This window comes from Mytilus trossulus, chromosome 6, assembly GCF_036588685.1.
Source record: "Mytilus trossulus isolate FHL-02 chromosome 6, PNRI_Mtr1.1.1.hap1, whole genome shotgun sequence".
Taxonomy (NCBI): domain Eukaryota; kingdom Metazoa; phylum Mollusca; class Bivalvia; order Mytilida; family Mytilidae; genus Mytilus; species Mytilus trossulus.
Window position 1 is genome coordinate 17,538,100 of NC_086378.1, and position 54,755 is coordinate 17,592,854.

At 32.7% G+C, this 54,755-nt stretch overlaps 2 protein-coding genes and 1 long non-coding RNA gene across 3 annotated transcripts; 1 reads left to right on the forward strand and 2 right to left on the reverse strand.

Annotated features, from left to right (window-relative positions):
• Nucleotides 1-12,190: 12,190 nt before the first annotated feature.
• LOC134720879 (SCP domain-containing protein 1-like) lies at nucleotides 12,191-25,486 on the forward strand. Its single transcript, XM_063583428.1, has 5 exons — nucleotides 12,191-13,225; nucleotides 13,765-13,891; nucleotides 22,861-22,970; nucleotides 23,962-24,071; nucleotides 25,172-25,486. The coding sequence occupies exons 1-5, from the start codon at nucleotides 12,260-12,262 to the stop codon at nucleotides 25,266-25,268; spliced, it is 1,410 nt and encodes a 469-aa protein (XP_063439498.1). The 5' UTR covers nucleotides 12,191-12,259; the 3' UTR covers nucleotides 25,269-25,486.
• On the reverse strand, nucleotides 16,218-22,201 carry LOC134723235 (uncharacterized). The gene is made up of 5 exons (XR_010108023.1): nucleotides 22,102-22,201; nucleotides 21,053-21,259; nucleotides 20,480-20,546; nucleotides 17,570-17,641; nucleotides 16,218-16,586 (listed from the first exon to the last, which is right to left on the reverse strand). It is a non-coding gene; the product is annotated as an uncharacterized LOC134723235 (long non-coding RNA).
• Nucleotides 25,487-25,544: 58 nt separating the features above from the next.
• Nucleotides 25,545-40,034, reverse strand: LOC134722372 (uncharacterized). Its single transcript, XM_063585989.1, has 7 exons — nucleotides 39,959-40,034; nucleotides 36,328-36,678; nucleotides 35,221-35,499; nucleotides 30,496-30,588; nucleotides 29,362-29,463; nucleotides 26,710-26,743; nucleotides 25,545-25,751 (listed from the first exon to the last, which is right to left on the reverse strand). Exons 1-7 carry the CDS (start codon nucleotides 40,032-40,034, stop codon nucleotides 25,679-25,681), a joined length of 1,008 nt encoding a protein of 335 aa, XP_063442059.1. The 3' UTR covers nucleotides 25,545-25,678.
• Nucleotides 40,035-54,755: the final 14,721 nt, after the last annotated feature.

Below are 54,755 nucleotides of genomic sequence, written 5' to 3' on the forward strand. Positions count from 1 at the left end.
GCCGATAAATAATGTGTAAATTCGAGTAAAATCGTGTCTCACTTTCTGTCAAAAACAACATTGTAAACAAAATGGCTGTCGCGAGATTACAATATCGGATCCGAATCCGGAAGCGGATATGGGTAATCCCGGGTTTTGGGGCTTTCAATTAAAAAAAATCCGACAGTTTACACAATACCGCTTTGCATGGTAAATAGATAAAAACACTAGAATTGAAAACCAAAATTATGTAAAAGAAAGAAAAAGCAGAAAATATTTTGTACACCAATTTTTATGTCAAAATCCAATACAAGTGACCGCTGGGAACAGTCTATCAAAGGATTTGTATAGTTAGTTGTACTATATATTTTCCTGGTAACAGTATATATTTTTTTTTATCAGTGATAAATGTTGGTAATGCATGTTAAATGCTTTTTAAGTTAACATATTACTATAATTTCAAGGGGTATATTTTTTTCTCAATTTTGATAGGTCAGTTAAAATAGCTGGAAGTTTTTTATATATAAAAAAAGATGTGGTATGATTGCCAATGAGACAACTATCCACAAGAAACCAAAATAAACTTGGTAACGGTCAAGATCCCCACCCCTAAACAATTTATATTCCTGTATGGGACAATATAACCAATCATATGAAATATAGGTGGAGTTCGTGGGGCCACTCTCAGTGACCCCTTTCTGTTTGAGAATTTATAACGGTCGAGATCCACAATCTTAAACAATATATATTTATGTATGGGACAATATTACAAATCAAATAAATAATAAGGGGGTCCCTATGGTCACTGTACACCTTCATGTTTGAGAACTTGGAAAAATTCGAGATCATCACCCCTTAACCATATATACTCATGTATAAGACTATATAACAAATCAAATGAAATATAGGGGAAGTCCCTGTGGTTACCTTACGCCTCATGTTTAAGAACTTTGAAACAGGTGGGATCCCCAACTCTAAATAAAATGAAATATAGGGTGAGTCCCTGCAGTCATCTGATTGAGAAATTGGAATCAGTCGAGATCTCAACCTTTAAATTAAACCATATATATTCATGTATGAGAACTAATCAAATGAAATATAGGGAGAGTCCTTAGGGTCACCCTACCCACTCCTGTTTGATACTTAGAAAGAGATGAGATCCTCACCCCTCAACCATATATATTCATGTATTGGACTATATAACAAATCAAATGAAATATAGGGGAAGTCACTGGGGTCCCCCACCCCTCCTGTTTGAAAACTTGATAAGATCTGATAACAGTCGAGATCCCCACCCATAAACCATATATATTCATGTATGGGGCAATATAAAAAATCAAATGAAAAATATGGGTAGTTCCTAGGGTCACCCCACACCCTCTTGTGTGTGTTTTGAGAACTTGTAAAAGATTTAGATACCAACGCCTAAACCATATTCATTCCTGTTTTTCATTTCAAAAAGATTGAATGACACACAAGGTCAATCTCATAGGCGACACATTGATATCACTTTGCTAGACCCTAACACCTGTCATTTTATTCCAAACTTAGACCTGATGGACTTGGGGTGAAGGAGGGAGTCATTTACTTTTACTATGGACAGGTCAGTCAGACCTCACCACTGATCCCTGTAGTAGTAAACATTTGTCTGATTTGTGTCTCTTTTGTACTGTAAAACACAAACTCAGTTTTCTTTCCAGGGAAGCAAGTCCATTCATACTTTTACAAGATCGTACTAAAGTGAACTTGAACTACTAACAGTCAACTAATACGAACAATTACGCTCAACTAGAAGAACTGCAATCATTGCAAATTTGTACCACTGCTGACTCATGAAAGACTAATGACCATTCGTGGTCATGTGCGTTGCTATTGAAAACCTTGATAAAAAATGAATTATTTGCCTTAATGTTTAATTCATTAAATGAACATAAATGCAAAATTATATATGAATGTTTAATGTTTGTTTTTTTAAATCTTTAAAAAAAAGTTGAAGTTACATTGCCACAGTTTTCATAATTATGTTTGCCTTGGTTTTTGGTTAACTGCCTACAGTGCTTAGAGCGCTTTGATTTATCGAATCCGTCGCGTAGCAATCAGATAGTCCATGCACGAGGGTGTCATCAGCACAGTATTATGTCCTTTAGTAGTGACATGATTTATAACACACCTTTTTTAAGTTCTTCGTTCAAAGACTTAAAAAATTATTGAACAAATAATTAAGGTTCCAACAGAGAGGCTAAATATATACCTAAATGTCATTCAAACTCATAAGTTGCAAAATAAACCGACAATGCCATAAATAATAAATAAGAAGCCCAACAGACAAACAGACAAACAACAGTACTCAAAACATTATTTACTATATGTCTGTTACCTTTTTAAAGTTATGTTTTGAATAGTTTTATAATCATGCGTAAAAGTGAAGTGTAAATTTTAAAATGTGACCCGGCTTTGTTGTTAAGCCCCATTTGTGGGCATTATGTTTTCTGGTCAATGCGTCTAGATCTGTTCGTCCGTGCGTATGTCAGTCTGTTCATATGATTGTCCTTGTGTCTCGCTTCAGGTTTAAGTGTTTGGTCCAGGTATTTGAATCTGACATCAGACTCAGACTTTTTTTTAAAGTAAATTTTACTGTGTGTATTGTGTGTTTGATTTTTTACTACTTTGCCTGGAGGTAAAGGAAGAGGGGGTTTGAGATCGCAAAAATAACATGTTTAAATCTGCCGATTTTTTGGGCCTGTCCTAACCTAGGATTTCCTGGCCATTGTTAGTCTTGCGATTTGGGCATCCATGTTCTAAAGACACATTCTTGTTTTCAATAATTTTGACGAATATATAAGGAATATTGTCATGATGATCAAAGACCAAGTCATACGACGCTAAGATTAGTGAACTCACTGAAGGCGAAAAGTAAACTATTCACATTGACAAAAACTACAATAAAACAAATAACATATACATATATAATGAATATAAAAAAAATCTAAGAATACAGATTTATTTAATATAGAATGATACGGTTATAAGTCTGGACGACTGAAATAGATAATAAAAATAAGATGAATTTCGAAAATTCAACCCTAACGATCCTTTACATAAGTCTAGAGGGGGTGGGGTTAAGAGGGGGTGTACTTCAATACTTAATTGATAGGGGTGCCGCTGTTTTGTCACCTTACCCAGTTTTACATTTTAAAAATATATACCTTTTCATGAATTGCGTAGGAAAAAAAGTTATATCATATATATCTGATAGTTTTCTTAACTTTTCACTTATTCAAGCTTAAGAAGGTGTAAATAGAAGTGCCCCCTTCAACCCCAACCCCTTCCGGAAACATAACTACTGTCATGGAAATACACTGACTTTTGAAAACACCCTTTAATGCATGTGTCTGTATCTATTTATTTAGATAATCAATATTAAGATTTCTTAGCGCTAAATGTGTCTTGTCTTTATATTATTCTTCTTGTCGCTGATAAGGGAGACCCCACCCAGCATCAGATGCACAATCTGTTTACATCAGCAATACCCAGTGTTTTGTTTTGTTTGTTGGTGTTTTAATATTGCTTTCCCTCTTAATATTTACCTTGGAGTTTGTTTCTTTTTACCATTTACATCTTAAATTGCCTTTCTGTTTCAATATATTTAAAATTAAATCTTGTAAATAGAAAACAAATCGCGGTTGCCATGGGCACATATATGTTGCTAGGGAGAAACAACCGTGAATTTGACAAAAATGTGCAATTAATTATGTAATATTTAAATAGTGTACAAGTGTAAAGTTCACTACATGCTAAACAGGTTCAATTTCAAATATAGATATATTTAAGCTGTATAATAATCCTATTTGATGAGTTTAACTCCGCCATTTTAGTGGTTGCTAGGCAACAGAATAAATGAGCTAGACCCAAAATTCGATTATTTTCAGAAGGTCTATGGTATAGACTTACAACATGACAAATTAAATGGAATTTGGGGGTGGGGCCAAAAATGGCCCTTATAGCCCCTAGTCCTTTAAGACCGAGCAACACGAACCCCACTAAAAACCGAGGTTGATCTATGTTACAGAAATGCTTCACATGTTGCACCTGTACAAGTCTCTGAGGCTAAGTTGAATTCCAATATATTTTTTTTAGTCAAACAGCTAATTCCAATTTTTCAACATGTGGTAAAAGCATCAAGGTTGGTATATGCGCTACAATTCTAAGCAAAGTAAGTTATGAAGCCAACCTGAATAAAATCAACTTCCGTTTTTTCCAAGATGGCGGTCAAAATTGTGAAAATCATGAACTAAATATCAAAGAAACTGTACTCAAGGTGGTCAAACAATAACACTTTATATATTATCTCTTTAGCCCTTCAAAATAAATAAGGATACGAACCAATATGAAAAACTATCAACTTCCAGTTTATTCCATGGTGGCGGCCGAAATAACAAAAATCATAAAACAAGCCAATAGGACGTTGCAATATTTACAAAAAAAAACCCATATCAGATGAGTAATATATATGTAGCAGCTGATATATGCAATAAGACGTTCGTTAATCCTGTTTGTGTCGGTAAACCCTATACTCCGCAGTCCATCAGGCACAATCTCCACCACACTTGCCTAAAGTGGTACACAGGAGGACGGATTTGAAACCCTTGTCCTCGACGATCTTTCCAGCATCTACAGTGAACAAGCTCCTGTAGTGAAGAGGCTGTCTCAATATTTCCAAAGCGGGTTCTTACATGCCGCTGCCTTGCTTCTTCCAACCATACAAGTCTGTGAATGGAAGAATAGGCTGTAAAAGCAAACACTGTATCCAAATCAATCCAGCTTGGTACACAGAACGTTTGGCATGTAGGTAAATTGCCTCTCGTGTTGGTGGTACAGACTCGATTGATCTACCTTTATGTGCAAAGAGTACTTTCCTAGCTCATTCACAATGTTAGATTCACTTGTCCGATGGTACAAAAAAAAAAACAATGGTAGAATTGAATCACGGCATATCGTACTTGTTTGGTCTGTTATCTATCTAACAGCAGCTTATATCCCAGGAAAGCATCCCATGTATCCCATGATGTTTTATTTCCTCGTTCTGCAAATGAAAATACAGTGTCGCAACCTGTTCATTGCTGTTAGGGCGTGGAGTATTGATAAAAACATAGAAAAATAATATATAGATATATTGTGCTCGTCATGAAAAAAACACCACGTGAACAATAACCAAGATTATTTGCAAAACTATGCCTTCTATTAATAGGAATCTAACAACAAATATCAAAAACAAAATGAACATAATGTCTAATGTCTACTCTGTACTTTGTTTTTTCGGTTTGCATCAATATGATAAGTTAAACCTTTTCAAATGATTTTCTAGTTTGTTCTTATGTTGTAGTGTTACTCTACTGTTCCAGGTTAAGGGAGGTTGGTTAAATGCTGAACCCAGTCACATTCTGTATATGCCTGACTGTCTCAAGTCAGCAGCCTTTAATTCAGTGGTTGTCTTTAATTTGTTGCTGCGTCACATTTTTTTCCCTTCGTTAATATTATTTAAATAAATTAGGACGCCTGTTTTCTCGTTTGCGTTGTTTTCAATTTGTCCTTTCTGGGCCTTTTTTAGGCTGACAACGCGTTATTGGCTCATTGTTGAAGGTAATACGGTGAAATATAGTTGTTATTTTTTTTGTCATTTTGGCTCTTGTGGAGAGTTGTTTCATCTCCCTTTTTATCTATTATAGTTTTCAGTGTGACAAGCATAACGCAGAACGGGTAGGGCAAATTTCCGCAAAAAATTATGTCACAATAAGACCATTTTAAAAATGTCTTTCAGATTTTACTTACATTTACAGTATAAAAAACCTTGTGTGGGCATATGAGTTTGCAACATCATAATATCGTATTTCTGACATCTAACTACAAAAAGTGGTTAAATGACCGCTCGAAACTGCAATCCTGGTAGTATTTGTTTTGTTTTTATGGATGTATAAAGAGAAAATATTAATTTTGTACATAACTCACATTCTACAATATTTAGATTCCAGTATGTTTCAAAAATATATACTGATTTTGACCCTGTCAATGTAACATATACTGGATATTGGCCATACCTTTTTTGATGGAAATCGTGATTTACGGACAATGAGTTCTATATGCAAGAACTTGACGGTTTTAGTCATATTCGATTATAGTCTATCATGTAATACTGATATATATATATTTTTATGTTTATAGTTTCGCCTATCTGTTTTTTTTTTTAAATTTTATTTAAATAAAGATAAAAGGCGAAAACGCAAATTGTAAAAAATAAAATCATTTAAAGGCAAGGGTCGTCTGGTCATTTAGTAAAAAATAAGTTCTAGTATATAGATCCTCAGTCAATAACTTGATATATCGGTATTGGTTATACCTCGAATTTGATATCAGAATTTATGACAAACGAGACGATTTTGATTTGGAAATTATAAATTTCGCCCTCCTCAACTTCTCAAATAACATGATGGTTTTGAAGTGTAAAGTATAATTTATGAAGTTGATTATCACCTTAATTTCATCTTATACTGTTTATTATTTGTCAATGTTTATTTTTACCTTACTGTAATTTTTGATAATGTCCTGTCGGCGTGGCTCGGTATTTATACATCCCGCCATTGTGCTATTGTACTATGGTAATTTTTTGTATTCTTGCATGTCTATCATTTTCCTTCATAAGCTTCGTCTATAGAGTGTCAATATGCTAATGTGTTTTTTTTTATGTCGAAAAAACTTATAACACAATGTTGACTGCAATACCCAATTTTTTGACTTTTTACCTTTTATAAAATAAAGTTTGTTTATTTTGGTATGACCGGACGAGAAGCATGCTAACTATTTGGACTATCATCTTTCTGACTTTAATTACTATATCTTTCAATTGTCATTTTAAACCAAAAAATAATTGTGTAGGAATATTTGAGTTTATAATGACAATTGAAAGATATAGTAATTAAAATTTGCACAACGACGGAGTCCGGCAGATGAGTCGCGAACGTAGTATTAACGATGACAGGAAGCATTATCAGGACCCTCAATCAGGACCAAAGTCGTGAGACAGTGAAATGGAGGTCCATCATCTGACACCTAGGATACGATCCTCGGACGTCAGTCGGCATAAAACTCCCCTTTCAAAATGTGGTTTGTTGTGTATGCTGACGCGGATATTTACGTAGAAAACTGACGTTTACTGTACAGCGTTGGATTGGTTTCTGTCATCGAAAGTAGTAAGTCGTTGATCCATCTACCAGTAAACCCTCATCGTAGATAGCAGGAAAAGGAGAGCTGATCCAGCACGTCTGTTCAGCTGTAATGGCTGAGACGTGACTGTGATTTACAGCATTTAGCTTGTAAGATTGCACGCACAAAACTTGACTCCGCGTATGGTACTGGAACAAAACAGGATATATTATTTTTTAAATTATATTATTTTTCTGTTTGCCAATGTATTTTCCGTTTGTAGCTATCAATTATTTATAATTTGATAGAAAAACAAAGCATGTATGCGCAACATTAAAAAGTTGAAAATCAAAACGAAAAACTCTTAGTAAAAAAATGATGTTTTGCAATGAAGGGGAAATAACTAGAACATGTCTCCTCAGATTTCTTATTATATATATTATGTATCTGTGAAGTTCACCTTGTAACTAGAACGTTAAAAATCTGACGCAGTGTGGTGTTCTTGAACAATTGGCATTCCGTGAGGTACTGAACGGTACAGGATATATTATTTTTTAATTTAATATATATTATTGTTCTTTATGTTTATATATTTTCCGTTTAGCGTTATACAGCCGTACATGTATTCATCATTTAGAAGAATAACGTAGCAGGCAAGCGCAACGTCAATATTTTGAGAAGCCAAATGAAAAATATTTTCAAAGAAGGCACATGTCTAAATAGTTTTAAATAAATACTATATTGACATCCGTAATAGGATTACTTCAATTTGCCGCCAGAAACCCTTGGTGCATTAGCTTCTTTATAAGCAATAACCCTCTTTCAAAACAATTCACAGTATATGTAAGCCGTGGAATTTTGTATCAAGTTGGAAATATTTACTCCATATTAAGGCGCTGTTGGAATGTTGCTACACATGTACAGTTATGAAAAGTTCACAATTGGAAAATCAAAGTCATCTCTTTCGTCGTAATGTTTGGCTTTCAATCGATACTCATTGTCAATTTCTAGATGTAACTCCAGTTATGAGACTGTGTATTGAGGGAAAAACACAAGATGACATATCTTGTTTTGGACAAAAGACTCAGTGCAGCACACAATAAAAAAACATGAAAACGCATGATAGAAAATTGACATATCACGCATGCATTGGAAACCTTATATTGGGCACTCATTTCAGTTTCAATATAGCTGACTATGCGGTATGGGCTTCGCTTCGCTCATTGTTGAAACCCGTATGGTGACCTATATAGTTGTCAATTTCTTTGTCATTTTGGTCTCGTGTGGAGAGTTGTCTCATTGGCAATCATGCCACATCTCCTTTATTTTTTTATATCTGTTGTTCAATTTTCAATATACATTCTATTGTAGAGATTTTTTTGTAATTTTCTATGCTTTGATGTATATTATTTATAGTCTTGAAAGAAAAGAAAACAGATTAGAAACATTTTTTTTCTTCAAGACGGATTTTCATAATCAAATACCAATAGTTTATATATATATACATCAAATCTAAATACAGGAAAAGATTAAAAAAAATATATTAAATCGCAAATATCGAATTTGAATTGAATGTTTTTTTGTTCATGGTCAGCAACTTTAAAGGACGATTGAAAAACATGTGTTGCTAATCTTTTTAACTTATCATGCTTATCTTGCTCTTGTGCAGCGAAGTATATTTTATCCTTTTTCATCAATAAAGCTTAGATGAAGTGTTTAAAAGAAGTTTTTGAAAGAAAAACTTGTACGAGCGACTATTGTAATACTAAGTCTAGTAAAAGGAATGTTTATCTTGAGGCTGTGGGTTAAACATATATCATATAGATCATTTTCATATTAGTCACATCCGTTTCGGTTGAATAGGCTACATCTTTAAAGAAGTTAACAATAATTTTGAAAGTTAACGCGAAGAAAATAAGATAAAACAAAACAGACGAACAAACACGCATACACGCTTTAGTGTTGCAGTATGCTGATATACATTAAAATAAGTTTTCAACGAGATAGATATTTAAAAATTTTTAGATTGTTTGAATGAAAAAAGTAATGGTACTTGAATAATTTTTAAATTTTTAATCTGTTTTATGTAATCAATATCATGCACCATTGACTGTTAATTTAATCACTTAATGTACTTACTCAAAGAAGATAGAAAATTACGATTGTGACTTCTGCAATTTGAACTTTAACAGACAAACCCTGACAGAGTACGGACACGTCTTTTGTTTTATAATCATCATTGTTGTTTACATGGATGTTGACATTAGATAAATATATTTAGAAAGAAAATATCAAATTATTCAATGCAATGTTTCAATTATATGGAAAATATTGGAATACTATTTGACCGAAAAATGCAATACACAATGGAACAAGAAAAATCCAGTAATTTTAGACAAATGACCTTTTGATCAAATTATTTCCACAATCCATTTATTATTACTTCTGCATCACATTTGTATTTGTTTTGAAAATCATATATTATAACCATGACGCAAGAAGTGAAAGAGTAAGCTTATGCAAATCTCCAAGAGTTGATATAAATCTTAGTGAATGTGTTGGACAACTGTTACCTAGATTATACGATAATAAGATGTGTAGTAAGGATGAGGGGAGCGAACCAGTACATACAATACTAAATCACTTCTGTTATACATAAGGTCAATGGCTTCTAGGTGTCATACCTATCTATCACACAATGTAATTGCAGTTTAGGGGGAAAGGATCAAAGTATGGCGGATTGCACAAACTAAAACACTAAAACAAACCATGTAAGTCCTTTTTTAATTGTTATTTCAAAAAAATATTAATTGAAAAAATACTGGTTTATTTGTTATATAGAGAATGCATAGATTAAAATTTACTTGTTTGTAACAGTATTTTTAGAAAGGTTTCGGTTTCTCGGGAAATTTTGAAGAATTTGTCTTAATTTGTACTGCATAAATTAAGAACATGTAGAATGCTTTGTTCTCTGACAATTGAAAATAAGAACTAACATTGTGTCGATTTCCTTAATGTTTTTATAAGTTTTAAAATATTTCCTTCACATGTCAGAAAAGAAAAAGATTCTATAGAAGAAACCATAATGCAAATAAATCTTAGAGATTTTTTGCTGCTTGGCCTTATCAACTTTTTTAGATTCGAGCGTCACTGATGAGTCTTTTGTAGACGAAACGCGCGTCTGGCGTATATACTAAATATAGTCCTGGTATCTATGATGAATTTATTTAATACAAAACAGAATATTTCATAATGAAACCAATGGAAAAAATAAAGATTGGTTAATATAAAAAAGCTGTGCTGTGATTGGCAATGAGACAACTCTAAACAAGAGACCAAATGACACAGAAATTAACAACTATAGGTCACTGTACTGACTTCAACAATGAGCAAAACCCATTTTAGTACGGGTTGTCTTGCTCAGTCTTTGGTTTTCTATGTTGTATTTTGTTCACTGATGTTTGTCTTTTGGTCTTATTTTCGTGTATTTCTATGACGTTGTGGGTTTATTTTCGTGTATTTCTATGACGTTGTGGGTTTATTTTCGTGTATTTCTATGACGTTGTGGGTTTATTTTCGTGTATTTCTATGACGTTGTGGGTTTATTTTCGTGTATTTCTATGACGTTGTGGGTTTATTTTCGACTTATGAGTTTGAATGTTCTTTTGGTATCTTTCGTCTCTTTTTCACATAATTGGAGAAACGGTATATTATGGAATCAGAATATTAAAAATAGGAAGTTTTGGCGGGAATATTTTCAATTGTTCTTGTTTTCATTAGATCTATTATAAAATTAAATTGAAAAGATAACTGTTTAAAGTGTATGAAAAATATACCAGAAATAAAAAGAGATAAGGTTTGACATCTATTGATCACCTGGAAAATTCTTTTGTTCCCGTTTAAATTGTCTGCAAGTCCTTTTTTTACGGTGAAGTCGGTTGTTGATGGTTGATGTTGCATGTTGTACCTGTTGTACAGTGGATAGTTTGTTTGACTCCTGTAATCTCCTGTTTAACGACACTTTCAACACTATTTATTAAATAGCAGATATGGTATGATTGCCAAATGAGACAACAAATTAACAACTATAGGTCACCGTACGACCTTCAACAATGAACAAAGCTAATACGTCTGTTTTGTTGAGGCCAGTTCTGTTTTGCCAATTGTTGGAAGCGGGAGTGCACAGAGAGAAATAACGACTTTCTACAGTAAAACCTAGTCAATTGTTTGAACTTTTTGTGAAATTTGGGAGTTTCTGTAATTGTTTTAGACCAAAAACAAATAAAGAATACCATGCGGGGTTACACATTTTTATTGAAAGTAAAAATATGTGTGTATTCCTAAGAAAAATGCGAAACAAAAATATCAAAAAGCTAAGAGCCAAATCTTACATAATACAAACTGCAATTAAAATATTTGAAATATGACATAAGAAAATGCAATTGACAGAGATGTATGTCATTTATGGATAGATAACGCTTGATATCAAACTAGTTTTGTTAACTATTTAACGCCTACTTACAACAAGGTATAGTTAACAAAAAATTAAAACATTTGTATTTCCAATAAAAATAGATTAAAAGCTCTGACCCAGGCAAAAGAGACATAAATTTTTGTTCAAAGTGTTGATTTCGTAAATAAAAATGATAATGTGTCCGACCGATGCCATTGCAAAGCACATTCAGCTTACCTTTTATTTTAGTAAAGCCAAAACGTTCATAGACAGACGCAAATACCCGAACTTACAATTGTCCCTTGTTTCGTGGGCGTGTAATCAAACGGAAATGCCAAAAGAGACAAAATCGAACGTTTAAAAATAAAAATAATGACTAAAACAACAGCTGATTTCACGAAGGCGGGATATGAAAGAAAACCAGAAACGGAACTTACACATTTATATGTAAAAATTATGTTAATATCATAATGATGAAATGAAATTGTTTAACTTGCAAACCATAGAATGTATAATAGTAATATATATATAAATGTGTGTCACCGATAGCTGACAGCATTGTGTTTTACTTGTAGGTGTATTTGCGTAGTATAAAATGACCATGGATAAGTGGTGTTCTTTAAGCTCACAATGACATTACCATCATTATACCTCTTGGTTGCTGTATGTTTCTTTCCTCATCAATGTAAAGGGAGAAGTTTTTATTCAAGAAGAACTTTTCGAATAGGAGAATTAAACCAGAATGGTTTTCCGATACCTACACCAACGTCTGGAAATATTCAAAAGGGGCAGAGCTTTTCTAACTGGAATGGACAAATTTCAAACAAAAATCTTAGAAATGTACCAACCGGAACAGTAGTTTTAACTTCAAGAACGACAAATATGGGAGGTCCTGGAAAATCAACTACAATAACCAGAACTATAACACCAGGCAAAACGTCCGTGGTAAGGAAAATTCAAAATATACCACATAGTAGGTTTACTTCACAAAGACGGATAACACACACCGGAAGTAATAATAATAATAATATACCAGGCTCTAAAACATTTCAAAAGAAATGGTGGTCTCAAACAGTCAATTCGTCAAAAAAAGGTTCGAATTCTCAGTCTTCAATACAAAAGTCTAATAATCCGGTGTGGTCCAAAACTATACAAATACCATCATCAAATAGTCAAAATGTGGATATGTCTTCCATTTTTAATCAAATGTTTTCAGGAAATGTTGGGAACAATAGTTCCGGTGATTTTCCATTCCCAAAGGATTTCTTATCAAATCTACCACCAGGAGCACATGTCAAAATTAGCTCCAGTTCCAGCTCAAGAGTTATTCCCCAGGGTCGAGTCCAGTCTATTCGTCCAGGTGTTGGTAAACAGTTTACAAAAGTTGTATCAACCAATGGAAACCGAGGAATCAAATACGATGAAGTCAACAATCAACCAACAAAACAACGTGTTCTTCCTCAACCAAGTGCATCAATTAAGAGAGGGGTTAAATGTGACAAGAAGCTCTGTGAGCACGAGAAATATAATTTACTAGAAAATCACAACAAGGCACGGAGGTCTGTTCGTCCATCAGCATCTAATATGAAGAAATTGGTGAGCAATGTAACACTGAATATTTTTATAAATGAATAATACAACTTAGTGATTTGAAAAATTTGAAGTATCTAAATTTCGCAAAAAAATTACGAAAGCTTCCCTTAGATTAGGTGTATTTTGAATATACCGTTCTTTAAGATTGTGAGAGAGTAAGAAGTATGTAAACAACATAAGTTTGTTATTGCAACATCAATTTAAAGCCGATATTTACCCTTTCCTTAAAAGACTTTAAAAATTATTCTTAAGTTAGAAATAATTATATAATTGATACTAAACAATCATTTCCCTCAAGTTTACCTGGCAGCTTTTGCCTCAAAACGACCTCATTTGCTATATATTTTTGTGGTTCTGTAGATCATTTTTTTTTAGTATTGTTACAGTAGTGTTGCAGGCATAAAGAGTTGAGATTGCCACAAACATTGTTAAACCCACCACAATCTTGTTGTGCATGTCAGAGCTTATTAGTCCTTGGTTGTTGTAGTTGGCATCCGCTTGGTATATTTGTTTTACGAAACTTTATATGACAATTGTTGTAGATTTGGGACGTAGATTTAGAAAGGAGAGCACAAAAATATGCGAAGAAGTGTATCTGGACGCACGATAAGAAGAGGTCTAAAAATGCACCGTACAAATACGTTGGACAGAACATGCATGCAAGAAGAGGTATAGTTTTTTCTTCATTTTATAAGAAATGTCATGGTGTAAATTTCTGTGATTTTATTTCATAATTTTTAATACTTTTTTATGTTGTTACAAACTTTCACAAATCCATATGTCGTAATCTTCTTAAAGTACAATTAGTAAAATAGAACTTAATGTCATTTTGAGATAACGGATTAAGCTTAACAAGTTCTCGTGAATAGACCAAATTTGTCAAATTTGTATTAATTAGTGTCATTCTATATTAGAGTAACTCAACATTTGTTATAAAAAGAAACATTCAGAAATTATGGTCAGTGAGGATTACCGAACGTTAGAATACGGAACTCGTATTGCTACTTTTAAGGACTTTCAAGCGGACTGTGCCGTTGTTATTGTTATTTGGACTTCCATATGTAACTTTGATTTATGTAACTTTATTGAGATAATTTGATTCAACAATAGAACATTGAAAGTACAACCTGTGTATTTCTTATTTATTTAAATCTACCGCTAGTTCCCCCGTGTTGTAAAATTACAATACGTCAGAAAGATTAAATAGTTTCTGACCAATGCAAGGTTCCTTTTTAAACTCGTACCACCTTGTTTATAACGTGAGTATTAGAAACTGTTAGTGTTTTGTTTAGATGTTTACTTGTTTGCATGACAAGATAATTGTGCACGCTTGTTTTGATATTTAACCATATGTAATTGAGATTTCTAGCTCCATCAAACAAAGTGCAGTTTTATTGGATATTTGTTATTATCGTGTCGTTAGCGGCTATCAAAAGGCGAAATGTTAAACAAACTACAACTTTATATTGAATTGAGATTATATAGACATGTCAGTGAAACGATTTCTATTATGTTTCAACAATGGTCGAAATAATATGATTATACAGTAAATTGAGTTAAAATTTAATTGACATTGTCGCGTAACAGCAGAACAGTTCTAGAGTGTATTTTGAAAACACCTAAGTTTACCTCCATTCTTCAGGGTGAGTGGGCAGGGCCTTTTTTGGACGTCGGGATAGGTTGTTTTTAAGCTCGGGATTTCCGGGTTGAGCCTTTCGGGATCCGATATTTCTTTTTATGAATTTCGGGATGTCAGGATTTTTTTTTAAAATTCGGGATCTCCGGATTTTATGTTTTACGCCCTGGATTTCGGGACCAGGATCCCTCCGATACCCCCCTCTTCAGACGTATAAAGATTGTTTTAGTATAAAGCTATTATATCAAAGCAATATGCATTTACTAAGGTGGCACCCTACAGATATAGCAATTTTTTTCCCCCCATTGAATTTTTTTTAAAATTTGCATACATATACTATGCAATGGTCTCTATAAAAATTTGAGTTAAAAATAGTATGCCACCAGACTCGTTTCCATGGTAACGGTCGCCAAAGTTGGTATATCACGTGTATGCATAAATACATACCAGATGTAGAAACTCTGGATTTTTTTTAAGCCTTTGAAAGTATTTTGAAAGGTTTGTTTTACACTTATTACATAATTATTATTTAAAATGAAAATAAAACACAAATAATGTCAGTTTTATTCATTTTAATTGATTTCGGCTCCAATTTCATCAACACTGCACCACAAAAAAAACACAGATTTTGTTAAAAACTTCAATTTTTCTTAAATTTCCAAAAAAATGGTCCAATGAATATTTTTTTAAATTTGACATAAGATGGTCATTACAATGAGCTTTGAAAAGAAATTAAAAAAAATATGGGTCACCAGACTATTTTTTGCCCCAAAAACGTTTTTGTGACCCCTAACGAAACAGTGATCAACAGCAGTTTTTTGTATATCATTCATCATCGGTGACCAAACTTCACCAAAGTGTGACATATGTTGTCATATCCTTAGTTAAACTAACACAGAATAATACAGTTTCCAAAGGCAATGAAATGAGAACATTTATTTTGTTTCTATGAACAACGGTTACCATGGCAACAGGACATGAAGTTGGAAAATTCAAGTTTTTGCATTGTTCTGATGTGCAAGAGTTACAACCCAACAGACAATAGAAGATCAAATCCCATGATTTTAGAGCAACAACACATGGCTCCTATGTAAATGTAAACAAATACTATGATACATTATAATGCAGCTTGTTTTAGCATTACTGTGGTATTAATGAGCAAAATAAATTAGTCAGAATAGCAAAAATCACCAAATATTTTATTATTTTTTAAATTATCGATTCATAGATAACAGTCATGCAAGTAACTGGATAAAAAGACTTTGTCACCTTTTTCTCAATAAATGATTTAAGTTGATGAAGCATAATGACAATACATTATATATTTAAGTTGTCATTCATAGTAACATAACCAAAAAATTCTGAAATTATAACTTTTTCAAAGGTTTTTCAACTTCCTTTATTTTGAATGCCTCAATAATCAAGCAAACATATAACTGTTATATTTACAAATATGTAAATAGTTTACTCCTCTGTTTCAGTCAAGTATTGATTGATAGTCATAGCATTATTAGAGTTCACTTTGTTCTCAGTCAAAATTGTCAATCCGTCCATATTGAATAGTACATGTTGCTCCCAGTCAGATATATCATATTACTATTAGTGGCAATTCTTTTCTTTTGAAATCTTTGTTTTCTGGTTATCTGTTTCCCTCTCTAATTTCTTATTTATACTTTCCCAAACTCTCTGGGTAAACTTTCCTAGGGAATATTCTGATGCTGCATTTACCTGAAAGTTTAATTTATTTATTTGTAATGAAAAGGTGTAATATATACAAATAAACTACTAAATCTATATATTATTTCAGTGAGTGCAAAATTAATCCAATCATGCATTACAACATCAATTTAAAAAGATTATATTATACCTGACTAACAAAGGTACTCCTTAAGGGGGCTCCTGGGTATAAATGATTTATAATATGATATATGGCCAGGTTTTTGAAGTGATTGCAATAATTAGGTCAGCTGATGGGTATGCATTTTATATTGCTTCTGCATATGATGGACATCCTTTTGAGTGGTTTTTGTTATGTGTACAATGACACTTTGAACACTTGACAATATATATGCTATAGGCAGCATTATAGTTTCCAATGCAAATTCAAGGTCTACATGTATATTTAATAGGTGTTACCTTTACTGTCTACCTTAAATCAATACAGTTGAACTGTTCTTTTTGGTATAAATTTACATATACAGCATGTGACCAAGTTTGTGATAAACATAAGTAATCTACATCACATAGTTATCTTCATTTTCATAATTTTGGCACATAAGAACCATTGGCAGTCTTGATAATATACTTTGTATTTGAATTATAAAATACAGTACAAATCAATAGTGTAAAATGTGAATCACTGTGACCTTCTTTTGCCTGGAAGCTGAGTTACTAACTGAGACTCTGAGAGTGTATATATAAGTTTGCATGATCTGACACCTTTTAGTTGCTGAGATATACCTTTGTTGTATATGAAATTGGATGTTTAATGTTACCAAAGTCAATGAAGTGGAAAATGTAGGTCAGTGACATATGTGTACAAGTTTACATGATCCTTCATTCTATAGTTGAGTCTACTAAATATATTGTCCAAAAAGAAATGTTATAAATGCCTGCAAAACACCATTATTAGATTAAAAAGTATCAAATGAAACCTCAAGTTTTTTCTCAAAGGTAACTACATGTAATCATCCTAAAATGTATGTATTTACCATTGACAGCCATCCTTCATTTTTCTGCATAACTGCTGTTAAAAACCTGCTGTTAAATGATTACCATGGGACCTACAATTGATAACAAATATAAAAAAACTTAAATAAGTAAATTTATATTATATAGATTTATAATAAGTGAGAGATTTTAATTACTTGTTATCAATGTTGGTTGTTCAATATCAAAATAATGAAAATAATGATAAAAAAAGCCATTTCTTTTAATGAAAAAACTATAAATCCACTCAAATTGAAACTTAGAAAAATCAAAGCGCGAAAGCGCTGTAAAGGCAGTTAATTACAGGTTGTGTGTATTTCTAGTCCTGTTACATCATTATCTTCCATAGAACAGAGGTGGTTTGTAGAATTTAAGATTTAGAGTTCTTTTGTACCTAGTTCACCTATATCTAGTCTACTGTTTACAGTATATTTTCTGTGCCTCCCATGAAATGCATTTTTAGCCATGGCCTTGTCAGTTTGCTTTAAATTTATGAGTTTGACTGTCCCTTTGGTGTCTTTCGTCCCTCTTCTTTAGACATATAAGAACTTTTCCTTTTCAATATAAATAGACTATTTTTAATTATTGATTGAATGAATGAATGAATATTTTATTTGCGAAAGCATAAATAATATGCTATGGCAATACATAAACAAGTATATACACATATTTTATGACTCCCATAAAAAATAGTTCACAAAGATTGACTAGTCTCTGTACTGTGTGTATAGCAAGGACATCAAGTAACATAATGGTAAATGTACATAGTAACATGTCAACTTTTTTGATGACCATACCTGTCAACTGTCAGTATTTGCAGAGTATTTCTCCCATCGAGCTCAAGGCTCCCAAATGGAAATTTTGTGAGAGCAATTTTGTCGACTATTTTAAGGAAAACAATTAATTCAACAATGGCTATGTGCTTGTTAATGCACGAAGAAGCCAAAAACCACATTGGAATATATTTGAAGGGAATCCATGACAAATCGCCCCACTTTTTCACTAACTCGCCTCACTTTAAAAACAAGAGTGCACACACTGAAATGTCTCGCCTTCTTTACTAATCATTGATATTCTGTTGATAGTCCTAATAAAAAAGCGTTATTACAACTGTCACATAATCTTAACATAAACCAAGAAAACTAAACATTGACCTTTGAACCATGAAAATGAGGTCAAGGTCAGATAAACCATGCCAGGTAGGCATGTACAGCTTACAATTCTTCCATACAACAAATAATATTGACTAATTGCTTATAGTTTAAGAAAAACAGACCAAAACACAAAAGCTTAACACTGAGCAATGAACCGTAAAAAATGAGATCAAGGTCAAACAAAACCTGTGCGACTGACATGTAAATCATGAAATATTTCCATACACCAAATATATTTGACCTATTGCATAAAGTATTAGAAAAAAAGGCCAAAACTCAAGAACTTAACTTAAACCACTGAACCATGAAAATGAGGTCACTAGCATTTCAACCACTTACCATATTTGCAATTAAAACAATAGAAGAAAATTATTTAACGCAAAAACAAAACTTGCTTGTAAATATGAAATTCTCTTTTATACGGTATGAGTTTTTCTCATTGTTTGAGATTGTACAGTAGTACCTGTAACTGCTTATACCTATTTCTTATTCACTTTTGCTTGATAAACTCACTAAATATCAAATACATTGTACCACATCTCCTTATTTTTATAAGCATTCCAATAACATGAACAATTGTAATTCAATTCTATATATTACCAATGTTATTTCAACTGATCGGGCGGAGCTTACGTTTTAATTAGCATGTGGACAGTCTATTTGAAGATGTGTGTGATAAGGATGATTGCCGTTATAATTAATACTGATTTCTAATCACTAATCAGTGTCATCAAAGGAATTTACAAAAGAATGACTAGACACTTTATTGATGAGTTTACCCTAAAACACCTATCTATAGATGGACTGGTTTATTATGAGCGAACAGGTTAGACTCCGCCCAGTCAAGTGAAATAAATTGAGTAATACCAAAGCAAAATGAACTGCACCACTTTCATTCACTAGTATGCATCTTTTGGCAAAATACAAGTTCTTAAATGACACAATATATATTTATTGATAAAAGAATAAAATTTAGTATACAACTCTTTAACAAGTATAAAAAAAAAGCACAGCTGCGTCATAATTTGTGAAATCTGTGCTGAAAACATAGACATTGGTTTTTGAGTAATTCCATATGTGAAGCTCAACATTAGCTTGTCAGTTGGTGGTGGACAGTTAAATATATAGTTCCTTTCTGTAGGCTAGGATGAATGACTTTTCAGGAAAACCAATTTCACAAATCAAAACTTTCCTCTAGATTTCTCCTACAATATTCATCCAGTTTAGTTCTTTTGTTTTAATTGGACACCGTCCTGATTTTTAATTTTGCTAACCATTCAGTCTCTTGCTTGCAAATGGTGCATGAAAATAGGATTGGTATGACAGTAGACAAGTCTCTTTAAAGTGGGTTTGTGCCCTGAAAAAAAAGTTTTATAACCAGGGGTGTGGAAATGCTATGCCCGACTCGTACATTTGAACAACCGGACAGGTAATTATTTTTGTCTTGGTTGCCCGTGGACAAGTAAAAAATACACAAGACAAAGTTCAAATCCAACAAAAACATAAAATTAATTTCAAAACGTATAGAGATGTTTAATTTATGTAAGAGAAACAAATGTTCAGCAAGTAAAAACATCAATGTTCATGACGATAAATATTACATGATACCGGAAATAGATCGATTACCAAAATAAATAAAATAAGTATGCGAACCCGAGTCGCGTAACATTGCATTGGCTTTGTCCATTGACCCGGGATCGTCGATTAGGTTATATCTTTACTATTAATAAAGTTTAAGCCTAAATTCTTTAAATTTACCTGTATCACTTTCATAGTTTCAACCAGTACCAAACATTTGCCATTCTGCAACAAAAATAGCTTCAACCTAATGAAAAAAAGTAGTAACAAAATTTACAAATATATATAAATGAAAGTGCATGCAGTGTTCAAATACTTTAGCTGAAACATATTACATTTAAAATTAACTGGAAACTCAGACGGTTAACAATGAAATTTGTAATAATAATATGTATAAAGGCTTTCAAAACCAAATAGGTTTCATTAAATTTGTTGAAATTATACATTAATATAGATTTCATTTAATAAATACAAATGTAACTAATTTTAGTTCAATATTTTTTGTTGAAACAAATTCTGACATGTTTTATACATAAAAGTCTTTAAGTATATATATAACAATGCTTTACCACAAAATTGATTTAAAAAATTTACCCTAAACTTGAAATTATTTCCAAGATCTTTTAAATCATTTTTATGACTGCTTAAGTGCAAATATGAATATAATTAGGGTCCTCATTATACTTTATATCATCCACTTAGGAAAATTATAAAAAAAACACTTTGAAATTATATGACTAAAGATTTAATTACCTTCCAATTATTCATTAAATTAACCATGTTTAAAACTGTTTCTTCGTTTAGTTTATTTACAGCATTCTTTTGCAACTGCAAATATTTTCTTTCCAGTTTCATTCTCCTTTTTCTTTTTAAGTATGGCTGATGAATTCACATAAAGTACATTCAATCCATTAAGGAAATTGTTGAAATGTGTGGCACAAATTCCTGCATGTATCATTCCTGAAAAATATGATATGAAATGTCATTCTGCACATCATGGCACATGTATTGGTTAATTAGATAAACTATAAACTATTTAGACTTAGTTCATAATTTTATTACAATTGATTTTTTCAATTTATATTTATATAATATGATTGTGAATTCATGTTTATCTATTTTCTTATAGATCACAGACTCATATTTATTTCTAATAATGTGGAATGAGGGTGGGTGCTCCCCCCCCCCCCCTCCTTCTTGATTTTCTTTTTTGCCTTCATGCATTATTCTGCATTCTACACATTATTCTAGGTGTTTTAAATAAATAAATATGTAAGGTATCAGACCACTTGGTCTCTGATCACATGCAAAAGAAGACTTATTAAATATGAAAATTCTGATGATAAAATAAAGAAAACTAATATTTTAAGTTTGTAAAACATTATTTTTGTGAATGAATCATTGTGACTGCATTTGTTTACTTTTTCAATTTTAATTTTATTTATGGTTATATAATTGCTACCAAATAAGTATTTACAAAAGAATCCTCCCCTTTTGGATGCAAAACTAAAAAGTCCCTTATGTATAGATGTCTTTGTGTTCATTGCAAAAATGATAAATAACTTCCAGGGGCAAAATTCCAGAAAAATTACTAAGTCCAGCTTCAGAAAAAATTTGAGCAGCACTTCCCCTCAAAATAAAGCTTTTTGCCCTCAAACCACATAAACCCCAGACCATAATAGAGGGGAATTGAAGAAAGAAAAAGAGAGGTGTGGGGCAGGTTCATTTATTCAAGACATGAAACCATACACCTTCTCCACCCAGTAAAATTAAAATGTTTAAAGAGAAAATTGAACTCTTACCATGTACAGCTTTTGAATTGATAACAATTCACCAGTTCCATTAGTTTCCTCGTTTCAACACTGTTACACATGTATGATAAGCAGGTTACATTTACTGCAGCTACAACGATATGGTATGGACAAAATGCTCCACGGCCTCCGCCTCGGCTCCTGGCCCAAGCCTTGACGGTCGTATTTCCGTTCACAGACAGTATCCGCAGGGGACAGTTTTATATCTTAACGAACTTATTCTGCACTAGGTGATCAACTAGAGCTATCCTTCGACCTTCTTTCCAGGTTTCGTCAAACGGAGAGTCACTGTCTGTGATCGGACGCCGAATTTCTCAAACTTCCAAAAACTTATATCATATGATCTTATAAGTTGAGAATCATTTAAGACTGTGTGAACTTTCAAGTTGAAGCTATTCATATTCTTTATTTTAAAAGAACGCATGCATTTATCCTTTCTGATAAACCTTCCTTTCTTCTGAGCGATGGGCTGTAACTTGGAAGTTGTTTACACACGTTGTCAACAGACGACATTGGAACTGTTACCGTGACCTAGATATATAGGCGATATATCCTAATTTTTTTTAACGGGAACCAGTTTTACATCAGTAAAACGTTGTTATCTCCCTTAGTGTCGGGAGCTACCTTAAATAATGCATGTTTTAAAAACAATTAAAATACGCCTTAAACGTTTCATAAATCTACTAAATGATAAACGATTTCACTAGGAACATGAAAATAATTATGTAAACGAGTTCAAATCTTTTATAGGAGCAAGGGACATTTTAGCGGCTACCAGGAGTTGGGAAAATGAACAGGATCACTACAACATTTACACCAATAATTGCGTACCAGGGGAAATGTGTGGTCATTATACACAGGTATATTTGCACTGAAAAGTATAAATAATCAACGATTTACATACATGGAGGGCTATCTGAGAAAAAAATAAGTACGAATAATGTTTAAAACACAGTCAAGAATATGTAAACTCTAATATACATATGTATAATAAGTTTTTTTTTGTGCGGTTAACCTTCTTACATGCAACAACAACAGTCTAATTGTTTTCATAAGAGTTCGTTACAGTTAATTTCTATACTAGAAAAAAACAAAGGATATGCGCTATCCATTCATAACACAAAATCAGTATATGCATAGAAAAAAAATCCAAAAGGCAAAGGAAAAGCGCTTTTATTGCCGTTTTTCATCTCGAAGCGAGGTCTTCAACAGGAGCAAAAAACTCTAAACTCACTGCCAGTTTAGGACAGTCCTTATATAAAAAAGAATATGTGGTATGATTGCCAATGCGAAAACTCCACTAGAGACCAAATGACACAGAAATTAACAACTATAGGTCACAATCCGGCCTTCAACAATGAGCAAAGCGCATACCGCTTGGTCAGCTAATAAAAGGCCCCGAAATGTCAAAAAACAAAGGTATGCTTTCCTGAAAAATCCACACTCGTTTAATCCATGCGTCGTTCGGTCACGTGTTGTCTTATTTTTGATATTCAAATACGGCGATTATTTATACTATAAATATATATGTCTATAACTTAACAGTTTTCCTTTCGAGCATGTACATGTATGCATGAATTTACATTATTGTGTCCTAATATTTACAATCTGTCTTCTTGATTGCTATACATAACATTTGTTTTTGATTTTCATGTACATCCGGTGTTTGTTAGTTTCCGACCGCTATTGGAATTCAATAGTTGTGTACAGCATATTTTTAAAATATAATTGTCAATCTAAAAGCAACAGGTTTTGATGCTGGCCTTTTTTTTTTTTTACCTTTTTCAACTGCAGATAGTCGGTATTTAGGAGTGCTAATAACAATTAACATGCTTGAATTATCGCTTTTAGATGGTGTGGGCTGATACGGAAACAGTTGGATGTGCAATGTGGAAGTGTCCATATATACATAATCTTGGTTGGAGGGACGCTTACATTGTAGTTTGTGACTACGGACCAGGGTAATACAAAGTTTTTTAAAGTATTTTTTGAAAACAGATCTTTTAAAAGTAGAATACAAAATTTTAATAGACTACTTTATTCAATCATTACACCAACTGATACCATCTTTTCCTAGATATCTAAGATATACAATGTAGAACAAAGAATGAACGTAAATTATGCATGTATCTATATAGATTAGACCGTTGGTTTTCCCGTTTGAATGGTTTTACATTAGTTAACTTTAGGGGCCTTTGTAGCTTGCTGTTCGGTGTGAGCCTAGAGGCTCCGTGTTAAAGACCGTACCTTGAAATGTTATGGTTTACTTTTATAAATTATGACTTGGATTGAGAGTTGTTTCATTGGCACTCATACCACTTCTTCCTATATATATCTAGCTATAAAACCATTAAAAACATAAAAACATGCTGATTCAAGTTAATACGATATATTCACAGATATAAGACAATTAAATAATTTTCTGGATATCATTTTCATTGTATTTGTAATAAACCCTAGTGGTACACATCCTTTATAGTAGTTGATCAACAATTCCATATATAGAAGATACTATTTCAAGGCTTATAATATTATGTACAAACCTAAACTAAAAAAGGCAAAAAAGCATGATCTGGTATAAATTCATGTGAAGATTTTAATGTTACCAATTTATTCAATTTAAAAAAAAGAATAAACAACTTGTGAAATATAAACGAAAAATAGTGAACTCTTTATACCAAACATGCCAGTCTAATATAGTTCTTCATCTTTATAACGAAAGAGAAAGTTTTGATTGAAAACTATTGCTGCATATCGAAAGCATGTTCTGCAATTTCCTGTGTTACCAACTGAGATAAGTAAAACCCGACGAGAGAGATAGAATCTATGTAACCTCTCAGGTACGAGAAAATGCAGTAAGAATACATTAAAAAAATTGAATATCGTTCGTCAAATTGCGCTTTATAACCACAAGTTCTTCTAAACAACCTACATGTTGATAAATCGCTTTGTTCTTACAAATTCAATAACTGACGGCATTATAAGTCTAGTTTCAGAACATATTTCTTTAACTGTATTGAGATTACAAACAAATATGCATTTGCAATGGTTTTTTTTATAGCGGTAACATTGGTGGAGAGAAGCCATATAGAATTGGACAAAAGTGTGTTGAATGTAATACAAGTAATCCGTCTTGTGACAATGGACTGTGTGTTTGACAATTTGATTAATAATAGGAATTAAACATTTGTGCGTGGTGGGACATAGTGGCTGTAATCAGACAAACGTTTGAGTCACCGTTTTGTAAACGCTTTTGTGTTTTGTGTTTTGTTGTATTGATTTTGAAAATTGTATGAGCGTTTTATCCTCTACAATTAGTCGATCTAATTTATAACAGTATTTAAAACGTGGTTGTATTTCATTAATGCAAATCTCATTTTCAACATACTGACTTATATGCTTTTGTGAAATTATTTGAAATGATGACATCATTAAAAACAGTTACTGTAGTTTAACTCCTTATTAAAACAACAGACATCAAAAAGCAACTTCCGGTATACAGATATTCATCTATATCGACGGTATGTAAAAACGTCAGTGGATTTCATTATAGTAGTTACTGTTTCCGCTATGCTTCAGCTCTATTCATTGTACTGTAAACGTGAACCTGTGTATTATCACTTTTGACTTCAGCATGAACCCTAAAACACAATACTAACAAAGATATATGACAGTTGCTTCCCCTACCGCGTCACCTTATATTTATTATTAAGCCTATTAATTTTCTTTCGAAAAGACTTACAAAAATGGATATTTGATGAAAGCAGATAATATTGGTATTGCTTTGAATGCTCAATACAAACATGCAGCAGAAAACGAAATGCAAACCATCTTTATGTATCAGTAATGATTTGAAAAAAAAACCTAACGACTTAGACAGTTAGACTGGACGTGGGTCATGAGCAATTCAGTATATTTACGATCAATCTTAGTCATAAGTTTTGTTTTGTGAAATCGACTCCTGTGATGTAAGTTTCAATTGGACAATTGGCCAACAGACAGCAAAGATCGAATAAATTGTATGCAAGTAACTAAAGGACACTATACGTATGCAACAGACATCATCTTATGGCATTTTCATCAATTTGTTAGCTATGTTAATATGACTTTAACCTGCTTACTGCTGATATTTACCGGATCTGTTATCTAATAAGCAACACTACTGGTGCCACATGTGGAGCAGGTTCTGCTTACCCTTCCGGCGCATATGAGATCACCCCTAGTTTTTGATGGGGTTCTATTCTTTGGCTTTCGATCATGTGTCATGTGTACCATTGTTTGTCTGTTTGTCCTTTTCTTTTTTAGCCATGGCGTTTTCAGTTTTTTTTTTATTTGTGAGTTTGACTTTCCCTGTGGTATCTTTTGTCCCTCTTTCAATGGGCATGCGGATGACAACCGGAATACTAAGTAGATATATTTATCAGTTTCCGATCCATGAAGCTGTTGATCGTACATTTAATGTCAAATGATTTTGGTTTCCATTTTAAGCTCAATAGTCACAACTTTTTTGTTGACATAAGATATGATAGATGTGTTCATGTTATGTACAGTTTAATATAAATCAATGGTGATTGGGAGCTTCTGTAAATTTATACTTACGTTTGGTTTTTTACTTTCTTGAATTTTACAATCCCTGCATTAAAGACAGTATTAGTAGCATGTCATCAAATATACAAAATAGTTATCAAAAGTACCAGGATTATAATTTTATACGCCAGACGCGCGTTTCGTATACATAAGACTCATCAGTGACGCTCAGATCAAAATAGTTAAAAAGCCAAATAAATGCAAAGTTGAAGAGCATTGAGGATTCAAAATTCCAAAAAGTTGTGCCAAATACGGATAAGGTAATCTACTCCTGGGGTTAGAAAATCCTTAGTTTTTCGAAAAATTCAAAGTTTTATAACCAGAAAATTTATAAAAATGACCATATAATTGATATTCATGTCAACACCGAAGTGCTGACTACTGGGCTGGTGATACCCTCGGGGACGAAACGTCCACCAGCAGTGGCATCGACCCAGTGGTGTAAATAGTTTTCAAAAGTACCAGGATTATAATTTTATACGCCAGACGCGCGTTTCGTCTACATAAGACTCATCAGTGACGCTCAGATCAAAATAGTTAAAAAAAACACAGTTATAAGCATTTTTAAATTACAGTGTATTGCATATTGTCTACTGAAACCTTTTCTCGTCCTAATTAATATAAACCGAATTGTTATATTTACTAAGTATGTCAGTTCACTGTTGTTATTTGATAAGGGATTTTACGTTTAAAATCTGTCTGAGTTCGGTTATTGTGTTATTTTACTTTTTTCTAAACCTTCCGAAATTTAATCACGATGATGTAAACAGTGATTTTCAATCCTCATAATCAAGTTTTAAAGTAATGCAGAGTTGATGTGTGCATGTGTTCTTTGTCTTTCTGTTTCAACGATTAATAATAATAAACCTTTTTTAGAAATTGGTAGTGCATTTAATTGATGCTGTTATATTCCAATTGTCTTGAACAATTACATACAAACACACCACATTCACCACTTCATAAATACCTACCGACTAAACATAAAACAACTGTCACATTACTAATATCAAATTGAGGTAAAATCAGTTTTCTTTGATACCGTTTCAAAATCCTCATTATAAAATGTAGGTGATATATAAGTCACATTGGCGTGTAATGGTGGTTTAAAAAAATGCCTTCTAAAAACGCATTAGTGACATAGGAATATAGAATTTTATTAACAATTATTCAATTTATATCTAAGGGTCTGTCATAAGAACTTCTTATTCCAAACTAAGATATGAAAAAGGAGACACAACAAGAACCAAATGTAATATTAGAAAAAAGTATATTTTTTGTATTAATGACAACGTCACATTAATCTCGTTACACAAATTTGCTTAAAATATATCCTTAGTTCAACTTAAAATATGAGCTAGAATTAAATAGCAAATCCACAGTCTTTCCCTTGTACTCTTATATTTGATAATTCGATGTCTTATTGATTGAGGACTATTGCATCAAGTGCACGCAATTATTTCCCCTAAAACTGTTAAGACAGATATAAGTTAAATACATGTACAAATATGGACAAATTCTAGAATGTGCTGAACTCAAGCGAGAAAATACAACACCACTATGAAATAACAACATTATTATTTACCGAACAGGATATGCTTATATATCTATCTTTATTATCTAGCGTCGTGTACTGTGACAGGCGATTGTGTGCCACGATATATCAGAAGCATGAGTTTGACTCCCGTCGAGGTAGATCCAGCATTATTGGGCTTATGTTTAGACAAATTCTAAATACAGAATGTATTTTCAGCCTTATATCACCATCACTGTTGGTGATCCGATGCATAAAATCTGCTGAAGAGTGTTCATTTGTCCAGACATACTTATAATATAGATAGTTCTAAGAATACATCCTGCATTAGTTTGTAAGATCCTTTTCGATAGAAAATTCAGCTAATCTGTAAAAAATCAATCTTCATGCCTTATATATAATGACTTAACCCACAACACTTGATAAACACTGACGTGAAAAGGTAACATCTTACCACCGAAAGCTTTATATGGTGGTCGAGTGGTTTAGCGCGTCCTGGCAAAGAGCAAGCCGATATCTCAGTAGTAGGAGTTCGAATCCCGGCGAGAGAAGAACTAAAAAATTGTCTTCGGAAATTTATAGCTTTTAGACGAATTATATCTACTGAATATGTTTTCAGCCTTGTATCACCATCACTGCTGATGATCTAATGAATAAAATCTGTAGCAGAGCTGCCACTGTAACACTTGTAATATAATTATGAGCTTTTTACGCAATAATTTTCACTCTAGTGACTATGTTGATTGAACCTATCCGTATATAGTTATCAAAAGTACCAGGATTATAATTTTATACGCCAGACGCGCGTTATAACTTGCCTTAAGGGAAAGCTCAGATACAGTTAATTTTGCATCATATCGGGAATTTACATCTAGATTAACTAATAAAGGTCGTTAGAGAACAAATGTAAAAGAGATGAATTCAGTTTTGCTTTTGTAAACGTTCCATTTTAGTGTGACAACATGATAACCTAAGATTACTTCAAGTTTTGCTAAGGTTCGTTTTGCTCAATAATTTGTATTCTGTGTAGCACTTTTTAAGTTGTTGTCTTGTCGTCTTTTTATGTCTGGATATGGTTTAGATAGTTTGATTCGTATTTACTCCCTCTGTTTTGATTTTATAATATATTATACCTTTTTTATGTAATATATATAAACAAGTAATTTCTGCAAGTTGCAAAACAGCAAGAACTATCACCACAGCAATCACTATTGAATTTACTACTGTTAAACTTTCTATAATAAATCAAAATTTAAAAAGTGATATACCATTAATCACCATCTAATTTTGTTTTTGGATGCTGGTGTAAGAGATTTTTTTGTCCGATAGTTTTTTCTTCTTTCATTTAATCCTCTGAAATTATTACTCAATATAATATTCAAATATTTAATGAATAGCATTAGTTACAAATTTTGATTTTGATCAGTCAATTGCTATTTTCTTCAACGCAGAGACCTATAATTCTTATGATAATAGTTTATCGTACAGTGTTTTTTTTTTTAAATGAAAATCATTTGCATTAAACTGTCGGTTCCTAGCAGTAAATTTAAGAAATAAATGCGTTGTTTTGTAATTTTATTGGGGTGTAAAATCTTTGACCGCAAATCAATTTGCATCAGGCGCGGAAAAAAAACTTAAACGCACATTCAACACTTTAACCACCCTGTAAAATTACAAACATAGGCATTCCATTATGATAATAACATTGAAATGGTACAACTGTAAATGCGAAATATGTCAAAATTGTTCATTGGTTTCTCAATGTATTGCTGTGACATTGTCATGTGAAGCACGTGCTATCAGGAATTTCGTATTTTATTTTGAAAGTAATATCTTCCTTTGGAGTGTTTCCCAATTGTAGTCAACCGATTCTCATGAAACATACATTTGTACATGTAAAGTTATTATTTTAATGGGCATCAAACAGTTAAAAGGAATTGATTCTGTTTTGTGTGGACATATTAAAGTGTATTTCATTCTGTTTGCTATTTTTGTAGAATGTATAGAATTACATTTCTTCTTTGATCCTAAGTTTAACATTTTGATCGATTGTGTGATTATGCTTATAACAGGGACACTTGCTCTCTTGATATTAAAACTTTTGAATCTTTTGACAAATGTTTCATTGATTGCAAATTATGCTTAATATTTTAATACATATCCACTTACAATTGTCGTATGCAGTATACATTTAATATTAAAACATAAGTCAGCATCAAATGTGTTTAGATGGAAAGCTTCTCTAAAAAAAAATATCTGAGTTTTACCTTTTTCTTTCTCAATGCTGGATGTTTTATGGTTAGTAGAAGAAGTCGCCATAGTTGTCGTTGGCATTATCGTGGAAGGTGTAGTGGTAGAGTCTGGTAAGGAAATTACATTTGTTAATAGAATCATCCAGATTTTATCTCATCATCAATATCGTTTTATATGGAAGTAAATATAAAAAAAGAAGTGCCCTTATGTGCAAAGTAATAATGTGACATGGATTTGATTTAGACTGTAGTCATTTGATGTGTTCAAATTAAAGAAGCTTTCTGGATTTTTTTTTCAGGAAGCATCAATCATAAACTTTTAAAACTCATGGATGTATGAATAGTTATGTTTTCATTATCCTCTCAATTTCAGTTTTTGCATGTTACGTCTTTTGGGTTCAAATATTCTATTTTTTTGTTGATAGAATCAAAGTACATGCACTGAATATATATATAAAACAACACAAAGATAAAGGAACAAACTTTAATTGCTGTTCAACATCCAAATGTGAAATAAGCCTTCAACATGTATATCCAACGAAAAGAGAAAATGTTTAGTTAATTTATTAAAATGCCGTATACTACAGTATTTGATCATTTAAGGTATTGGTGCAAATTTGGAACATTGAAGTTCTACTTTAGACCATAGGCAACAATATTTTCCTGTGTTGCCACAGAGAATTATTTACTATAAATCTGTTTTTTTATTAACCAGAGTGGATGTATCATTTCTGCTGCCAGTTTGAATTATTGTATCCTCCGAATACTGCGGAAACTTTAATCGAGTTGTAGGATCTCGCTTCAACTTGTGGAGGTTTGCTCCTCTTCGTTCTCTTAAATTGCCGTAGGGGAACCTATTTTTTTTTTACCTTTGTTACCACACAACACCTACTTTTCAATATATCAAATGCCGATGGTTTGTATCAAATTGCCAGACCGAGTATACATTGTTTTCCTTGCGGAAGATTTCATTCATACAGTATCTTTTGAACTACAAGTCATTCAAGTAATTCCAAAATTCAGTATAACGACAATCATTTAAGAGTTTATGAATAAGCGCAGGTATTCAATAACTAAGAAAAATAGTGGAATTGTTATGTAAATTTTACCAAACAGTTGTGAACATCCATCAAAACAGGACAAATAAAGAAGGGTCATGTCATGAGCATATCTGCAGAAAAATGAAAAAAATATACAGATATATTTGAACTTCCCTATAACTATACGTTGCATTTGTGTTTTTTGAAACTGTTCTGTGGTACACAAATTCAGTTTCAGTTAACACAACATTATTGATCTCTCTCTCTCTCCTTCTTTTCCATTAAAAATACTCATTTTATTGTATGTGCAAAGAGGTGTTCATGTTGAATGTCCGTCCATTAAAACTGTTTTGTGCTACACATATGGAGTTACATTAACCACAACATCATTGATATGTGTGTGATTGTTAACTCACCTATTTGTATGTGTATAGAGTTGCATTTGTGAACTTTGAAACTGTTCTGTGGTACACAAATTAATTCAGTTTCAGTTAACACAACATCAGTGTATGTAAAGTGCGGATCCTAAAATATCATTTTCACTGTATATGCCAGATATTTTTGATTTAGAATGATAAATTAACAGACGAATTTTTTTTATTTTTGAAGAAAATGAAGAAAAGGAGTTAAAAAGTATATGTTAAGAAACACATAATACTAATAAAACAAAGTAAGAGATGCGAACGGGTTTTTTTTCGCGCCTAAATCCAAATAGCTGTGAAATATATACCAAAATAGGTGAATATTTAGTACATTTCACGAACAGATCGTGCAGGTGTTTTATAACTAACAGGTAAGATGTTGTTGCAGAAAAAATATTCATTTCAACACAATTATTAAAGTTGTATTACAATAGAATTTGTCATTCAGTTTCTTTATATTGAACTGAATTCCACTTAGATGCTTTCTTTATGCGAGTCATGTTTACTGTCGAATAATGATACTATTCTTTCATTTTCACTGTAGAGCGATTCATTATTATTGTATATGCGGCACATTTTCACTGCATTATATATTTATTTTTTATATATTACAGCGTATTTTTTTAAGCATGTAAAGCAAGACTTTAGTTAGCGTGCTTGCTTTTTTGTTTTGTTTGTACAATCATTATGATACCACCCAATTTATTTCAAATATAATAGTTATATAAATACAGGTTAAACTATGCCGATACATATGGTTTAAAGATGTCAGTCTTATTTACAAAGTTTGTATAAACAATTATACAAACTAAGCAAGCAAGTCAACCAAAGTTTTGCTTTACATGCATTAGGAAATTAGCTGTAAAGCTTAATTTAGCCGACTTGCTCAAACATTAGATAAAGTAAGAGACGGATTTGATAAAATTTAACTTACGGAGAAAAGTTTGTTTTTAAAACACTCTAAATAAATGCAATAGAAATAACATTTATTTCAAATGTATTCCATTTAATTTCTTAAAAATCGTATAGGGATCTTTATCCTTGTTTTTTTTTATCCATTTCCATATCCTTCCTTGTTTTTTTTTATCCATTTACATGACACTTCACCACTAATTACGTACATCTTGATATAGATTCAATAGTTGGTTTTCCCCTTTAAAAGGTTATACACTGGGGCCCTTTATAACTTGCCGTTCGGTGTGAGCCAAGACTCCATGTTGAAGACCGTATTTTGACGTATAAAGATATACTTTTATAAATTGTGACTCGGATGGAGAGTTGTCTCATTGTCACATAAGACATCTTATCTATCTGTTACTCAAACCGAAACGAGACGGGATAAAAAGGGATAAAAACACACTTTTTTAATATATTTATAATGGGCTTAATATGAGTCAGAAAAGAGTAGAATAGTGGGTCGCGTTGGGGTATAAGCGTGACGCGGAATTGCCGTTTTTTTTGTAAGCGTGACACGTGAAAGTCAAATGATCGTGTCGTGAAAACAACGAGAAATAAAGTATAGCGGGACACGGAAAATTTCAAAAAATGAGAACTGCATAGTATAAGCGGGATACGGGAATCTGACAAAGCAGTAGGCGGGATCAGGGATCAGACCCCCCCAATCAGACCCCAGAATAAGATTTTTTTTTATCTTCATCCTATTGTTACAGTCATTCCTTCAATAACAAATGTATCCCATACATGCATTTTTATATTTTTGGTCCCTTTTTCAAGTTTGTGGTCTCCAAATTTATAGACAAAAGACCTTATGGATATTTGGGGTTCTTTGACATGCTATATCTAACCTTGTATCCAGTTTGGGGATTTTTTGTCAAGTTACCGAAATAGCCCACATAGAGGTCCAAATGGTCTAAGATCATCAAACATGAATTGTAGCATGCATGTCGTGTACAATTACCCAAATGTGCATTGTTTGACCTCTGTGGTAGTATCCACTCGCGGATCTAGAAATGTTTTATAAGTAGGGTCCAATGACTGCCTAAGAGGGGGCCCGCTCCAGTGATTCTATATAAAAGTAACCAAATGTATTCCCCAAAAGGGGGCAACCCCCTGTCCACCCCAAATCCTTCTCTGGTATCGAGCTGTCCATTACGGATATATTTTTTTTGTATCAAGGGTGCTCTACTTCACGAACTAATGCAAACAAAAAAGATCACCCACACACCTTACATTTCATTTTTTAATGACTGTGGATAATTTATGTCACATACCGTTTCCCCTTATACAATAAAAAGCATGCAAGCAACAATCGAGTCAAGAACATTTATTCTACCAAAACTGTCTTTTCAGAATATAGAAATTGAAGCAATTGAGGGTACAACTGGGAAAGTTAATCTTTTATAAGCTTTACTGTCACCATTGCGTTTCAAGATGCAAATTTATCTGTTCGCAAGTGTATTCCTTGCGTGGAAGATAACGTCTTCAAATGTACTCGTCTCTATTTTACACAGACTGTACTTAAACTCCGCCATATCAATCTTTGACTTCAAAAAAATACAGAAATATCTTTTAATTTTTTTTTAAATCAAGGAAACACGTAATTTGAAGAATACAATATGACATTTTGAGAAGCGTTTTTGATACTAGTTTGAAAAGCTATGTATTTGATAAAGAATGAATGAGGAGTTTGTATTTCAAAATATTGAAAAAACATTTATCATAAATTCTAAAGTCATCAACTTAGTTTTTTCATTTGTTTCAAGTGCATTTATCACATAATTCTACAATAAAAATCCCCGCATCTTCGAAAATTCCACATCAGAAATGACTGCACTAACAGTGATAATTCATCGCATCTATAGTTAAAATGGATCGCTTACAATAATCGATATGCTATATTATGTTGCTTTTATAACACTTATTTGAACTTTAATGCTTTGTTTGTTCATAATAAAGACATATCACAATGAAAATATGTAAAAACTTTCCTTCAAATCAATTAATTTGGTATTTTCAAAACGTAAACAAATACAGTTTTCCCATGATCCTTTATTCTACAATAGACATACCCGCATATGACAGTAAAAATAAACTAGTTGGATTCGCACTTTATATACACTGAACATTATTGATCTCTCTCACTCCTTATTTTCCGTGTTTGGGCTAGGGTTGGTAAGTGGATTGAAAATACTCATTTAATTGTATGTGCAAAGAGGTGTTCATGTTGAATGTCCGTCCATTAAAACTCTTTTGTGCTACACATATGTAGTTACATTAACCACAACATCATTGATATGTGTGTGTGTTTGTTTACTCACCTATTTGTATGTGTATAGAGTTATTCATGTTGAATGTTTGTCCATTAAAACTGTTCTGTGCCACACATATGTAGTTATCTGTTTCATTAACGACAACATTATTGATGACATAGTAAGAACTAGTCCATAGCGACACACTGGTGTTGGATTCTTTGTGCCAAGTATAATCTGTTACAGTAGGATTTCCATCTGATGTACATGTCAGAGTTATGGGCCCTGCTCCTTCAGCAAATGTTGGATTGCTGGGAGATTTTGTTACTTGTACATTCCTAACACTATCTATGGAACAAATATTGAGAAAAAATATAATAACACATGCAAAAATTTTCCAACAACTATTTATAATTTCCTGCACAATGAATTTTGGAAAAAAATCTTTTTTAAAGCATTTTTATACACCTTTACAGAATATTAATTTTTATAATATTAACATAAATCAAATAGCACTTACATGAAAATACGGATTTTTTGTGTTATTCAAATTTGTTGTTACAAAATATTAGAAATTATTATGAATTAAGGAATGTATCTCCCTCATGTAAAGCTCTGATTCCTTTCACGAATTTGACTATACTTTTTGGCCCTTTAGGATTATAGCTCTTCATCTTTTATATAAGCTTTAGATTTCAAATATTTTGGCCACGAGAATCACTGAAGAGACATGTTTTGTCGAAATGCGCATCTGGTGCAACAAAATTGGTACCGTTGATTTTATTACAGATATAATATATGCAAATTTGGATTATGATTTGCTCTCTGATATATGCTTTCCACAACTGTACACGTATGTGTATTCGTATATAATTTGTGAGAGATATTTGACGCTTAAGCTTACAAAAGACAATTTTCAATGAATTTCGACTTATAATGTTTTATATTGTTTTTTGTTCGTATAATCCCCATTATGCAAAAAGTTTTTATTGTGAACTGTTTATCTCCCTTGAAACATTTGGAAACAATGTCTGCAATGATGCGGATCCAAACATTTAAACAATTGTATATTGTTTTTTTTTGTGTTCCTCGTAACTTTTCGATCCTTATGATTAAAACTGTACACATGCCATGGAAGGATAAACATGTATCAAAACTTATTAAACCTCTACTTACAATAAACATTAACGCCCTCTGTCTGTTTGTATAAAATCCCCTGTGGTACATTTTGATAAACAACCTGACATCTGACTACAGCATTATTATCTATTTGTTCCATTTTCAGTGTCAGCGAACTGGTACCATTATATGTACAGGTTCCTGACATTACTGCTGCTGTAGTTGTTTCTTGTTCGTATGGTGTTTCCTGTATCGTAACACCATCAGAGTTACGTCTGTATCTCACCCATCTGAACTTGCCTTGCGGTTTGCCAACATTACCCGTACATGTGAAGACAACATTGTTGCCTTCTTTTATCCCAGCTGATGGTATATATACTGGTCTTCTGTCAGGTTGTTCTGGATTACCTGATATATAATTTTTTTAAATATTTAGTGAGCAGTACATTGTGTTTATGTAATTGCATTATCGAATTGTTTGCATGCAAAGTACTCTCAATGATAATTAATAGACTGAATGTGAATTGGAATCGCACCCTTAGATTTCCCTTATGTCCTTCATTTATTAAAAGTGCAACAATGCTAGTCTTGTTCTATATATCGTGCTTAAGTAGGACAAACAAGACATTTATGGCTTAATATAAAAGTAAGGAGATGCTGTATGATTGCAACTATTCACCAAAAAGATAAGATGAATGATACTTGTTCATCGTGTTGTTTCTGCTACCCCTCTCAGTAATATAGTAAGCCTTTCCAAATAAGATTTAAGCATATGAAATGTACTAGTATTTATGATTCATATAAAGTCCTTGTGTGGAGGAAATCTTTATTTTTAGTGCTTATGTTTACTCATTGTAATTAAGGTTGCCAACGAGTACTCGAGTACACTGGTTGTGACGAGCCTTTCTGATGCCAATCATGTCTTAGACATTCCCGATCCCTGTACCGTCAGAGCACATATTTTCATGACCAGAACTGTTAGTTTTGTAGTAAAGTTGGAAAATCGACTCGTTCCAGAATAAGTTGACAACAACCTGTCGATTATCAGAAAACGGTTAAATGCATCAGTAAGTTTTAATTATCACCACTATCTTGATATGTAAAAGTGTGTCTTTATCATTTTCTAATACTGTTTATTTTCTTTCGATGTTTATTAACTTATTGAGTAGATTATTGCCCGTCTACATTATAGCACAGGCTTTTAATCATTGTATTCAATTCCGAAGACTTTTATCTTGTTTTTGGAGAGACTTTTTTAGAGTTTAACGTCCATAAGTCAGAGACCCAGAACACATAAAATAAGTTTGTGTTTCCAATTTGCAGATATTTTTTCGAGTGAGTACTGGAGTATATTCATCGAGTTAACATTCCTAATTTTAATGCTTTTAGTTTTTAAGCTTGTTAGTTTTTCAATGATATTTTGGCCCGAGAACACAGGTATTTCGTAGTTCATTTCTTTTAGACAATAAATTCAAATTTAAAAAATCGCATCTGCTCTTTGTAGGTACGATTTTTACTGTGTAGTGACTACCAGTGAGACCACTAATATCAAAATTATAACACTTCTACTAGCTCTAACTCAAACTATTGACAATTCTGTAATAAGGGGGTGTTAATTCAGTTTGACAGCTTTAGACGTAATAAAATTGGACCTTTTTAAACTACACCAAATCACAACTTAACAAAAATATTCAGCACCCAAATGCTTTTAACATGTAATTACATCCCCCTACTTGATATTTCATGCATCTAATATTAAGAAACAAATTGGGAAAGTGTATCGAATAAATCATGCAAGTTATACACTGTTTGCACTGGGGACTATATTCGTAGACAATGAAAACCAAAGGACGATAACCGTGTCCTTGGACCTTTTGGTGGTTGTTGGTTCCCTTCGCCGGTGAATAGAGAGACGCTTAGCTGCTTCAATCATGGTCATTGTATGCAGATTTGGTCCAGAACATTACTAGGGATTATTGTTCTACAACATTTATCCGATGTCAGTCAACATGATTCAAGAAAGAACATACGTGTAAAATGATAGTTTTGTCTATTATATTGTAAGCCGATAGAGTGGATTTCCACTGTATAAAAATATACATAATGTTGATATTTACCTACTGTCTATATTTATTTAGTGCGTCCCTAGGGACTGGTTTCACATATGTCATTAATAATGTGGTGGTTAATGATACATTCCTTAATTTATAAAAATTTCTAACATTTTTAACAGCAAATTTTAATAACACAAAAAATATGTATTTACATGCCAGTACCAAAGTACTGGCTACTTGACTGGTGATACAATCGGGGACTTACAGTCCATCAGTAGAGGCATCGACCCAGTAGTAGAAATAACATTAACGGTACTAATTTTCCTGCACCAGATGCGCTTTGCAACAATACATGTCTCTTCGGTGATGCTCGTGGCCTAATTTATATGAAACTGTTAGACGACTCCTTATAGAAATAATTCCTCTTCAATGACAATTTTCATTCCTTTCGGATTATTTTGTTTTCTTTTATTTTAATCTTGATAATTATATCCTTTATAGTCCAAATAATGATCGTTATTAAATGTCTACAAATTTTTCTCAATATCATGAAAACTTGAAATTCTAACAAATCTCAATCGCCTTATGCACGTACGGTATGTATTAACAAGGTAAGCATGCATGTTCTCTTTGAGCCTGTAAAGGTTTTTAATAAAATTGTGTGATTTTTTGCATGATAGTCGGTTAAAAGGTTCACCAGACCTAACGATCTTTTTGTAACATATTTTACATACATACATGCCAACTTTGAATAACATGTACTTTTCAGCAGTGTATCACTTTCCATCTGATACCTTATTTTCTAAACTAAATGCTAAACAGTTTAATATTTACCATTATAAGTAGGAACTATTTTGTTTGAAATGTGTACATATTTCTAATTAATGTGTTCTTTTTTTTTTACCTGGACCGATAGTGTGGTGTTTCACTAAAGCCGGTGTTAGGAACCGTCTTTAACTTTCGTTAACTTTCGTTAAGGTAAGACTTTTTTTAAGCTTTGTGTTGAAGGCTGTGAGATGAATAATAGCAATTATAGCGCTGGATGTACTGATTTTGCGTCATAAATCGATATTCTATATATTTTGTGTTTTTCTATTAACTAATAATTTATGCATTGTACTGTGACATGAGGTCTACTCATTATTAGTTAACACATAATTTTTAGACCAATCAAAGGCAATATTTTTGAGAATTTAAATGACTTATACAGATATAGGAAGATGTGGTGTGAGTGCCAATGAGACAACTCTCCATCCCAACAACAATTGAAAAAGTAAACCATTATAGGTTAAAGTACGGCCTTCAACACGGAGCCTTGGCTCACACCGAACAACAAGCTATAAAGGGCCCCAAAATTACTAGTGTAAAACCATTCAAACGGAAAAACCAACGGTCTAATCTATATAAACAAAACGAGAAACAAGAAACACGTATATATTACATAAACAAACGACAACTACTGTACATCAGATTCCTGACTTAGGACAAGTGCAAACATTTGCAGCGGGATTAAACGTTTTAATGGATCCAAACCTTCTCTCTTTTTCTGAAACAATAGCATAACATCACAACATAAAAAAAACATACGATAAAATATCAATTGGCAGACTTAACTCAATCAAAAAATTATTTACCTTGAACATTAATATTTGCAACACCAGAATCCACAGTGGTACTTCCACTTGAACCTACATATGCTACTTGACACATATACTCTGTCTCGTCCTCACAAGATATCTGAGAAAACTGTATTGAAGCTGAGTCTGAAGATGAAGATGTTGGGTTGGTAAGTGTCACTCTCTCTGTTAAATAATTCCCATCAGTTGTTAAAGTGGCATTTAAAGGAACTGATGGTGTGAAAAATGTGGCTAAAAATTTAAACTGCCCATTTATTTTAGCCTGAATGTTTACACCTGTAACAAATTCCCCTGTCACAGTTGTGTAAGAACATCTCAACTGTAATTTATTATGTCCAAGAATTCCTTCTGAAGGTGTTGCCTGTAACTGCACACTTATACTTTTTATACCTTCAATAAAAGATAGCGTAAGTAGTTAAAAGAAGTAAGATTACAATAAAAAGTAAAAAATATTAATGACCTAAAAACATATTTTGTTAGGTAACATAACATCTTGTTTCATGCGTTAACAATACACAGTGGTGATACAATAACGTAACTGTACTGTAGTATTGAATACAATATTGGATGACCGAAAGTGTTGGTGGATGGACACAGGTAATTGTCTTTGAAAATAAATAACATCTCTTCACCTCTAAATTTGGTCAAGGTACAGATATATATGTTTTCTGAGACAAGTTACTGTGTAGCTGATGAATATATGACAGAGTATTCATCCTCAACGTGATATATACACGAGTGGCATTAACCATAACATTTTATTTAAAATGCAACTACCTAACATATGGCTGCCGCTAAATGATATACTTTTGAAAGTAAATCATCTGTACTATTTTTGTTTCGGTCGTCAAATATTTGTTTGGTGCAATTTTCATCAAATTACGATGAAAGGTCAATGACAGACAATTTCTATTTTTACAAGATGTCAGTATTATTGCATATTCTGCCATCTGAATAAAATCTTGTATACGGTAATATGAAAACTGTTAGATAAGATGATTATAGCTGTTTATAAAAGTGTATTTTAATATTTAAGAGGCTGTCCAAGTAAATATCAGGCAAATCCTATGATATGGGTTGCACAACATAATTTTTTTCCCACTGAATTTTTGGTTACAATGCAATGTTTATATCATACAAAGGATAAATATGTCAAAGATATTTTTGAATCAACAGTGGATGGGTCAGAAAAAGATTTTAAAGTTCACTATTAATGCAACAAAATTTTGTACAAAATGAAGAGTTATCTCCCATTTTCAATGAATTTTCGGTGCTTTCTATGCTTTCTTTAATTTTGTCTGTGATTCCAGTGGTATTCACTAAGCAACCAAATAACAATTTGTTTTTATTGCAAAGGATCTATTAAATTTTTACATAATTAAATTACTGCAATTACTGTGGATTCATTTAATTGCAATACTCATATATGAAGACCCTATTTCAATACTGAACGAATAACAATGAGATGAAAAACAACGATCCAGAGTTGTTGACGTATTTTCTAAACATATTAAAACTTAATCAAGAGTTGTCTCCCTTTTTCTGTTGTGAATTATAATTCACAAATACCAAATACTAACTAAAGACTTTCTGTATATTATACTCATTTGTGTAGAGGTTCCATCCTCTGTAATTCATATACAACTTATACAAAAACAATCCTTTGAATTAAACATACATTTTATTACACCAACTTGTATTTACATTTTCATGACTAGAATATACATTTTTTACTTTTTGGCAATACTTTGGCTACAGAGTATTCTATGATATTTTGTTGAGGCGCCAGGGTGACTACTGATTACCTACACACAATGGCTATCAGCTGACCTATGTTGACATAGTGTCATAAAACCCCTGGTAGTTAAACACGGTTACACCACCACCTACCATGGGGAGTGACCGGGGAAAACACTCGTATTACCAATGCTCCAGTTAGCGCCCCACCTGTTGGCAGGTGTAGGCCTCCCCTCTATGAGATGAGGTGGAGGAGGTCCCAGAGTCACCCATCTGTAGACCACACCGTTACCACTAACCACATTTTCCAAACCTGCAAATTTTATAACTTGTCAGGCCCAGAGCAAGGGCCGAGTGAAATAATCCCCCAATCACTACCAGTCTCCCTGGACCTCCCCCCATTCAAAATTGACTCTGCGCCTTAGGATAAAAGAAGATAATTGATTTTTTTAAAATGTCATGTTTTTGTTCCAATTAATATAATTGTTAATTAATAAAAACTAAAATTAATGCTGGATGCTCAAATCACAATAGTCCATAATATGTTAATAAAGTGCTTAATAACGGAAATGTCCAATTCATAGAAACGCAAGTTTATTCGAAATTATCCTGTATTGGTCCAATACTATGAAGGTTCTGCTTGGATACTGGTAACCATAATATGCCAATCAAATACAGCAAACAGATGCCTGAAAATATAAAACAAAAACAGCAGCAACTATTCTCATAGGGAGGGCGGGCGGGTTTTAAAAGTTTAACTAATTTGTGTAACACCTGCTTTCTAGTCGACAGCAAATTAACAAGTGCCCGATTCGGGAATTCCAAAATTCTAATTCAAGCTGATACGGGAATTCCAAAATTCTGATTCAAGCTGCGAGCGCCCTCTATGGCCATGCCGAATATGGCAATAAGCTACAGGCTGCAACACCCACACACCCACACAAATATTTGATTGAATTAAACCAGATTATTGAAAATATGAAATTTTTATAATCTCTATTAATTGCAATACTCATATATGAAGACCCTATTTCAATACTGAACGAATAACAATGAGATGAAAAACAACGATCCAGAGTTGTTGACGTATTTTCTAAACATATTAAAACTTAATCAAGAGTTGTCTCCCTTTTTCTGTTGTGAATTATAATTCACAAATACCAAATACTAACTAAAGACTTTCTGTATATTATACTCATTTGTGTAGAGGTTCCATCCTCTGTAATTCATATACAACTTATACAAAAACAATCCTTTGAATTAAACATACATTTTATTACACCAACTTGTATTTACATTTTCATGACTAGAATATACATTTTTTACTTTTTGGCAATACTTTGGCTACAGAGTATTCTATGATATTTTGTTGAGGCGCCAGGGTGACTACTGATTACCTACACACAATGGCTATCAGCTGACCTATGTTGACATAGTGTCATAAAACCCCTGGTAGTTAAACACGGTTACACCACCACCTACCATGGGGAGTGACCGGGGAAAACACTCGTATTACCAATGCTCCAGTTAGCGCCCCACCTGTTGGCAGGTGTAGGCCTCCCCTCTATGAGATGAGGTGGAGGAGGTCCCAGAGTCACCCATCTGTAGACCACACCGTTACCACTAACCACATTTTCCAAACCTGCAAATTTTATAACTTGTCAGGCCCAGAGCAAGGGCCGAGTGAAATAATCCCCCAATCACTACCAGTCTCCCTGGACCGCCACATGAGAGCCCAAGTCAGCTTCCAAATCTGACATGGGTTCTCACCTCCACAAAATTTTCTTTATTGACTCTAAGGAAAAGTTGATTATGTTGTGCGTAGGACCGACTCCCCCCTACACAAACCCTTGTATATTATTCAAGAAAAACCTGATTTCCAGTTTGTGACAAATAAGTTCCATTTGTTTTGTATAAAGACACTTCACTTGCCCTAATGTTCTCATGTAATATAGCTTTACCCCTCTTTTCCGTAACAACGATTTTGTTGGCCACTAAATCACTCTTTTTCTGTTCTGTTCTATTATTGCACCCACATTCAAGGGTGCAACATGCCAGTATCGCACTGTAGCAATAAAGGCCATATTATAATAACCTTTTTAAATAAAGCCTGGTTACGTAGGGTAGACCATTTTTTTCATTTTCAATTAAACCATTTGATGTCAATTCTAAATATGTCAAATCAATAGCTCCACAGAGAATAATAATAAAATGGGGAGATGGTAAAAACAAATATTCTTTTTGCATCCAGTAGGGAGTTCAAATCTTAAAGAGACTATAGAGACAATAACAAGTGGAAACAAGGAGCTATCGTTCATAAACTCGTAACAGTAACTTATCTAGAAGTGACATATTTTTCAGATTCGTAACTTCATACCGCAGGAAAATAAAAACATACCAAACATACTTGAAATTACCATATCTGATATTTACACTGAATTAATAACCTAACCAACATGTAATTCACTTGCGATACCGAAAAATCTGAAAATAAGAATGAATCCGAACAAACTAAAATAACCGAAAACAATTGAAGTAGATGCTAATGATACTATAGTTATGCACCGCACATAAAGAGTAAGAAAGGCACCAGACTGAGAGAGACTTATTGAAAACATATATGACTGTAACTAATTGTGGTTAAGTTAGTGCAGTGATATAACTGTAGGTTTAGGATTTCATAATTGAACATTAAAACTTGACATGTAGCTATTTAGTTCAATTGAGTGCAAAGTGAATTTATTGCTTTCATTCACTAGAGATTAATCTTGTTTATCTTGATCTTCTTAATTAAAAGGGGGCGGATTGTTATGTTAACAACAAACAAATGGAAGTGTTTAACGACCTTGTCTGGTTATGTTTACATTATACGTTATCACTAATTTATAGTTGAATCGGCTTATAATTAATACTGACAGTTAGGAATTTATAATCATCAGATTAGCGGATGTTGTGTATTTGTCCTTTAACCCTGTGATTGCACTGACACGCTGTTTTGTACTATGGGAGATGTGATGTGTAATAGCCAATATTCACCGTGTATATTTCCCCAAGATAAATTTGGATTCTTCTCTATTTTTAGCCTAAATTGCTCGTCATAGGTGGCCCAGTTTTCTGACCTCGTTGCCGCTAGTCTTATATCGCGCATATATTTTAACAATTCCTGTGCCCGTGTGCAGTATTTCTCAATGTAGACACTCATAAAAACCATGAATGCTGAAGTCCATTCATTTATGGACAAATTAACACTCGACGATCTTTTTTCAATGCAAATTTTTCCCCTTTTTAATTTCAAATCGCCCTCGTCCACCTCTTCCATTGCTTTTTGCGTTCTCAAAAAAGAATGCAGCTCAATAAACTTTCCCTCCCAAATTTTTTCCTTAATTTTAAAAGGCACGTGTTCCCCCACTGTGTCATGAATGCTAGATTCTTGTGAAGGAGTGAAATCAATGGAATTATTTGCAATTTCAAAGTTTTTGTGTAACGGGTCGTGCCTTAAAGAGGTGAACGCTCGTGCATCCTCCTCCGACTCATTACCTGATGAAAAATCAGTAGTTTCCACCGGTCCTTCTGCCACCACGTGTCCGACCCCTTGGGTTTTCTTTGCAATTCTTCTCCGGCCAGCTCCGTCCTTCTTTTGGGTTATTTCCTCGTTCTGCATTATCTGTCCGCCTGTCCTGTTAGCCGTTCTTCTCTTCTTTCCCATGGCCCTTGATGGCGATCCTACGGCATTTCTCTTGTTTGGCATCTTTTCTTTTTCTTTTAAAAGTTTAACTAATTTGTGTAACACCTGCTTTCTAGTCGACAGCAAATTAACAAGTGCCCGATTCGGGAATTCCAAAATTCTAATTCAAGCTGATACGGGAATTCCAAAATTCTGATTCAAGCTGCGAGCGCCCTCTATGGCCATGCCGAATATGGCAATAAGCTACAGGCTGCAACACCCACACACCCACACAAATATTTGATTGAATTAAACCAGATTATTGAAAATATGAAATTTTTATAATCTCTATTATTTTCGTGGGTAGCAATTTTCGTGGATTGAGGAAAACTTTCATGTTTTTGGAAATACAATTTCGTGGTTTTAGAGAAATCTGCAAACAAGCATATAGAAAAATTTGATATTCGTTGAACATTTTTTTTCGTGGTTCGTTTGTTCCCACGAAATCCACGATAATTGATATCCAACGAATAATAATGAATCCAGGGTACGCTTCGTGACAACATACCGCCATTTACAAAAAGATGTTCTTTGTTTGAAAGAATTCATGTAGTCAATAATAGGTTGCAAAAGCACAAATTCATATGTACAAACAGGTTAACAGATATGATATACAGGAAATTAATGCTTTTAGTAAAATGTTTAGAAAGACAACTTTGATATTTCAATACCTAGCCACTGAAATGTTCTTTATGTTTTGCTGAAGTATTTAATCCTATCAAACTACATAATTGAGGCATGATGCCATTATATGTACTTACATTTTTTTTTATTTGGAACTCTAGTTATTCGCAACAACAATACTTACACTTACTAAGTATATGAAGTGTTAGTTTATTATAATTTAGGGATAATTGATTGATTGTTGGTGTTATACGCAAATTTCCGGCTCTATTTGCTTCTTGGGTGCTTTAAATTTGCCCGAGAAACCACATGCATTCGGCAGGAAAACTGGCATTGCTCGTCAACAAAAGTTCCTTATATATATCAGTATCAAGCTCTTCATTACTATGTAAATAAAGGCAACAGTAGTATACCGCTGTTCAAAACTCATAAATCCATGGACAAAAAACAAAATCGGGGTAACAAACCAAAACCGAGTGAAACGCATTAGATATAAGAGGTGAACAACGCAACACACACAGAAACAGACCAATCATCAGACAAAACACCACGAGAATAACAAATGTAACATGAAAACCAAATACATGCCACGTCTTATCTCAATATCTCAAAAATAAGAGAAAACACAAACGACTCAACGTTAAAATGCAACACAAAGAGAAAAGAACAATATTATAACAATGACCATCTTCCTGACTTGGTACAGGACACTTTTAAAGGGGAATAAAAGTGGTGGGTTGAACCTGGTTTTAAGGCATGCCAAACCTCGCACTTTAATGGCAAAGTTAAATATAACATTGAAATGACAACATAATATTACAGGACTACAATACAAATAAATAGGAGAACATATTAGACACAGAAAAACATGATTAATAGATAACAAAAAGCATCAGGTTTAAAATTCAATACGCCAAAAACGCGCCTTGCCCACACAAGACTCACCAGTGACGCCCAGATATAAAAGATCGAAAGTGAAAAAAGTACAAAGTTGTACAGCACTGAAGATCAAAAGTTGAAAAGGTTACGCAAAATACGGCATTGTTTTTATGTCCGGGATAAGAACATTCTTATTATATAGAACAATTCATGCTATTGCAAACAGTAAATGTCACAACAAAAAATCTACCAAACAGCATCAATATATTTTGTACAAGAAGACAACCTCTTGCCAAAATAGTGAAGTTTTGATATTAATGTTTACGTCAGTTACATATTACGAAAAAACTTTCTAAATACAAATTTCAAAACGAAGAGATAAAAAAAAATTATTTGCACCAGAATAACTCTAGACTGACCTCTCAAGAGAGTCTGCTGTAAAATCATATCTACAAGCAATTTAAGGAAGGAATAATACAGGTAAAATCATACATTTTTCAAGCTGATTGATCCATTTCAGCATGATCCGTTAACCAGCAGCTTTGTTTCGACTTACAATTTATAAATAAAACACGAATAACGATACTTAAATATATTATGCTAGAAAATATCCTTACGCCTCACAAAAGTTTTTTCGAATAAAGTCAGACAAGAAGACAAATTATACATTTATGCCAATCCAAGTGTTTTAAATGAAATTCGTACTTGTTGCAAATACACCAGTCTATTTTGAAGACCAATTGGCGACAAATAATTCCATTTATTTTTTCAGCAATTACTCCTCCAGAGGATAAACAGTTCTTAATATCAATTTTATTTTTGAATCTTCAGCTGGCTTATTTATGTTTTTTTGTGATTTTGTTTTGGAAACGGCAGCAATTGTGTGAGATAGGGACTAAAGTGATTAACCATCATTCAGAGTGGTTTGATACACAATTTGAAATTTGTTTTAAGTTAAGAAGAATCTCACAAGAGAAAAAAGTCATTTTGGGACCATACGGTTTGTTTTTGTTGAATTTTAGAAACGATTGAAAAAATTACGGTAATGTTTTTAACGTTTAAGCGTAACGACCAGTTCAAAGAGCTTAATATTGTATAAAGCAGGTGATATTATGAGCTAATTTTGTCCAACTGAACCAAAATTTCATTAAAACCAACTGCCAGTCAAAATGCCGAGATCATGCCATAACAACGTACTATGTATATTATCGACACAGGTAGGTAAAGAAACGATCAATTCTCTGCAGTTTTCAAAACACACTTGAAGCATTTGAATATATCTAATATTTAAAAAAAAACCCGCATTCCTGTGAATCACAACTGCTTGTATATGCTCACAGCAAACACATAGCTCGTGCAATAATTACGGATTTTAGTAAATTCTTCGAAAAAATAGAATTCTACATATATGCCAGACGCGCGTTTCGTCTATAAAAGACTTATCAGTGACGCTCAAATTAAAAAATGTTTAAAAGGTAAAATATAATACGAAGTTGAAGAGAATTGAGAACCAAAAAATGCCTCAAAGATTTGCAAAATACAGCTAAGGTAATCTATTCATGAGGCAGAAAAGCCCTAATAACTTAAAAATTCAAAGTTTTGTTAACACTAAATTTATTATTATGAACACATCAATGATAATTCAAGTCAATACAGAATGGCTAATGGGCTAGTGATACACTCGGGGAAATAAATCTCCACTAGCAGTCGCATCGACCCAGTTGTTGTAAATAAATTCATAATATATACAAGTGTTAAAGTTTTACATACACGCCAGACGCGCGTTTCGTCTACAAAAGACAAGGTTTCTCGTTAGAGGCTACTGAACACTTTTTGGATATAGTTGCCGCTTGCATAGTTATATCAGCAGTATTTATGACGTTTTAAAGAACAAGAAGCTTGAGACTTAGATTCTCTGCAAAGATGATTATTTAGACGAAATGCACGTCTGGCTTATTAAATGATAAACATGGTATCTTTCATTTCCTTTTACAGAATTATAGTCTGATAGATGTAAGGCGGTTAAAAACACAAACGAGAGATTAATATATGTTGTATAATCAGGAAATATGTAAAATAACTGTTTTTTTCAGGGATTATGTAGACTTACTAAAATCATTAGCGAGTATATATAATCTCTGAAATTGACCAGTGATTTTACATAAGAACGGAACATTTTAATAATTATCCTACGAATTTCCTGAAATAATTTTAGAAATTATCAATAATTCAAAGATTCTTTGTTTGACAAAAATTAAACATAGACAAACTATCATTTGTTTTTTCTTATTCTTAGAAAGGTTAAACAGTTAGTCATGATTAAAATTGTTGCAAGTCTCCTACCATCTCTAATATTGTATACAGATTACACACTTTTACATAATTATACATTTAAATAGGATGGGGGCTTTTTGGCATGTATTTAGTAAGAACACGTAAATAATTGACAAAAAACACTAAACTTTGTGAATAGCAACAGAAATAAAATTTAGATATCCAGACAGACTATTCATCATATGCACAATTCTGCAATTAGCGTCTTATTAGTATAGTATAATGTTGTTCAGGTTTGGGGCGATTTGTTGTTGAATCAATAATTTTTTGGGTCTTACCAGACAAATCCTGGATCTATTGTTTGCAAATAATTTCATTTATAGAGACATTTTTTTGGAATGGATATGCAACCTTGTTCATTCCAAGTCCATCATGATTTACTAAGATCATTTGACCCCCCCCCCAAAAAAAAAATAAAAAATAAATCAAATGTGAATCCACATCGCATATTATATGTTGTAAAACAAATGGGGAGTAAAGTTATTGAAAATCAGTGACTGTATGTGTATTCTGTGTTGAAATAAACAAGAAATAGAATCTTAGAGAACTGACGCAACTACATGTACATGTATACCAAAAACAGACAGAACGAATGACACGTACCTCAGATGTATGTATTGAGTACTTTATTTTTTAGAAGTGTAGAATAACATTCTGGTTTCTAACGTGAAAAACTTGAATGGTAGGTAGAAATTTCACAATCCCAGAGATCTGCTGCTTTTGTTCTCCTAACCTTTTCACGTTTGGCTTTGTGAATTAAGTAAGAATTAAAAGTTAAGCTGTTTAGTATTTATTTAATCATCTTCTAGTAATATTAATGTTAAAGTCGGGTAATATCGTTACATATTTACCTAACGGTAATGCATTTGCCGTGAAACATTTTTGCCCAACCATGGTCTAAACTCGAGATTGTTCTATTAATATTGATATTGACGCATATATATATTCATATTTTTATATTTTTGCCTAACGGAAGTGAAAAATAGAACCTTTGTAATGAACAATGACATACTATCTAATCCAGTTGAAACATATATTTTATTATGTTTATTCCGTTTTAAAGAAATACTGTAAAATTTGTTCCAGTGGAAATAATTTTACAGAATATTTCTATCACCTTTCACATGTATTTTCAATGAATTTCTGTTTCGTGACTAGTTGACTATGATCGTCAGTTTTGCAAGAGAAGATGGAAAGAAACCGGAGGGACAGCAAAACTCATAAATCGATAATACACTGACAATGCCGTGGTTAAAAATGAAAAAGACAAACAGACAAACAATAGTACAAACGACACAACATAGAAAACTAAAGAATAAACAACACGGACCCCACCAAAAACTAGGGGAGATCTCAGGTGCTCCGGAAGGGTAAGCAGATCCTGCCTCACATGTGGCACCCGTCGTGTTGCTTATGTGGTATAAACAAATCCGGTAAAAAGTCTAAATCGGTAGGTCACATTCATGAAAGGGAAGGGAATTGTAGTTACGACGTAAGGAACATACCCGATATTATAAGTGAATGGTTATTCCATAACGATCAACCAACTCGTGATGGCGTTCGTAAAATTTACGAAGAGATGATTTCAACTTCACCATTTGTAACACTTTATTTGATAACTTCCTTATGCGCAACATCCCTCTATCAAGAAAATCAATTGGGAGATATTTACATCGTATGCAGGTGCTGCTGGAATGTTGCTACTAACAAATGAAAAGTTCACAGTTGGAAAGCTGAAATTATCACTTTTGTGGTAAAGTTTTGTTTTCAATCGACCCGAATTGTCAATATCTAGATGTTAGTCAAGATATATGGCCGACTTAACTGTATCTGTTATATACTTTATCTCTAGTTCAATGGGATAGATGCGTTCGACATAGTCACCAAATTTTGAATAACATCATCTTTATAGCGGAAAATAGAGTTAAAGGATATTGCTAACTTTTTATATTTCTCCCTAAGAAGTTCCTGTATGAAATCAGCCTCATAATAATAAAGAAACATGTCGGCAAGTAGAGGGGCACATTTAAAGTACGTTTATAAATATCGTTAACGTCAATTGAATTTTTTTTATAAGTCAAGTTCACTCCTGGGTAGTTTTAATGATATAGATATAGAGTAATAAAACAGGTATATGTATATTGACACGAAAATCACTTGATTGTTAAAATTGTGAAGCTGTCGTCCGTGTTATATTATCTCAATTGTGTTATAAGAAGTGTAATATATATCGTAGAGACATCACTGTTAGTGCAATACATGTAAGTCAGGATATTGACATACAAGAAGCCTGTGTTTAAACACTCATGACATATCAAATAAGCAACTATCCAACATGAGTAATAAAACAATTACGATTTAAAAATGATAGAGATAAAAACAAATCATCGCCCTCCTCCCATTTCCTCCCTCTTTTTTTCCCTTTTATGTGTTACCATTCAAGCAAGCAAACAAATCAATTCAATAGTTACTCATAAATACGTTTAGATACGCGAATGTTTTAGATACAGATGCGATACGTCTTTAATAAAATTAACAGTACCAATTTTGTTGCACCATATGCGCATTTCGACAATACATGTCTCTTCCCTGATGCTCGTGGCCAAAATATTTGAAATCCAAAGCTTATATTAAAGATGAAGAGCTATAATCCAAAAGGTCCAAAAAGTATAGCCAAATCCGTGAAAGAAATCAGAGCTTTGCATGAGGAAGATACATTCCTTAATTTATAATAATTTCTAATATTTTGTAACAGCAAATTTTAATAACACAAACAATACGTATTTTCATGCCAGTACCGAAGTACTGGCTACTGACCCACTTCTATTTGTAATACATCATAAAATTTCCTAATTCACCGCCAATAAGTGTTAAATGAATAAAGCTTCTACATAATAATTTGCACTTTTCACAATCAATATCTATACCAAAGTCTAGCGCTTAAGTTTTTAATAAGTCACTCAAATTGCTGCATATATCATTTATTTTTATTTTATTAGATTGTCCCTATAGTCTAACATCGTACATGCATATAAAAACTGGTGTGTTATTTGGACATAGGCAGCCAGTAAGTAATGCAGAGAGATTTATGTAAATTCAAAAAACTCACCTATGAGTGAAAATAGTACAATCACAACATGAATATTCTTAGTACCCATTGTATTATCCAGGAAGAGGAAGAAAATAGATGTTATATTTACCTATTTATATATAAATACAGTTAATTACATGGTCAACATTTAAATTTTTATTGAGAGTAGGAAAGGAACAGCAATAAAAAGAACTCGTGTATAGCACTGATATGTACCTGTATAGATATAGTATAGTTACTTATATGATAGACATTTATCTTTTTTTTTCTGAGTGTAAGATCAAAAATGTACAACGTTCGTGTATAACAATGATAGTTGTTATCTAGACAGTGTTAAAGTTTTCATAATTAGAATTATAATAAATACTAGTAATTAATACTACGACATTCTATGAAATGAAATTATTTATACGTTAACTTTTTCATCTTTACCCAACTTGGATAAAAGAAAACCTCTTTTCAAAGAAACTTTACCTTTGATTTAAAGAAAACCGATTTCTTTTGGATTTCGAACATTTATTTAAGAGAATACAGAAATACTATTTTGCTAACTAGTAAGTTTTGTCCAGTCAGTCAAAATAAGCATAACGTCATCACTTGTAAGTCGATAATTCAACACATTTTAAGCCGTACGTATGTAATCTTTTAATTCAACCTTAAAGGGGCACTAGCTGTCAAAATCATATTCACCGATTTGACTCGAAATCTCATATTTGATTTATATAATTAAGAATAGAAATGGGGAATGTGTTAAGGAGACAAAACCCCGCCCATAGAGCAGAAAACAGGCGAAGGCCACGAAGGGGTCTTAAACTCCCACACCAGAAGGAGTGCTTCATTTGTCCTCAAAACACATATGTATACTAGTCAGTGGTAATAATAAACTCCGAATTATACCCAAGAAACTAAAATAAAAAATCAGACTAGACTGACAAAGGCTGGATGCTCCTGACTTGAGACAAGCGCACACATGTGACGTTGTTAAACATGATTTTTGAGATCTCAACTCTCCCCTCAAGTTCAAGTCCGAGATAACATTTTTAAAATGTAGATGAGGTCACTTTATTATCGGTGCATTTTCATTGTATTGGTTATCTCTCTATGAATAAAGAGACGATTTTATTCATTTTCGTAACACCGGACAGCTATGTTTTATAGTTTTAGTAAAAATTCGAGGATCATTGAAAAATAAGCAGATTTGATATGACGGCAAATGAGACAACCTAGTAACAAGGACAACTTAGTACCAAATTTATTTTGAATTGAGATTATATTGACACGGTAGTGAAACAATGTCTATTGTGAACGATTTTCAACAACGGTAGACATAATGTGAGTATACAATAAATTACATTTTGTAAGTTATAACCTGAATTGACAACTTTTCATAATAGCGGGATGTACAACAGAGTATTTAAAAACACCTAAATCTTCCAAGTTTTCCTCTATTTTCCAGACGCATTCAGCTTGTTTATGTAAAAAACTTTTATATCAAAGCAATGCACTTAACGACATTTCATATGTTTAAAAAAAAATGCATGTGTTAAAAATTAATTGAAATACGCCTTCAACGTGGTTTCATAAATTTTATAAATGATAAACGATTTCACTAGCAACATGAAATAATTACGCAACCCAGTTCAAATCTTTTATAGGAGCAAGGGATATTTCAGCGGCTACCAGAAGTTGGGAAAAGAACAGGATCACTACAACATTTATACCAATAATTGCGTACCTGGGGAAATTTGTGGTCATTATACACAGGTATATATGCACTGAAAAGTATAAGTAATAAACAATATTCATACATGGAATGCTATCTAAAAAAGATATGTCAGAATAAAATTCAAACACACAGTAAAGAACTATAATATACATACATGTATGTATAAAAAGTTTTCTATAAGAATTTGTTACATTTAAGTTATATATTAGAAAAACAAAGGATATGGGCTACCAATCCATGACACAAAATAAGTATATGCACAGTAAAAGCAAAATAGGCAAAGGAAAATCGCTTTTATTTCACATACATACATAATGTGGAGGGTTTAACATGTACGCGAGATCCATAATCTGGGACAGTGGTGTAAAAGTACAATATTAGAACGAACTATAAAAATCAGTTGAACAAGGCTTAACTCATCAGATGGATACAAATAGAAATACATCTAACAAAAACATTGACTAGTAAACATGACATACATAAGTCAATAATTTTGATACGTCCACTAGCGACTTTTGATGGTGTATTCTAATTGAATACTGTTTCAGATTCATCACTCACGAACTTCCAGTTTACCGAACACTTACATTATTTTACACATCTAAGTTAAAAATTTTCGTCACATCTTTCTCAGGAACTACATTACAAGGATTTCTAAAATTTGGCCTCACATCTTATA

What these genes read in the sequence shown, in the direction of transcription:
- LOC134720879 (XM_063583428.1), top strand. Translation starts at nt 12,260, where the DNA reads ATGACATTACCATCATTATACCTCTTGGTTGCTGTATGTTTCTTTCCT. An exon ending in CATCTAATATGAAGAAATTG is followed by an intron (nt 13,226 to 13,764) that starts GTGAGCAATGTA and finishes CAATTGTTGTAG; the next exon opens with ATTTGGGACGTAGATTTAGA. An exon ending in GTTTGTGACTACGGACCAGG is followed by an intron (nt 24,072 to 25,171) that starts GTAATACAAAGT and finishes TTTTTTTTATAG; the next exon opens with CGGTAACATTGGTGGAGAGA.
- LOC134722372 (XM_063585989.1), bottom strand. Translation starts at nt 40,034, where the DNA reads ATGTGTCAAGTAGCATATGTAGGTTCAAGTGGAAGTACCACTGTGGAT. An exon ending in TGCAAATATTAATGTTCAAG is followed by an intron (nt 36,679 to 39,958) that starts GTAAATAATTTT and finishes ATTATATATCAG; the next exon opens with GTAATCCAGAACAACCTGAC. An exon ending in AGAGGGCGTTAATGTTTATT is followed by an intron (nt 35,500 to 36,327) that starts GTAAGTAGAGGT and finishes TTTGTTCCATAG; the next exon opens with ATAGTGTTAGGAATGTACAA.